The 69,446-nt window shown below is 40.6% G+C and overlaps 1 protein-coding gene across 1 annotated transcript; it reads right to left on the reverse strand.

Annotated features, from left to right (window-relative positions):
- Positions 1-9,839: 9,839 nt before the first annotated feature.
- CDH20 (cadherin 20) lies at positions 9,840-60,432 on the reverse strand. The gene is made up of 11 exons (XM_008057024.1): positions 60,036-60,432; positions 51,462-51,756; positions 50,863-50,982; positions 47,941-48,108; positions 43,557-43,744; positions 34,405-34,658; positions 28,305-28,441; positions 26,186-26,307; positions 20,947-21,064; positions 15,545-15,796; positions 9,840-11,407 (listed from the first exon to the last, which is right to left on the reverse strand). The coding sequence occupies exons 1-11, from the start codon at positions 60,279-60,281 to the stop codon at positions 10,902-10,904; spliced, it is 2,406 nt and encodes an 801-aa protein (XP_008055215.1). The 5' UTR covers positions 60,282-60,432; the 3' UTR covers positions 9,840-10,901.
- Positions 60,433-69,446: the final 9,014 nt, after the last annotated feature.

The raw sequence follows: 69,446 nt of genomic DNA on the forward strand, positions 1-69,446 counted from the left end.
GAAAAGAGGAAAAACGACTACTATCCTTCCCTTCCAAGCAGTCAAAGCACTTTGTTTTATTTTCTTTAGAAAAAGGATGCTCAAGTTAGTAACAGCAACAAGATTTCCTCATGTGTCGTGCTGTTGTTACTATCTGCAACAAAAGAACAACTTTGAATAATGAGCAGTCTACTTTCACAGTGGGAAACTGTTCTACAGGCAGGCCCTCAATGGTGGCGTACTTAATAATTAGAAATATGAGCAGGAATTGACCTTCCAAGTTAGATATATTATTATGCACTTTACCGGCTCGATGTCACAGTGGGTGCTGTCACAGAGACTGTGACTAAAAACCCTGATAAAGACTTCTCTGCCAAGTCCCATAAATAATCTGTTTGCCAAATGTGGCTGAGTGTACATGGCATATGTTTAGATCCACGTAGGAGTCCGGATGGGGTAAGTAGCCTTGAGTTCGCAGGGCATTCGTACCCTGTTGGTAGGTATGGGACATACTGCAAATATGGCAGTGTGACTCTGTCCTCCGGAAAGAGCCTCCTGCTCTTTTGAGAGATTAACCTGGGTTATATAAGCTCCTTGATTACAAAACTCTATCCGATGACGTCTATTTTTAAGAAATCTTTGTGTACTATGGTGAAGTCATGCTTTCAGGAGAGAACCTAAGAGTGGAACTTTGTAAGCACAATCGTTCACTCACTATTTCTTTCCTTTTTTTTTTTTTTTGAGTTGGAGTCTCTCTCACTCTGTCACCCAGACTGGAGTGCAGTGGCACGCCCCCGGCCACCGCAGCCTCAACCTGCTGGGCTCCGGTGATCCTTCTGCCTCAGCCTTCCAAGTAGCCAGAACTACAGGCGTGCGCCACCACGCTCTGCCATTGTAGAGATGATGTCTTGCCTAGTTGCCCGGGTGGGTCTTAAACCCACGGGCTCAGGCAATCCACTCGCCTTGGTCTCCCAAAGTGCTGGGATGATAGGCTGAGCCACCGAGACTGGCTGATCACTCACTGTTTCTCAGAAGATTCACATCAGTTGTTCTTGCCTGGTTTTCGGCCCACTGTTAAGGCTTAAGGTATATAAGGAATATCAACAACCCATGACTCATAAAGCTGTTGGAAATTATATGTGCTATTATCCTTGGAAGAGACAATGGCATCCATATTCAAGGTGAATATTTCACACACAGCCTCCATTTCCTTTTCTGGCTTTAGGCCTGTGCTTTGCTTATCCAAAATGGTAACGTATGTGAAAGTACCTAGCATGGTTCTTCCATATAGTAGGTGCCCAATAGTTGGCAGTTTCCTTCTCCATTCCCTTTCCTAAACTCTGTAGCTCAGCGGCAGTGATATCAGCCTGGAGCATGTCGATGAGGCCCTGTGTGCCTCTTGGGTGGAGTTAAGATCCTCAGGCAATGCCTTTCATGTGAAAATCTCACCTTTGCACTGACTACCAAATAGCTCATCCGTCCAAGTCCTGAGAAATCATTGGCAGATCCAAAAATCTGTGGTGGTGGATGAGGCCATGCCTGGAGGTGAACACCAGGCTGGATGGCAAGTGCCCCTCGGGAGGCTAGGGAAGAAAAGCGGTTAGGAAGAGTGAGCGCATTGCCTGTGGGCCTGGCAGGGGAATGCAGGGGGCTTGCATCGGGTTCCTGGGGCAGCTGGGGAACATCTAGTATGAGAGACAGAAGGAAACCATGCAACCTGCTCTCTGAAGGTTAATTCTGTCGCTTTGCAGGGCAACTTTTCACCTACAGAGTCATGGCAAGGGGGAATTCAGAGGCCCGATCCACATGTTCTGCATTTGGGCAGAGTGTTGGGTGTCTCTCGACGCTGTCTGGTTGCTGTTGTGTCTAGAGACCCACGGGCACTGAGGGCGGTTTCCATCAAACACAAGCCTCTCTCCATGCTCGGCGACCTCTCTGCACGGACCACATCAGTGGAGTCACATGAATGGAAGTGTCTCTTTTCAGCCATCTGGTGATTCATTCTTCCCGGCCCCCTGCCTGGCACCGCGAGAGATCTGCTCACACACTGCCAAGTCAGCTAGAGAGAACTGCTGCCGCTGTGACCTGCCAGACTCCAGTGACATATTCGGAGGCCTTCTCTGTTCACTCACATCATGTATCATGGTTGAGTGGAAATTAAAAAAAAACAAACAAAAAACTCACAAAATGAACACCATGGTTAATGAATTGGTAAATTGGTGTGTGTAAGTATAGGTTCGTGTTGAAGATACAAAGTGACAAGGGCTCATAAAGACCTGGTCCTTAGTTATTTTTATGTTGAAATAGGTTTTATTTATTTTACTTTGTTTTTTGAATTGGGATCTCATTGTTACCCAGGCAGGATCACGATCACGGCTCACCCTAGCCTCAGCCTCCTGTGCACAGGTAATCCTTCTGCCTCAGCCTTCTAAGTGACTGGGACTACAGACGTGCACCACCACACCCAACTATTTTGTTTACATTTTTGTAGAGATGAGGTCTTGTTTTATTGCCCAGGCTGATCTTGAACTTCTGAGCTAAAGGGATTGTCCCACCTCAGCCTCCTAAAGTGCTGAGATTACATGTGTGACCCACCGTGACTGGCCTAAAATAAATTTTAAAATATGTATTATATACACTCATGTATACATTATGTATGTATATATCCTAGGAGGCTGTAACAAACTGCCACAAACTGGCTGGCTTGAAAATTTATTTATACTTCCATAATTCTGGAGACCAGAAGTATAAAATCAAGGTGTCGGCAGGGTTGATTCCTTCTGGAGGCTCTGAGGACAAATCCATATTATGCCAATCTCCCAGCTTCTGATGGTTGCCAGCAATTCTTGGCATTCCTTGGTGTGTAGAGGCATCACTCCAATCTCTGTCTCCATCATTGCATGGTGTTTTCTCTGTGTCTCTGTCTCAGTGTATATAAGGTCTGACAACTAGGTTCACGAACTCATCCTAGAAAAAGTGCTACATACCTCATTGCTGAATATCACTACAGTCACCTTTGAAGCACTCCCCTTGGGAAGCTATGCAGTGATGCCAGTGCCTGGTCCACTTGTCAAAGCAATTTTGGAACTCTTTAACTGGAATGGACATTAACGCTGTCATCGTATTATCCTTGAAGTCCTGAAAGTCATCAAATATCTTTCTTTATCTTTGGGTAAAGAAAAAAGTCATTGGGGGCCAGATCAGGTAAGTAGGGAAAGTATTTCTTATTTTATTTTATTTTTTTTTGAGTTGGAGTCTTACTCTGTCGCCCAGAGTGCAGTGGCCGCTCCTGGCCACCACAGCCTCGACCTGCTGGGCTCCAGTGATCCTTCTGCCTCAGCCTTCCAAGTAGCTGGAACTACAGGCGTGCGCTACCATGCCCGGCTAATTTTTTGATTTATTGTAGAGATGATGTCTCGCTGCCCAGGTGGTTCTTGAACCTGCAGGCTCAGGCAATCCTCTCACCTCAGCCTCCCAAAGGCACGGGATTACAGGCTGAGCCACCGAGCCCAGCTGGGAAAGTATTTCAATAGTTATTTGTTTACTGGCTAAAAACTCCCTCACAGAAAGTGCTGTGTGAGCTGGTGCATTGTCGTGATGCAAGAGCTCCTTTGGGACCATTTTGCACACACCTTTCTCATGTCAAGATTTTCAGTTAAGATTTTCCGAACTGTTTCTCTATCAATATTTATTTGTTATGCTATGCTTCTTACAGTCAGCTGATGATTGTGATCCACAATTTGTCAAGTTTTTGCAATGTTTTTGTCAGTTCTGCTTGTTTTTGCTGTCTTGACCTCTCTTCATCAGTGACACTTTCTCTCTCTGAAAAATGTTTAATCCATTTGTACACTGCTATTTTCTTCGTGACATTATGCCCATAAACTTGGACTAACATGTCCCAGATTTCACTTCCACTTTTGCCAAATTTAACAAGAAATGTAAGATTTGTTTGTTGCTCTAATTCAAGTTCTGACATTCTCGGAAGGACACACAAAAACATGCAACAACAATAATGAACACCATTCCTCAAGAGACCACCACATGTCAACACAAACACAGTGTGAGACACTGATATGCCAAGGTCATAAATCCTTACTAAGTTGTTTGTATAGTGCAATAAGTGTACAGTGCCAAGTTTGTGAACTTAACTGTCAGACCTCATAAACCTCCCTCTTTTTATTAGGATACCGGTCATTAGATTAGTACCCACCCTAATGTGACCTCATCTTAACTTGATTACATCTTTAGACAAAGACCCTATTTCCAAATCATGTCACAATCATAGGTACTGGGGATTAGAACTTGAATATATCTTTTTAGAAGACACAATTCAATCCACAAGAAGGTTCAAAGAAAATGCAGTGAAAAAAAGAAGATAGCCTTTCCCAATAAATGGTATTGAATAATTGGATATTCATATGCAAAAGGAAAGAAAAAAAGAAAAAGAAAGAAAAAAAAGACCTTGGTTGTATCTAACAATCTAGAAAAATAAACTCAAAATACTCTAAATGTAAAACCCCAAAGTACAGAACTTCTAGAAGAGAACATGGGAAAAAAATGTTTACAATTTTGGGTTATGCAAATATTTCTTAGAAGTGATACCAAAGGAACAATCCATAAGATTAAAAAATTGATAAATTAGATTTAATTAAAATAAAAAACTTCTTCCCTATAAAAACATATTGTTAAGAGAATGAAAAGATAAACCATAGACCAGGATTATATCTTTGCAAAACATATGTCTGATAAAGGACCCATACCCAGAAACTATGAAGAAATCTCCAAACTCAACAATCAGAAAACAAACAACCCAACTAAAAATGGACAAACCATCTGGATACATCATCCAAGAAGATATATGGCTGACAAATAAGCACATGAAAAGATGCTCAATGTGATTAGTCATCAGGATATTGTAAACTAAAACCACAGTGAGATACTACAATGCTCCTATTGTAATGGCTGAAATTAAAAAGACGACTGACACTTGGTGTGGATGTGAAAGAAATATAATTTTCATACACTGCTAGTGGGAATATAAAACGGTGAAAACATTTTGACTTTTTTAAATTTAAAAACGCATATACCTACCATATGGTCCAGCTATTTCATACCTAGGTATTTAACAAGAAGAGGTAATATATGTCCGCATGAAGACTCATACATGAATGTTTATAGCACCTTTATTTGCAGTAGCCCAAATCTTTTTTTTTTTTTCTGGAAAGTGAGAAAGCAGGATTTATTGAGAAGACAAAAAAGCACCCACAGCGGGAGGAGACCTGAAGGTGTTGCCCCAGCTCAAATCTTTAAACAACCCAAATATCCATCTATATATGAATGAATAAACAAAATTTGATATAGCATTACAATGAACTCTAACTCAGCAGCAGAAAACAATGAACTACTGATACACACAATGGGCTTGATGAGTCTCAAAATAATTATACTGAGTGAAAGAAACTAGATCAAAGAAAAAAGTTCATATTGTATTATTCCGTTTATATAAAAGTCTAGAAAATGCAAACTAATCTATAGTGATAGAAAGCACATCACTAGTTGCTTGGGGTTTGGAAACAGGGTGGGCTGGGTTGGGAGGGAAATATTGTTATAGGAGAGCATGAGAAAACTTCTAGGGGTGACAGATATACTAACTATCTTAATTGTGGTGGGTAGTTTCATGGGTGTACACATATGTTAAAATTTATCAAATTGTGTGCTTTAGGTATATGCAGTTTGTTGTATATCAGTTATATCTCAATAAAATATATTGTATGCCTATAATGCATCAGATATTTTACTAGGTGGTTTCATGAAATATTCATTTACTTCTGAAAGTACTGTATGGTAGGGATAATGCTGAATTTCAGGCATTTATATATAAAATAAGAACATATTCTCTAGGAGAAACAGTAGAAGTGAGTAGGGCAATGATTCAAACCAAAGGTGATTACAGGACTAGGGGAGAAAGGCAGGCCAGAAAAAAAGAAAGACATAATGTGACATATTGCATTTTCCAACAATGAGCATATCATTATTTCATCTTATGATGTAGGTCTGACATTCTTCCCAATGAGAGATGCGGTCTGCATTCCGTCTTCTTCAATATGGGGAGACTGTGACTGCCATAGAGATAATGCCATGTGGCTTCTGAAGCCATGAGAGGTGATTCAGCTTCTGCCTGGTGTGTGTGTGTGTGTGTGTGTGTGTGTGTGTGTGTGTGTGTGTGTGTGTGTACGTACATGTGTGTGCGCATGTGCACGTGTGCGCTTTTGGAACTCAAGACCCCATTCTGTGAGGAAGCCCAAGCAGTGATGTTAGGAGGTCTGCCTGACGGTGATTCCATCCAAGGTCCTTGTTGATAACCAGCATTAATCACCAGACATGAGGGAGAGCACACCCCTTGCATGAGTCAAGTTCAAGCTCATGAATCACCTCTAGCATTTGAGTCTTCCCAACTGAGACCCCAGACATTGTGGAACAGAGGCAAGTGGTCATGGATGTCCCCTTTCTGAATTCCTGACCCATAGAATCTGTGAGCATAATAAAGTGTTTTAGCATTTTACACCACTGCTTGTTTATTTTTATTTAAAAATTATGTAGCAATGATAACTGAAATAGATAATAGAAAAGAAGGGGAAAATGGAAATAATGATTTTTTTAAAAAAAATTAAGATCCAACCTTCCTGAAAAAAATTAGAAGGGAGTAGGCAGTTTTACTAGTTTTTGAGAGTGGCCTCTCTTAGAGAAGTGGTCTAAGGCTTTCTGGGATAGGAGGCAGAGCCCTTGGCATCATGGGTACCAGGAAGGTGGCCATAGTATCTAAAGCATTAGAGTAGAGGAAACTCCCTCACCCATCTGATCATGCTTACAAAACTAAGAGTGTGGCCAAAATGAGGTAGGATTTGCCAGCTTCCTGTTCCAGGAAGAAAGATTTAATAACAATTGTGTTTGGGGTTGGTGGTTACAGTTAATTATGTATACATTAGAATTCATTTTTTATAACATAAATCATAATGGACATATGCAAGTCTCATTAGTAGATCATTTAAAAAAGAGGACTTCTTGACCCTATTTTATCCAGTCCCCATATCAGAACTTTGATCTTTAAGAATCAAGCAGAAGCTTCCCTAATACAGGCATTTATATATAGCATCTTGAAAGTTCTCTATTATGAAAACAACAAATTGGAGAATAAGTTGAACTGCAATGAGAACCCCTTGTAAAGTATATCCTATATTCCCATAGTCTCAGCACTAGTTGGATACACTGTGAATTCTGACATCAAGATCTAGTTCTTCACTTCTGGAGCAGTGTGACAACCTTTAATCAATGTGTCTGCACTGATTTAGACTTGTCTGGATTCTGTATCCAGAACTTATTGATTCCTTTCTGTGTGAACCACTCCATCTTTGCCTTTGCTACCTGCCATATTTGGATATTCTCCTTTATAGATTCAAAAATTCATTGCTAACTATTATTATTATTTAGAGAGACGGAGGTCTCACTATGTTGTTGCCCAGACTGAAGTGCAGTGTCTGTTAACAGGTGCAATCATATCCCACTGCAGCCTTGAACTCCTGGGCTTAAGTGTTCCTCCTGCTGCTGCCTCCCTTGTAAGCTGGGACTACAGGTGTGTACCATGGTGCCTGGCTCAATGCTGAGTTTTATCTCTGTGTTCTCATTCAGAATACAGTTTCAGACTGAGTCTTATCAATTGATTTCTACAGATGCTCCTGTTTCTCTCCACAAGTAAATTACAGGCTAGCTGCTTCACCTGTTAACAAAAAATGGCCAAATAATCCTATAGCTCTCTAGTCTGACCTGATCGTGCTGTCTGTGTAGTGGTGATGACAGTTTGCTTTTTCCCAGAGGGACCAGCATTTGTATTAAATTGTGGTGGTGGAAAGGGAATTTTAAAACTCGCTGGAAGGGGAATCTCTTTTAGTTTAGAGCGTGAGCTGAAATGGATCTCTTATTTTATGCTTCATTCCTACTTCCTGTATTATGCCATTAAACATCCTCCCAGGGACCAGAAGATTCAGGAGATTCTGTTTAATCACTTCATGCCCAATATCATGGAAACCACATTTGCAGGATGTGGTGCGTGATAACCCCCTGTGGTTAGGATAACAGCTGTTCCCAGTTGTAACACAGCAACACAAAGCGAAATAGTCACAAAATTATCCTTGGGACTTGTGGTAGAAATGAAGAGCCCTCTGGAGGTTGATTTGCCCACATTCATATAATTGGTATCTTGTAAAGCTTAGTTCGAACTCAAGTTTATGCTTTTTGACAATATTTTTAAAGTTTATTCATTTTGTTTTCACATTACACCCTGCCCCTCAAAAAAGATGTATGTGAGAATTGCTTGCCTCTCATGGGAAGGAAGGGTTAGTATGCTGAAGGCTGAAGATGAGAATTTACCTGGCTTTGAGTGTACCAGGCAAATGTAATATGCATAAGAGCACATTCTGCTGGCTTCTAGGGCCTCAGAAACGTATCAGTTTTCCCAGACATTTCTGTCAAACTGTCCTTTTTTTTTTTTTGAGATAGAGTCTCACTCTATCACTCAGGCTGGAGTGCAGTGGCATGACTGATCATAGCTCACTGTGGCCTCAAACTCCTGGCCTCTTCCCTTGGCATCCCCAAAAGTATTGAGATTACAGGTGTGAGCCACTGCACCTGGCCCAAACTGTCCTTTTTGCTGGAAAAAAAAAAAAAGATTCATATCACTCTGCTGAGAAGATGGAATCCAGTGAAAGAGGGCTGATAATTTAATCTTCATAGCTTTGAGTGTGAACAACTATATACCAGAGGTTCTCAAAATGAGCTCCCTGAACCAGCGGTATCAGCATTACCTGGGAATGTCTTAGAAATGTAAATTTATCCCTGATCTACTGAATCAGCAATTCTGGAAATGAGGCTGTTTAACAAATTCTCCAGGTGATTCTGATACACATTAAAATTTGAGGACTGTTGCTATGACCAAGGCTCTTAGAAAACTATTTGGTTCACAATTTGTCCTCAATTTGTAAGGATAATTGTGCAAAATATTCTTTCATCATGAAGCCCCTAAGCACTTATTAAGCACCTACTGTATGGAAAGGACTATATTAGCTACTGTGGGAAAAAGAGAGATGAATAAAATATGGTTTCAATCTTCTGTGAGCTCATCTAGGGTTGAACATATTTGATTTGCCAGTAAAACAGTTTGCCTCCTTGGTGGCTATGTGCACTATTCTCTCACAAAATTAAAGAAAAAAATGAGCTAAAGTTACCATTGTATCACTGATATTACTGAACCAGCCTTTGCTCTTTTCAGAGATCAGGGAATAAAGGGTGTTCATTAAAAGCAAAACAGTTTATTTTTATTTATTTATTTATTTTGAGTTGGAGTCTCACTTCATCACCCAGGCTGGAGTGCAGTGGCATGCTCATGGCCACTCCAGTGTCAACCTGCTGGGCTCCGGCGAGCCTTCCACCTCAGCCTTCCAAGTAGCTGGAAATACAGGTGTGCGCTGCCACGCCTGGTTAATTTTTTACTTATTGTAGAGACAAGGTCTATGCCAAGTTGCCCGGGCTGGTCTCGAACCCGTGGTTTCAGGCAATCCACTCACCTTGGCATCCCAAAGTGCTGGGATGACAGGCTGAGTCACCGAACCCGGCCAGCATGACAGTTTAAATTGCATAATGTTCATCCGGTCAGTGACGGAAAAACAACGCAGCACAGCCTCACACTTTCTCGTCCTTATTTGCCTAATGAATCAGACCCACCCCAGGAACCCGAGACAAGATCAGGATTATAATAAAGTCACCTCCTCCCTGCTCAGCAATTAAACAAATCTGCCATAGACTCTCCCTTCTATTTAATTTTTATTAAAAGAATTGCTAAGGTACTGAGATGCAGTACATCATATTTATTACCAAAATTATTAACAAATATACAAAACTTATACAAGTAATTTTCTTACATCCATTTATTCTCTATAATACTGATTTTTGTTCAAGTAGGTTATCTACAGTATGTAAACATCCCTTGGATTGACCTCACACAGATTAGGAAAGCCCTCTAACCCATGCTTTTTATCAGATACTTCTTTTTATTTGGCTTTCGCTTGTAGCATCTAATCTCCACATTTGGCACATGGAAGAGACATCTACAGTGCAAAAGAGGCAGATTTTCTGGTTTCATTCTGAACGATGTAGCAGGGGCACAGTTACAGAGTAGAGAGGAGAACACTACCTTGATTAGCGGTGATGCCAACAACTCTGGGTTCAGCCACTTGAACTTGAGCACAAAGTCAGTGTCTCTTCCTTCTCCCACCCTCCCACCCGTCCCACATGCAAGCCTGATTCAGTCTGAACCTTGTCTCGAAAGGGTTAAAAGAAATGCCATACGTCCCAGAACAAGCAGGTTAAATTTGACCCAGGAACAATTTCCCCGTGTTCTTAACGTGTGGACTGGTTTCTGTGGTTTGAGGAGCCAGCAAAACTCAAACGGAGAACACAAGAAGATTTAAGACATGGGTATGAGAATACCAGCTTTCTGCTTTCAAGTGCCATCTTTGTATCCGAGACCCGAGCCTTTCCGTGGTGGCAAAGTGACAGAGGTCTGGATGAAGGGCAAAGAAAAGCCAAGCATGCCATAACCCTTTGGACCTCCAAGGTCGGAAGAATTAAAATGAAAAGAAAATTTTAGAAAAGGTGGTTGGAGATTCTGCTCTCCTCTTCCCGGGTTTCCTTTTGCTTATTTAACTTAATCTAACCAAGTAAAGCTGATCCAGAGAGAGCTCCGTTCGCCCCGCTCACCCCCATTCTCACTCTCCAGCACAGTATTGCTCATGTGGTCGGCTGCACCTCGTCCGCGAAGCACCCGCGGGAGAACGTCTGGATTTGGACGCGCGTCCGCCTCCCGGCTTCCGTCACCAGAGGGGCGCGGGCCCCTCCGACGCTCCGTAGAGCTCGGCCAGCTTCCGGAAGCGGGGCCCCCAGTCCGTCAGGAAGTCGAAGCTCTGCTCCGAGTCCGACGTGGCCGACTGCAGGGAGCTCAGGGACCCCGCGACCGAGCCGTCCCCCTCGAACATGTACGTCTGGAGGGAGTCGAAGGGCGGGGCCCACAGGTCCATGTCGGCCTCGTAGAGCTTGGCCAGCACGTAGCTGTGGACGGTGCTGTTCACCGCGCACGACTGAGGCACGTAGCGGGAGAGGCTCTCGATCTCGGGCAGCATGTCCTGCCGCGTCTTGGGGGCGGCGCCCGCCTGCGCCTCGCGGGGGTTCCACATGGCCGCGATGTCGAAGGCCTCGGTGTCCTCCTCGCCGCCGCCCTCGTCGTCGTAGCGGACGATGTTTTCGTGGATGTTCTCCTCGTCGTCGATGATGTACGGCTGCTTCCGGTGCCTCCGCATGGACAGGATGAGCAGCACCAGCACTGCCGGGAACGGAGACGGGCTGTTTAGGGTCGGGACCTGGCCGTTTGGGGTCGGGACCTGGCTCTGCGTGCCCTGCCTGGCAGGATTCTCGAGGAAGCGCGGGAAGGGGAAGCGCTCAGCGAGGGGGGTGAGGTCGGGGACCGCTCTGGGGGATTTTAAAGCTCGGGGGGTTCTGATGGGTCTGCATGTCGGATCGAGAGCTCGTGGACAAATAAGGCTCTGCATTTCTTCAGGCGGCTCGGTGAGAAGAAGTGGCCCGTGACATCTTTTTGCCTCAGCTTGCTGTTTTGAAATTGCGTGTACACGCAGCACTCAATTTAAAATCCCATTCACAAAGCACTGCTATGGCCTGCTACGGAGGGAGATATGCCAAGGACCAGGTCGTGTACTGTGTTTGTATGATAATGATATGCATTTTTAAATTATGATGTGTACATCTTATTATGTAGGTTGTAATTCTGCTTATCTTAGCGTCTTTTTTAAAAAAATGATAGCTATGTGGGGTGCAAGTCAGGAGTAGTTACACAAGCGAGCTTCCTGATGGTGAAGTTTGGACCTCCAGCTGGCCCTCCACGTCCCTGGTTTAGGACCAGGTGATGCTAGGTTCTCCCTCCCCTGGCGGTGTCCTTCGACTGCCGACCCTTCCCTTGTGCTGTTGTGATTAATGATCAGGTCCCACCTGTAGCTGACCACATGCAGAAGAATGAAACAGGACCTCTTAGCTTAGCATCTGAATAGGATTTTATTCTATGTAGTCATGTATTAACTAATATGCATATAGAGCCAAGCTGAGCGTGAGCCAAAGTTGTAGACTTTTTATACCTCTTCCAAAAAATAAGGGAGCATAAGTGATCCCTGGGGTCCAATAACCTCAGACTTTTTTTCAGAAAGGCTTTTCATTAGAGAGGTGGTTGTGGCTTTCTGGACCCAATGGTGTTCATGGAAGGGAGAGAATGAGCAGTGACAATTTATATGATTCATCATGTTATCAAAGAAGCACCACACTGTTAGATGCACCCTTGCAGGTTTGGATGAAATTTTATCCCACAAATGCATTTTTTTCCCCAAGGATGTGTTCACTGGAGTTTAAAGGAGAGAGAGAGATAATCCCATTGAGCTGTTTATCTCTGTGAGTGAAAACATTTTCTAGGGAGTGTGTTGAGGTTTTAGCTGTAGAACTGCTATTGATTTTTTTTTTTTGCTGGTATGCTTTGTTACAGCTGGTGAACAGTGACAGTTTGACAGCACTGCAAAATAAGACCCCAGTTTATCCAAGGTGAAAAAAGTGGAGTACAGTCATATGTACAGTAAGAGATTACAGATTGAAATAAAACTTACAATAAAGATTTAAAAAAAATTTGAACGTAGATGGGCTTTTAAAAAATTTTTATAAATTACAGTTAATGATGTTAATACATAGTATTTTCCCAAATAGCTTGGGTGACAAAATACACACAGAGGAAACAATGATATGCTTGCATATATTTTCTCTATGTGTAAAAATATGAGACATAGACTTAACGGATTGTGGTATTTCGAGAAGGAGACAAATAGAACTCTAAGGAAGTGAGGACTTGAATTGGGCATCAAAAGCTGGAGTGTGATTTGAACTGATGCTGGTTGGAGAAATAGGATTTTAAGCGAATGTGCTGTGCTTGTGAGATTCAGTAAACAGTTACTTAGCCCGAGTATTTTTAAGGCTCTATGGGGAAACAGTATTGAATATGACATGGTTTCTGCTCTTATAAGTTTGCAATATAAGGAGATTACAGGTATTGACAATGAATACAAATCAGACAGTAATAAGGGCTATCATGGGATCACAAGTGTTGCCAGGAGAATATAGAGGTAGAGCCAGTGAATTCTGCTTAGGAGATGGAAAGGAATTCACACAGGTGACCTTGAAGTGGTACGGGTGGTATTTTGGAAAATGCTGGGAAGAAAAATTGAAAACACCTTTGGATACCTGTTGGAAAGATTTATGATGGTCATGGAGAATTAAGCAGTTTATATAGAACTGGTCCACTTCTTGAAAAATAAAGATTGCTACATGTCTTACTTTTTAGGTAATCTGATGTAAATAACAAGTGTTGCAAAATCAGTAAAAAAAAAATGGTAAAAGTGGTCCTCTTTAGTTGAAATTCTCTGACAGAAGAGAATCAGTTCTAGGGCCATTTATTCTTTAGGTACCGTAGACACAGTGCATAGGGCTTATGAGATTTCCTAGGAACTAAATACATATTTGAGACATGAAAAAAACCTCACAAAGTAAAAATTAATGTGTTTATTTAGTTGTCCACACAATGTGGTATTTTGTTGACAACTGCTACTCATCTTTCAGTTTTAAAATTATTTTTAATGTGGGTTGTGCAATTTTAGAAATAAGAGTGCTTACAACTGAGGATTTTGTGATAACTCTGCTCAGTTTAGTTATTGAAAACTATTTATTCTGAACAATTCAAAAGATGAGACTTGATCATGGGCTTGGGAGGGATAAAATAAATTGCCTCTTGCACACTGTTTCTAACTTGAGAGCCTCTCTGAGCCACTGTCTTTAAATCAGTATTTCTGTAATGGTGGCTCTTTGTGGGCCAGGGTGCACATACAGATGTTTTTCAAAGATAGAAGTAAGGACAGCCTGTCTGGAAATTTCTCCTAGGACCAAGTTTCTTCAAAGGCCTCTTGCAGGGTGTCCTGTACTACACACAAGGGTTCCCAATGCCACCTTATGGACACTCAAGGAATTGCAGTGAAGTGCTTGCTGTCACCAACCGGAAACTGTAACAGTTCTCTCTGATCCAGGGGCCCAAGGACTTAGAAAGGTTACTTATTTATAAACCACATGCTGTAGTTTATAATGGGTTTAGAGAAGCATATTCCACAGACCTACCTAGAAGGCCAGCCAGGTGCTAACATTTCACATAGGAACTGCTTTCTTTGATCTACTCAGCCTCTTGGTGTAGAGGTGAACTTGGGATCAAGGGTGTCTGTGGATATTTCTATATCTATTCTAATTTTAATGCCCAGTGCTTCACTTTTTTTGTTATAGAAAGCTGGGGTTTCTTTTATATTGAATAATATTACTATCTACTAAATGTACTTTTCTCTTAGCAAGATATATATGCTATGGATAAATTCAGTAAGGAGAGCAGGGATATGTCTTGGTTTCAAGAGTTGGCTGGGTGTTTTTTAGTCTCTGTTTTTGAGTGTGGAGTTAGAAAGCGATTGCATGGATAGCTTTCTGCACAAGGGAGCTGGGTGGCTGCCTGGTAGTATGACTTGAGAGGAGGAAGGAAGGACCCCTTCCCCAGTAGGATTGTCCCATTAGCCTGCTGTCACATCCTTGTATTTCACCAGCAGAGGCAAACTGTTAGTCACTGCTCCTTGCTAGATGGCCTTACTGTGTGCAAGGGATGCTAATGCCCCAAACAGTGTATTCCTCAGAAATCCATGTGGTTCATTCAGTCACTTCCTTCAGATCTCTGCTTAAAGTTCTCCTTATCAGTGAGAGATTCTCTGATTAATCTACTTGGAATGGTACCTGTCCCTGTCCTCGGTCCACCCAGGACACCCTGTTCCTCTTTCCTTCCCTGTAACACCATCTCCAGAACTAGGGGATGGGCGTTAGGAGAAGGACAGTGCTGCCCAGACACTGGGGTGCTCAGTGTATGGCCTGCCGGCATTTCAGTCCTGGTTCGGCCTCTGACGTTTGGTTTTGAGCCTGTCACTTGCCTCTTTGTGACTTAGCTACTACTTATCTGAAACGAAGGGGTTGGAAGATGTCATTATCATATCCTGTCCAAAATGGCCATTTTGGTTCTGTGATGTCAAAATGACTTGCTTTGTTCTGAAGTTAATGCGTGAAGACAGGGACATGTCTCTTTGATTAATCCAAGTACCCAGCATGATGCCCTGGCCCACAGTAAACGGGTAATAAATTCATTTGCTCTGACCTTGCCAAAGAGGTTTTGGAGGAAGGGACTGTCTTCAGTTTCTTTACTTGTTCCCGGCCATACTTTACCACCTTCCATGGTATGGGAGACCAGTTCTGAAGAGCTGTATTAGGATGGGAATGAACTGGTATCTGAGTAACCATCTGCAGGGCCGCACAGGACAGAAAGGGGCCCCTTACTCACCTAAGAGGACAAAGACGCAGGCGAGGATGGCGATGAGGGCACCCCGGCTCAAACTGACCGGGAGCATGTAGGCCTCGGGGCTGCAGGACATGACGTGGCCGTCGTCGTCACAGCTGCACACCTGGATGGTCAGGGTGCCGGTGCTGCTCAGCACGGGCTGCCCACTGTCTGCTATCAGGATGGGCAGGTAAAAGACGCTCTGTTCCTGCTGCCGGAAGCCAGACCTCCTGGTTAGAACCCGGGCCGTGTTATCTGAAGAAGCCAAGGGTTTCAGGGTGGAAAAAGAGAAGGTGAGTTAATGTCTGGGATTGAGGAAAGCAAGGGGGCACGGTCGGTGCAGGAAGAAGAGAGGGGAGGCAGCGTTCCCCGAAGGGACTCAGCTACAGCCACGGCAGATTTGTCTGGGTCAGCATCTGGATTCAGAAACCAAGATCTGTGCCTTCTTTTAGGCAAAACCCTGAGGCCTGGAAGGGAAAGCCTCTTTTGGGAGTCTGTCTTACCCTTTGTGACGTAAAATGCCCAGGGCGAACCGTCAGACTTCAGATCTGACAAAAACGTTCCTGGGAGAGCTTGACAGAAATGAACAATCACCGGTGACTTGTGGTCCCTGTTTGTTCCTGCTCTGCAGGTTGCCAAGGCCCTGGCGCTGCTCTGTGCCTCTAGGAAGAGAATGCCGAGGACTGTGTGGCTGTGGCAGATGGCTTGTGTTTGCCACTTTGGCTGGAGTTCACGTCTTTTGCTATTTCCGGTTATGCCTGTGAAAGGCAGTCACCACTTTGCCTGTGCTTCCTATAGAACCTGCTCATTTAGCAGAAGCTTATTTGAAGGCCTTTGGTCATATGACACACTGTTATTTCTTCTGGCTTGGTGATCTCAGTTTAAGCATTAATATGAATTTGGCGAAAATTTGTTTCTGATCAGCTATCTGAGTTATTTTTCCTCCATCTTTAAAAGAGGTTAGCCAAATTACTAGATGTGTTTCTACAAAGCTAGAATGTATGTGTGTAGTTACATTTATATTTACCTATTGTCATGTTCTGGAATTTTTTTCCTTTTTTTTTTTTTTTTAATGTGCCCTCAAGTTTCCTGGAGCGAGTTTAAATTCTAAAGTAGATATATTTTTGCAAAGCTCAGGTCATTTCCAGCAGAGGGAGCATTTAAGAAGTGTGGTAGGACATACAGGAAGTGACCCTCAAAGCTAATACAACCAACACAGAAGTTCCTCTGAATGTGTTGCATATTTCTTTTTTTTTTTTTTTGAGTTGGAGTCTCTGTCGCCCAGACTGGAGTGTGCAGTGGCTGCTCCCGGCCACTGCAGCCTCGACCTGCTGGGGCTCCGGCGATCCTTCCGCTTCAGCCTTCCAAGTAGCTGGAACTATAGGCACGCGCTACCATGCCCAGCTAATTTTTTGATTTATTGTAGAGATGAGGTCTCACCAAGTTTCCCAGGCGGGTCTCGAACCCTCAGGCTCAGGCAATCCAATCACCTCAGCCTCCCAAGGCGCAGAATTTATAGGCTGAGCCGAGCCCGGCTTGTGTTGCATATTTCACAGGAAACAGTGTAGAATTTCACAAAAAATTCCAAGAGCCAAACCAAAATAAACATTATTAATGATCATTAATATTTCTGATTTTTCTTCCTTCTTTTGGACATCATAAAGGATTATACTTTTCTGTCTTCTTAAATTTGGACATGTCTGTGTGATTTGCTTTAGTTGATAAAAAATGAGCAATAGTGATTTATGTCACTTCCAAGCAGAAGCCCGTAAGCTGATATATGATCCTCTGTGCTCTTTTGCCTTGCTGTAGTTACTAAGAAAGAATGTGTGACATGCAGATCTGAGCAGTCTGGGACACTGAGCTACAGATAATGGACAGTTGTTCTGGGGCACTGAGACCCACAGTGGGCTTTATGTGAGCAACAAATTAACTGTAGTTGTGCTAAGGCACTGAGATTTTGGTGATGTTCATTCTTGTGGCATAACCTGGCCTGTGTTTATACTAATCTTTTAGTTAACTTTACTTCCTGCTTTTTATGGTAGTAGCTGTTGTTTATTGAAAGATCATGTGCATACTTCAATTTTTACATGTGGTATCATTTATTCTTCACAATTTGGTGAGATAGTAATAATCTTACGTTTTTTACAGTTAGAGAAGTTTAAGGCCTAGAGTGATGTTATAATTTGTTTGGAGTTGTGAACCTATTTAGGAGAATAGCTGAGATTTGAATGCTGGTCTCTCTGTCTCTAAAACGTGCATGTCTTCTTTTGTGCTATAATAACTGCTTGTTTAGTTTAGTAACATTAACTATCAAAAAAGTAATCATGCTCTCTTCCTGCTTTGATGTAGGCTACTTTCTTCTTATTTTTTTCTCAGTGGAGAAAGATTACCAGCCTAAGGATTATATTTGTATTTCCACCTACCAGACAATCCACCCACCTTTCTGTTTTCCATTAATTCCACTTCATAGTTTTTATTTTTTGTTTTTCCAAAACCAAGTTTTTCTCTAAACATAACTATTTTTATTTTTTGGTTTAATCTAGGCTAGGTAAAAAGACTTTTAGGAAGACTGACTAGAGCTGAATTTTATAAAAGCATTATATTATATCTACTATAGTGTATGTTGCTTGATCTAAGAGTAATTTAAGATTAAAGAAAAAAATCAGAGCATCACATTGCTGGGTCCAGTGCTGAAAGGAGACTGGCATATAGTGGCCACTAGAAAAAAATTTTTTGGATTGTGGTAATTAGAGTTCTAGTAACTTATTTGGAAATAATATTTCTAAGATGACCCAAAACACTCTGTGTGTGTGTGGGGGGGAGGGTGCTAAAACAGGACCCAACTTCTAGTCCCAATCTTAATTCTTACTCACTCTCTGATCTTGGGCCATTTGCTTACTTTCCTCATCTATCAAATGGGACATTGAGAGGAATTAAACCTTAAACTTCCTTAAAACCTTACATAATTGAAAGGGCGAAATGTCAAAATGGAATAAACTTAGCTAAAGTGCAGCCATTTGAACACTGCTTAGCTCTGTCATAATTTCTTAGGACTTGCCCCCTAACCATTAACAAATGGCAGAACTGGTTTATCAGAGGTAGTCACTAATAATTGGCTTGTAATCCCTCAAGCATGCTTTATATGATTACCTTTATCCAAAGTATTTGTCTTCCAGTCATAAAGACCAAGCCAACCTAATCTACTGTGATCAGCCCTTCGTGACCAGTGTGACACTGACCCCATCACTTTGGCAATGGTTCATGTGATTACCTGGCTCCTACATAATGATATAAAACAGACCATGACCCAGTCACCTTGATGGCCTGCCCACCAAGAGGAAAGTCTTAAAAAACATTCAACCTCAAGTAGTGGCCACCATGCCTTTGTTAGGCTCTGGCCCAGCCATTCTTTTTTTTTAAGCTCTGGCCCCCTCCCCAGTATGGGGGAGGCAGAGCCCCCTTTTCTTTCTCTCTCTCCAATCCACTTTCTAAATAAACTATTTTCTCAATCTAATTTTTGTGTAGTTCTTTGCTTCTTACCTGCGGCTCAACTTACCAGCCTTCTGACCTAACAGTTTTGCTGAACCCTAACAAGAATTATTATAATTATCAAATGAAGCAAAGTATGGGAAAATGTTTTGAAATTGTAGGGTGCTATATACACATAATATTTTTCATCATGTTTTTGGGGCTAAATGTAAAAAAGATTTTACTTGAGATAATGCCCTGTTGTGTTCATAAGACAATATCATGTTTCAGACATGGGGGCAGAGGCACTTGACAGTAGATCTGCTGTATCAGATGTTGGTCAGTTTTTTAATGAGCCTCAGTTAAGGATACTCATGGGATAAGTTGTTATGAGGAGATTAAGAGTTCATGTTTTCTGTGGACGTTGTGCTGACTTCTGTTTTGGGAAACCTTCCAAGAGATGAATCATGCCTTTTTATAGTCGTCCTGTTCCAGCGGTCAATCTTTTTCAGGTATTGGTACCATGAATTGGTGCCCAAAGTCATCTTTAAGAAATTTAGCTGCATATTGTCTCTGTATTGATTCTGAAATACCAGAATGAAGCAATAGAGTGACACTTAACTGAAAATTTGGAGAAACAATATAATGTGCAGTTCCCCCCAGGGTTGCCTTTGTAAAACCGATCCTGAGGAGGCTGAAGCCACTTCTTGCAGGAAGGGTTTTCCTATGAAGCAGATAAATGAACAGTCCAAAACTTTGCCCCAATACAAATCTCAGGATATTTGATGGTAGTATTTCTGTTTTTATAATTCATATCGCCCTTCTTTGCAGAATTATTACAGTGGTTTTATGATAACACGTAGAAGGTTTAAGGGATAAAGGGATGATGTAGAAGAATGCTTTCAACTGAGAAGAAAACAGGTTAGAGATTCTCAAGTTTTATAGCAGAAGACTACCATGTGGGGCTGAATTAATAATGCTAATCTCAAATAATTGATGTTAAGACTAAGACCAGGCATGCCTAACCTGATCATGACTTTGTTTTTTACTCTGTTTAAATTTTTACGAAATGACAATATTTTAGAATTAGAAGTAAAATGAGGCTACTGCAGCCCTGAGAAGGTCAGATGGCGAGTTGGTAGCAGAGTTAGCAACAGAAGGGGTTCATTTGACAGATTTAACTTGTTTTTTCCATTGCTCTGACCTTTCTTTGAAGCAAATCATCTGGCTGGAGAACAGAAGACTCTCCTTTTCCCATCTGTGCCCAAACTGGAGTGTACTGGGTCTATAAAGCCTTAGCTGATCTGAATGCTTGTTGGAAAAGAGGAGTCTAGAATTCTATTCCAGCAAAAATGTGGTGGGGAACACTTTCTAGACAGGGAATCTTGCCTGAATGTGTCTCTCGAAGTAAAGTAATGCAGTTGTTTCAATGCTGAAACTGCTGTTTGTGTTCTTATATTTGCCTTTGCTGTCTTCATTACTTCACCTCTGTCTGCCTTTTGTTCTGAGAGCTTTTTACTGTTTCCTCCTTTGATCCTTGCTTAGAAATGTTCCCTCAGGTTTTTCTCCTTATCTAGGTCACTTTCTGTCATCTTATCTCAGATTCTTCCTATCATTATAAAACATAGAAACAGGGTTGCTCCCTGTGGGAATGAAGGATTTTGCCTCTACTTTGTAATGTGTCTGGCACAGAACAGGCACTCAGTAAACATCTGGGGACTTACTGACTGAATGAAAGTTTTAGAGTCCGCAGAGGGCTCTCTTCGTTTTTGGTATTCTGAAGCACAACTTTGAAAGAAACCACAAATTAGCATTAACATCCTTCCTGCTATTGAAGAGCAGGTGACCTTTGACACTGTTTGCATAGTATACAGCAAACAAAAGTATCTTAAGCTGTAGAAGAGCCTAGATAGCCCGTCTATCCACCTTATTACCTTGATTGTCCCTTATGGTGAAGTTGGGGTTGTTCGCAGCCTCAGGAGCCAAACTGTAGTAGAAATGCTGACCATTGCGTGGGTCATCTTGGTCTACTGCACTCACTGTCTGGATCAGCTGAGGGAAGGACATGAACTCAGGTGAATTGGGGCCAAAGGTAAAAGCTTCAGGAATTAGTAAAACCCCAAACCTGGAAAGCCAGCAGTGGGTGGTTTTATGTAATGAGAAGAATGCCATGAAAATTACCCGGAAAGTTTCCATGCCATTATACAACTCAAGATTGAATTTTCGTTTATTGTTGGGCCTGAATACGTTAATAGGCATTGAGTAAATGTTACCTAAATACTCCACATACCTTCCTCAATATAATTTCTATTCTCATACCGTGACCAGCTAATTTTAGGCAGTCTGAATCGTAGATTTTGAGTTAAAGAACTCTGGGGTGCCACAAGGTCGTCTTGATCCCCAATTTTTCTCTTACCCCTATCTATTTAACCTCATCACTGGGTAGATATTTTAGGGATAAATTGCCATATTTGGGAAGCTTTGGTTAGGGATGACCACTACCTTGAAGGGAAGTGTGCAAACTCATCAGCTTTGGCTATGTTAGGGTTAACAGTAAACAAATATGAGGGAATGGGTCACAAGTAGTCATGTTTTGTTGGCAGGAAGGGGAACTAGAAAAGGCTTAGAGTACAAGATTCCTAGGATGGGATGTGTGGAATAGTTGAGAGAAGCAAAGCTTTGGAATGGGAGAGCAGGAGGTGAGCAGGATTCCTCTTGAGCTCTTTGGTCAACTTTTGCCTTTCCATAATGTTCTTTAAAGGAGTAAGTTGCACAAAGGCTGGAGACCATGATGCAAAAGCTATTAAAGAAAGTGTGAAATTGATGACTGGAACAGTAGTGGACAAGCAGTGGGAGGTGGCGGGGGAGGGGGAAAGAGCGGGAGGTGGGATATAGAAGAGGTGTTGACGGGTGGTCTCCACTCCTGCTGTTTAAAAGTCAGCCATGTGGCTGGGCTCGGTGGCTCAGCCTGTAATCCTGCGCTTTGGGAGGCCAAGGTGAGTAGATTGCCTGAGCCCGCGGGTTCAAGACCCACCTGGGCAACTTGGCGAGACCTCATCTCTACAATAAAATCAAAAAATTAGCTGGGTGTGGTAGCGCGCACCTTTAGTTCCAGCTACTTGGAAGGCTGAGGCAGAAGGATCGCCGGAGCCCATCAGGTCGAGGCTGCTGTGGCTGGGAGTGACCACTGCACTCTGCTCTGGGTGACAGAGTGAGACTCCAACTCAAAAATAAAATAAAATAAAATAAAAGCCAGCCATGCTTCTGCCAGTGTAGGAACTGGAATGTCAAAGGTCAGCTTGAGGCACCGGTGGGCTTGCATAGGCTGTATTTGGTCATATGTAAGTTGTTGGAGGTGATGCTGTCCTCACAATATGCTGATGATTAAATAACAGGGGGAGAAGCAAGGGGCCTTCTGGACACTATGTTGCTCAGAATCCCCTTTGAGGAAATACTTGTTACCCCAGCCTTGATCTATTGATCTCTTCAGGAATTACTTGTTGCAGAGAGTCACCTTACCCACTGCAATGGTTTGGATATTTGACCCCTTCGAGTCTCATGTTGGAATTTAATCCCAATGTTGGAGGTAGGGCCTGTTAGGAGATATTTGGGTCATGGAGGTGGATCCCTCATGAATGGCTAGATGCAGTCCTTGCCATCATGAGTGAGTTCTTGCTCTATGAGTTCTTGGGAGAGCTGGTTGTTAAAAAGAGCCCTGCTTGCTTCCTCTTTTGCCATGTGATTTCTGCACATACTGACTCCTCTTCCCCTTCAGCCATGGTGGAAGCAAGTTGAGGCTCTCACCATATGCAAATGCTGGCACAATGCTTCTTGGCCTGCAGAACTGTGGGCCAAATAAACCTCTTTTTTAAAAAAAATAAATCACTCAACCTCAAGTATTTCTTTATAGCAATACGAACAGACTAAGGCACCCACAGTCACTGCGCCTTCCAGGGTAACCCACATCTAGTGACTAACTGATGTGATAGTATATGTGCCTGGCCATCCCATCTCAACTTGGGAAAACTCTCATTCTAGAACTCTCTAAGAAGTTGGCCGAGGCAGTCAGTGAGTCCGCATCACAGCTGGACTTCTCCTTTTGCCCAGTTCTGTTTCCTTTCTTTCCCTTACACAGGCATTGGATCCAAGGGCTTTTCTTCATAAATACCTTATACCAGAATCCCTTCTCAGGGTATGCTTCCTGGAGAACTCAACTGTTGGACCTAAAAGCAGGGGTCAGGAGAGTAGTGGAGATGAACTTGCCACCAGCAGTCTAGCCTCATGCCAGTCTTTCTCACACACTGAGGTAATCTTTCTGTCCCATTCCCACTTGGAGACAAAGCCTGCGCTTTTCAGTCTGCTTGCAGTGCTAAACACAGATACGGGTAACATATTTATTAAGAAATGTCATAAATAGAAAGTTTTCTTCAACTTGGCAAACATAATTGGGAAGGTCATTTCAGAACATCTGACCTGTGAATCATGTTTACATTGGTGAGGTTGGGGCCTGAGGTATAGGGCTGGTTGGTTACAGGGCTTCAAGGTAGGAATGAGTGAAGACTCTGATTGCTAGGTCTGGATTGGGAGCACCCTAGCCTGCTCTTCTGCTTGCTATTCTCCTGGCAGGTCAGATTTCTTCCTCAGACTCATTTGTAGTGCAATATTCTGCTTAGCTGGTTGCATTCTGCCCCCAGTCATCACTAGGTGTGTGGTCCGATTGCTTTATAGGGCTTCCCTTATAGCTGTTGGCTAAAAGGAAGGCATGTATTTGGACTTGTCAGACGTGAAGCTGATGACAGTGTCTGAAAAGTAAACACAGGGAGGGACTGATTCTTTATAAACCAGACGTACCTCCTGAGCTATGCGCTTTAGAAAATCTTCAAAACATTTCCCAGAGCCCAGATCAACAGGTAGAATTTTCAGTATCTTGGACTAAAGGTGACAAAGGTGACAGACTAGACTGGAAGTCACAGATTAGCTGCACTACAAAGCACTGTATAATATACTACTAAAAGATGTATTTAGAAGTGGGGGAGATGTTTGAATCTCAAAACAAGAGGGTGTTTGCTGGTCACCTGTCAGAATTCAACTTCTATTCTGAATCCCTCTTAGAAAGGGAGTGCTGTATTTTGGGGGAAGGGTGGTTTAATTTACTTTGTTGCTTATTGCCCTCTTTATATTACAAATTTAAATTAGCTTTTTTTATTATAAGGTATTATATATTATATTACAATATAATATAATTGTATAATATAAACTTATATATGCTACACATATATAAATCATTATAAAGCCAAATTACAATAAATTATTAAAGACCCACTCCCTCACTTTAAACTCCTTAGCACGGTAACTACTGTTTTTGGATTATCCCTCTCAGTCTTTGTTCACATGCAGACATTATTTTACATAATACAAGCATGTGTATGTAGCTTTTATACTTCCTTTCTTTACTTATAATAACATGGACCATTTCTTGTGCTGTAAAATCTGTGTTGTAAATTTTATTAGCTGCATAATATTTCATGTCTTTCTAGACTAGAAACTCAATAGATATGGAAGTAGAATTATCTCAAACTTTTTGAAAAAAAAAAAACTTTTTAGGAGGACTATAGACCATTGCACCGAATTTCAAGGATTGATGGATAACATAAGTTTAGATCAAAATCACCTTTTCCCACCTCAGGATTGGGAATCACATTTTGCTTTGAGTAGAATGGTAAAGATGTGTTGAGTCACTGTTTGGTGAGTTTAGGGAGCTAATATAAGTCATGGTTATGCAGCCATAGTCTTTCTGTGTAGCAGGATGCTGGAGCTGCTGTTCAGGTGAGTGAGTGGTATGAAAGCAAAGCAATTAGTTGGAGGCCCGAACATATGCACTTCTCAAACCCCTAACTTTCTTTTCCTTTCCTTCCTCCTTCCCTCCTTCCTTCTGAGACAGGATCTTGCCCTGTTAAACCAGGCTGGAGTGCAGTAGTGTGATTATAGTTCACCACAGCCTCAAATTACCAGAATCAGGCTATCCTCCCATGTTGGTTCCTGAGTACGTGGGACTACAGGCACATGCTACCACACATGGATAATTTTTAAATGTTTTGTAGAGACAGGGTCTTACTATGTTGTCCAGGCTGGTCTTCAACTCTTGACCTCAAGCCCTTCTTCTGCCCTGGCCTCTCAAAGTGCTTTACAGGTCTGAGCCACTGTGCCCATCTTTAGCTTTCATATTAAAACAATCCTGACTCATTTGACCTACTACCAGAACCCATAGGACCACTGGTTATATACTGGATGGAAATGGTGGTAAATTAGGATTGTTAGGGAATCTGCTGGGTCATAGGTAGAGGAGAAAAATGCCTTCGCAAAAACAGGAACCAAATGGAGAAGATGGAAGGTCGGATCATAGGCATGCAACAGCGAAACACGCACTGAGACATGGCCACTCCAAATGGAGTTCCAGATGTTTCTCAATTACACCACTAGGAATTTGATAAGTCGAATATTCAGTTAGCTTTAAAAGCATATTTGAAAAAATATGCAAATAGGTCTCTGAAGATTATGGAATCACAATTATTTCAAATAAGTGGAACTTTGTCCAGATTACTTTCCTCTTAAAACTTGCCCGACATGAGCAGCTCTAGGAAAATAGGTATTTTAATTGAGGGAGGGAGTAAGGTAGGTAATTTCTAGGTGACAGAGCATTCTGAGATAGGCCAGGCAGTCCCCAAAACAAGGTACTTGTTGCCAGAAGTTAAGAAAAGGCAGTGGGAAGATATTGAAAATAAACTTTCTCTACTGCAAAATAGTTTGAGGAATTAGTGCTCCACTCAGGATAAGAGACACCTCTTCCTCCTTCCTGTCCACATGGCCTCTCACTTCCTGGTCCCAGAACAGCTATATCACAGTTCCGTTTCTAGGTGGGTACGTACCTTATAAAGGCTACGCCATGAGTCAAGCCACCCTCATAGCACTTGTTTACACCATAAAATGTAGGCTCCCAGTGGTTGCCTTAACAAACAAAACCATTAGCACCTGCTGTACAGAAGTGGGGGACACTGTTTTAGCAACTGTTAGCTGCTGGAGTTGAACCATCTTCGATGGTTAATTTGGTTATCTGTGACAGGTGTTTCCTTCTGCTAGGGTTAACCAGGGTGCACCGCCCGCTAGGTGCCTTACCTGCCCTGCTTTGGCATTCTCACAGACAAAGGCTTCATAGAATCTGGGGAACTCTGGAGCATTGTCGTTCACGTCTAAGACTTTGATGGTGACAGGCACACTTCCAACCTGGGAGGGATTATCTAAAAAGAACACAAGGAAAACCAAAGATGAGAGTTTAGTAATGCAGAAAAAGAGGTAATGCTCTTTGTTGGAAGTGGGTATTTACCTGGTCATTCTGGTTTTGAAAGGAATAAAGTCCATGAATGTGGTAACACAAGCATAGGGTGCATATGTTGCCTAAGAGTGTAGCCAGACATAAGAAGCTTGGACAGAACAAGGTGTGTGTAGGAGAGTGTGTTTAACAACAGTAATATGAAGGGAAGGCGAGACGAGGGGAGCAGGAGTCACAGAATGAACCTTAAAATGAGGTATTGAATCACCCACTTGGCTCATACTTTGGGTTCTGAAATTAAAGGCAGGTCTATTCTATGTTCTGGGCTTTAGAACAAGCCGTTTCTAACCTGATGCATACTGTGTGGCACCGCTTGGCTCTAGTCCTGTGGAATAATCAGTTCTTTGAATTGTATTTCTAAAGGTTCCAAGTCATTCACTGAAATACAGGTAACACCGCACATTTATTTCTGCTTTGGGACTAAGAGGATATTACAGGATCAAACACACGCCAAATCCATTAGCTTTGGCTGGGGCAGACGTTACTCCATCACTCATGGGGACATGTGTCTTTTTGGTCTGTGTGTTTTGCTTGGGACTACCACACAAAGATAGTTTCACAGCCCCAGTAGTGCCCCTGCTGTCTTTTGCTATTTTGGTCTTTACCCCAAGAAGACAAAGTAGAAATTACAAGACACAGACATTATTCTTGGTTAATAATTTTACTAAATCCTAGAATGCATTGTTCTTCTGGTTTATTTTTTCCCTTACATTCTCAAAAATATCTGTGCTTTACTGTTTCCCCACTGAATACTTCTATTGTTTGATTACCAGAAAGTGCCATAATTAAAATTTATTTTTTCATTATACCAGGGGTATTTATTTATAGTAGAAATAGTGAAAATTTCATAAAGACATAAGAGGATAAATAGTATCTACAATTCTACTACCAGAAATAGCCATCATGTATGTAACAGTATAGAGTGTATGTCCAAAATGTGAGATACATACACACACACATTACAGTTAAGCAAAATTTTAAAAAGTTGAATTCAGAACTTAAATATTTTAGGGCAAGCGAATCTCATGCCATGCCATTGAATTCTATATACTTTGAAAGTATGGGTGTTAATGTCTACATGATATTTTCATTTGACTGTATGTTGTGCCATAATTTATTTAAGTTGGTCTATTATTAGACATTTAAGTAGTTTCTATTCCCTGCACATTTTAAATTAACACTACAGTGGAAATCTTTGTATGTAAATCTTTATTGATAACTATAATTATTTCCTTAAGATAATTACTAACAGTAGAATTCCTGAGAAAAGTAGTATGAATATTTTGGAGAATTTTAATACATATTGCTAAATGGTCCTACTGCCTGGCAATGCCTAGTTATATAGCCAGTAGATTAAGGATGGCCATTTTTCTGAACCTTTACTTGCACCAGGTATCATGAAGAAAAATGGAATGTAGTAGTATATAATCTAACTTTTGTTAAGTCTATAGTATGTATTAATCTGCTTTTTATTGATTCCCCATTCTATATATAAGTTTGTTATGTCAATAAATCTGCCTTTTATAGTAAGATGTCTCAAATTCTTATAGGTGTGGATATGTGTATGTGTGCATGTAATAAGAGTGATATGTTATAAATTCTTCCTTTCATCCAATAGCAATATTTTATGCTATTTGTAAATTCTCAATCTTATTAAAGATTGAAAGCCTCTTAGATTTCTTAGGAATCTTCCCTTTTCCTCATAGCTACTTGAGTTAAGAATGTTGTCTTTCTTGAGATACCCAAAAAGTGTTTGAACTGAACGCATTAACTTACTTGCATAAACCAGGATTTCCATTTCTTTCCTTAAAGAATGTAATTTTTGCTACAAGTTCTAGAAACTTCCACTTTCTATAATACTTGTGTATTGTCACTACGTGGAGACCAATGTATTGTGCTACTTACTCATTTCCATGGCAAGTACAGTGATATTATGCCAAGAAAATTCTTCCCGGTCTAGGGGTCTTGCAGTCATTAGGGCGCCTGTCGTAATGTCAACATAGAAAAATCTTCCAGGGTCACTGCTTCTGTCAATGGAGTATCTGCAAAAACATGGATTATGTTCATCATTTGCATTTGGATAAATATACGACAACATACCACATTAGAGAACTGAGTGCATATTACGTGAAGCATGACTCTGCCAGTTCTGAGTTATGGATGCTTAGAAGATTTCATTTGTGATGTTATCATGTTCAAAACCAAAAACCAACCCTCCAAAACAAAACCAAAAAAACTTGCTGCTTCAATTTTTTTCATTCAAAAAATGAAATGAACAGGTCACCAAAAGTCTCAGGGCAGTTTAAAGCTGTCGAGAGATAAATTTATGCGTGAAACTTGAAACTTTCTCTTTAGACTTGAAACTGCTCCAAGGATTTTGGGACAGTGTAAATATCAACCCCTCTGTGTTTTTCTTCAAAAGGAATTTTATTCAAATGAGTTCTCAAATACTAAACTGAAAAAGGGGAAAAGATATGATTTAGTTGTACTGGTCCTTGTACATGGTATTATCTTTTGGGGAAAAAAGCTTCGCACCAGGCCTTTTGTGAACGTGCAAAAGACTCACCTCCTGGCAAACGTGGTAATGGTGGTGCATTTACTAGTTGAGAGTTCTTGTCTATGGAATACTTTAGTAGGATGGACCAGATCTGTCTAGGTTGCTAATTGGGACACTAGTAGAAAATATTTGCAAATCGTACATTAAATAAGGAGCTAATATCCAAGATGTATAATAACAAGAAAACAAATATTTTTAAAAGGGTATAATAACTGTCGGTTTTTGAATATAATATATATAATAACTGTCAGTTATTGAATATAAGGCACTTTATGCACTTAATACACAGTTTCTTTTAAAATTTTTACATCTCTGGGAGGAAGTTATTATCCCAGTCAGCAGATAAGAAAACTGAGGTTTAGAGAAATTGTTAAGTCTCCCCACCTTTTCTTTTAAGGGTTAGGGTTTTTCTCTGTCACCCGGGCTGGTGTGCAATGTTGCAATTAAAATTCACTGCAGCCTTAAACTCCTGGACTCAAGTGATTTGCCTGCCTCAACCTCCTAAGCAGCTGGGACTATAGCCTCATGCCATCACACTCTGCTGATAGTTGGTTTTTTAAATGAAAACAACAACCGATAAAAACAAACAAAACAACAACAAAAACATGCCTACAAAGTTCATATAAAATGAACTGCAGTGTTACTTTTTTCCTATGTATAATTTGTGGTTGAGTTTTAAAGTTTACTGACTATTTTAAGAGTTGAATTTTCCCTTAGGAAAAAAAAATACTGGTTGGGTTATGACAGTTTTATCTTTCAGCCCCCGACACAGGAGTAAAACCCAGCCATGTGGTCCATGGAACCGTAATCCTGACGGCAACCCTCCAAGTTGTAGGCATGATGCCAAGGGGAGAGGCAGTCTCTGATAAAGCAGCCTTCTACACTCAACCCTCCACCACCTTAGTGAAAGTCACAGATGGTGTGGGAGATGGAATGATAGAAATGACTAACTGACAGGACCCCCGACAGCCCTACCCGTCTGACACACTGGGAACCTTCCTCAGAGAAGTGGTCCCTCATCAAGGGGAACCCCTCCCCAGTTCCCCAGGCAGCCTGAGTTGAGGGGATAATGGCCTTCATTTCTCTGAATGGTATGCTGGGTCAATATTCACGAGGCAGGAGAACAAATTAAAGGTGTAGGTACAGATGGAAAATGAGGAAATTGGGACACACTAGTGAATTATGTAGGTGTCTTTCCTTTCTGAACTGTAATTTTCTCACCTCCCATGAGCAGAGTCAGCATAGTATACACATACACAGCTGCTCTGAGCCAAGAGTAGCTGGTTCTTGCCGGGCTGCCGGCTCCCTGATTGTCACTTGGCTGAGGACGTCTCTGAATCTGGGAGCACTTTGGAGGTGGGGCGTCAGAGTAGGCTCGCTATATCTGCACACACTTTAGGAAGGCACAGGAGGGCAGGTTGTTTGCACACCAGCAGAAGTCTATTTCAGTTGCCAAATGGCTCAGTATCCTACTTCCCAGAAAGTCCTTTAGCATGTAATAAAAATTCAGGGAATGCAAGCATTGTCTTTTTCATGTACATGTAACTAAATCTGGGTATTTCATTTGTAGGCTTACCAGTAAATGACCACCTTATATCCCTGAGTAAACCATGTACTTTCTAGAAAGGAGATTATGCAAGTCCTAATAATATTTGAAATTTTTAAATGGCCTTTATTTGTAACATTTTAACTTCAGGTGATATGATGATTTTTTTTTGATGATTTAATAGATATTTGCTTTTTAGGAATATAAATCTTATTTATTCTTTGTAACAAAAATGAATTAGACAGTCATGTAGCATATAACATACACAAATTATTTTAAAATAAAATAGATTTTACATTAAAATAAAGATAAAATGAGCAATTGGGGGAAAGATAACAGAAGAAAGCAATTCCTTTTTTTTTTTTTTTTTTTTTGAGTTGGAGTCTCACTCTGCCGCCCAGGCTGGAGTGCAGTGGCACATTCCCGGCCACCGCAGCCTCGACCTGCTGGGCTCCGGTGATCCTTCCGCCTCAGCCTTCCAAGTGGCAGGAACTACAGGCGCGTGCTACCATGCCCAGCTAATTTTTAAAAATTTATTTATTGTAGAGATGAGGTCTCACCAAGTTGTCCAGGCGGGTCTCGAACCTGCAGGCTCAGGCAATCCACTCATCTCAGCCTCCCAAAGTGTGGGATTATAGGCTAAGCCACCGAGCCCAGCTCGGAAAGCAATTCTTAAACAGGTTTACTAAATGATAGGCAGAGTTCTAACTTTTAGGTGTTTTTCCCTCTGACCATCTAGGACCTCAATGCTCTACTTGGTCCAGGGACCATTCTTTGCTGCTGTGGAACAGTAAAAGAGTTAGGGACCTCATATATAGCATTAGGAATTCTCTTTGCAACCAAAATGCCGAGATAGAATTTTCCCCAGGTCTGAGCCTGGGGCTTGGCTTTGCCCCATACCTGAGGCCTTGTTTTTTTACCTCCAGGCTTGTGCTCTAGTTCTTGCCAGTTTCTTTTTTTTTTGAGTTGGAGTCTCTTTCTGTTGCCCAGACTGGAGTGCAGTGGCCGCTCCCGGCCACCACAGCCTTGACCCACTGCCCTCCGGCGATCCTTCCACCTCAGCCTTCCAAGTAGCCGGAATTACAGGCATGCGCTACCATGCCCGGCTGATTTTTTTGATTTATTGTAGAGATGAGGTCTCGCTGCCTTGGCGGGTCTCGAACCCGCGGGCTCAGGCAGTCCACTCACCTCAGCTTTCCAAAGGCGTGGGATTGCAGGCTGAGCCACTGAGCCTGGCTTAGTTTCTTTTTTTGAGTTGAAGTCTCACTCTGTCATCCAGGCTGGAGTACAGTGGCATGCTCACGGCCACCACAGCCTCGACCTGCTGGATTCAGGTGATTTTTCCGCTTCAGCCTATCAAGTAACTGAAACTACAGGCGCACGTGCCACCACTCCAAGCTAAGCTTTTGATTTATTGTAGAGACAAGGTCTTGCCATGTTGCCCAGACTGTTCTCGACCCTTGGGCTCAGGCAGTCCTCTTGCCTCCAGCTCTCAAAGTGCTGGGATTACAGGCGTGAGCCCATGCCTGGTGTTCTTGCCAGTTTCTATCTCAGGATTTAGAGTCCTGTCCCAGAATAGCCCAGTGGACCCTGTTCTGTGTCTCTGACCTGTTGCATTTATCCTGGCTGGGTTCTATTGGAATAGCCAGACATTCCATTATGGGCCTTCCTGAGGCTGATTGACATGCTGGCCTACTGATGGTTCTCAACTGGCCTGTCATCTGAAGCAGCACTTTGTGTTAGCCAGACAGGATTTCTTCATTTTGTCTATCTCATTTTGTTCCATGTCAGTCGTGGCTCTAGACCTGGTAGTTTTTCTCTTTTATTCTTAGACACGTTTTGAAAAGAACTTTAGTCCTGAGTACTGCGTATATCCTCTAGGAATTTGTGGTTTCCTGACTGTGCTCAGTTTCTATTTGTTATTCAGTAGTGTAACTCTTAGCAGAACCCTCTTTCCAGTGCTTACCACATAGGGGTGCAGAATCAGAATCTGGAAAGAAGATGTGGAAGTATCCATTGGGTTTCTGACAATTTTAGAAATGGATCTGATTTCCTCATGTTTGGGCTTATTTTGTTTCAAACAGTCCCCCGATAAAGTTTTCCCCTCAATATCTTCTCTGATATGAATAGACAAATCTATTGGGGATTCACAGATATATAATTAAAGATCAAAATCAGAAGGTATGTATTCTTGACTTCTGAAAATATACATTTGCAGTAAAATCGACTTCATTTTTGTTGTGGTTATTCAGGGAATAATGCGGTTGCACTAATTTCTCCCCATACCATTTTACATTTAAAAAGCTTAAGGTTGAAATATCACTTGGATAAAGTTGTTAGATTAGTTGCCTTTGAAAAAAATCAAACATCAGAATTCAAGCAAAATAATTTAAGTCATTTGAATGCCTAAATGTGTAAAACATTTACTGGTTGGTTAGAGGAAGTAGATTTCCCCTGACTATAGTTATTCTCTGGAGAGAACCATTCTTGTTAAGCTACAAAAGGACATTTTCATTAAACACAAAACAGCGCTAGGTGAGGGAAGTAGCCAGATGACAGAAAAGGCATTTGATAAATCGGGGTGTGTTTAAAATGTGTTGTCTGCACTAAAGCCCTCGATTCATTTTACTGTGTGGCTTTCAACAATTACTGTGACAGATGGCCGCCAACAGCCTTGGAATCCTGACCTTTTGTGTCAGGCTTCAGAAGCTTGGCAGTTGCTCTGGAAGGTTGAGGTGTCAACCTGTCCACCAGCTATTTGCACTCTGCTTCTGGAATTGATGGGAAATGACCATAATCATAAGAGCAGCTCTCCTTTTCCTGAGAGGAAGCATCTTGGTTGAAATCTTAAATTTCAAAACATACTTTGGAGAGACAGATATGTGGGTTTCAGTATAAAGCCCTACCTGGCTGGTCTACATGGCATCAGAGTAATTGACAATAGAGTAGTTTTTTTTTTTTTTTTTTTTGAATTGGAGTCTCATTCTGTTGCCCAGACTGGAGTGCAGTGGCCGCTCCTGGCCACTGCAGCCTCGACCTGCTGGGCTCCGGCGATCCTTCCACCTCAGCCTTCCAAGTAGCCGGAATTACAGGCATGCGCTACCACGCCTGGCTAACTTTTTTTTTTTTTTTTTTTTATTGTAGAGATGAGGTCTCGCTGCCCAGGCGGGTCTCGAACCTCAGGCAATCCACTCACCTCAGCCTCCCAAAGGTGCGGGATTACAGGCTGAGTCACCGAGCCCGGCTAATAGAGTAGTTTCTATGCCTGCTTTTTATATAGTATATGGAAATCTATATATGGTATATGTTATTTTCTCCATTCTTTTTAAAGTAAAAAATGTCAAAGGTTCATCAAGGTTGAAAGAATGTGCAGTGATCACCTTTATACTCACCAGTAAGAGTCAACAGAATTTTAACTTTTTGACATCTGTTCATCTGACTGTGCTTTATTTGAATCGGTGGTTCTCAACTGGCAATGATTTTTTGCTACTTCCCTGGGTCATTTGGCAATATATGGGGATATTTTAGGTTGTTACAACTCAGGGAGTGCTGCTGGCATTTAGTAGGTAAAGGCCAGAGATGCTTCTAAACATTTTTCAGTGCACAAGGCCACCCCTCCCAACAACATAGAATTATCCAGCCCCAGATGTCAATAGGACCACGATTGAGAAGGGATGCGTGTGTGTTTGAATCAATTAAAAGTGCATTATAGACATAATGACACTTCAGTTCTAAATAACATGACAAGGCCATGTTATTTAAATAGAAAAAAAGAAAGAACGAGGAAAATCTCCAGAGATGGGATTGAGAAGGAAGAAGCAAAGGGAAAAGTGCAAGAAAATTACATACACGGGAAGGGAAGATTCCAGGATATAAGGAAAAGGTGAAATCTGTGGGAAAACCTGATTGAGTTGTTGGTCACATCTGGGTCCTTGGCAGAAATGATTTGTATGGTTGTTCCAATCGCTACATCCTCAGGCACCTCCACAAAGTAAAAGCCAGGTTCAAATATAGGGGGCTCATCCACATCTTCCACACTGATGTGTACCATTGTTGTGTCTTGAAATGGGCCCAGGTTCAGAAAACGCATCTCTAGGTGAGGATTGGCTCCTTCTACCTTTAAAGTATAGCTTTTCTTGCTTTCAAAACTCAGAGGCTGAAATGTAATGACAGGAAATGCAATTAGTCCCTAGCATATTTATCAAGTTTCAAAAGGATGTCCAATATAGATGACTGGTGGGAAAATTCCCAGAGTCATTAAACCTATGGGAGAGAGGTTAAGGGGAAAAAAAGAGAGTTTTTCTGTTGCCCTGCAGTTCTTGTTCTTAAAGTCAGTTTCAATTTGGGAAAGGATGATAAGAAAGATGCCAGACATTTCAGAGATAGTTAAAGAAACCAGTTTGATGATTAAGAAATCTATTTACTCTGAGCAAGTCTAGCTTTAGCTTCAGCCTTTAATGAGCATGGTCTTTTGGGAGAGTCCTGGGAGGGCTGGTTACTTTATCTTTAGACATGCTTGCTCATTTGAAAAGGTGTCCTGACAACGAAGAGTGAGCTTGTGTTCTCTTCCAGAATATCTGGGCAATTGAGACCCAGGCTTTTCTGTTTTTTCCTTAAAAAAAAAAAAAATCCTTGCAATAGTGATTCTTTCCAAGAAACTATCATAAGTATCTCACAAGGGTTCTCAGGGTACTGTGTCAGACCAATATTTGTGTTTTTAGTTTATCATAGATAATCTCTTTTAGATCCTTTTTAAAAATCCTAATTTGATACCTTATTTTTGTTGAAGGAGCAGAGCAGACCCAGGAAGCTCAGAAGACTAGACTAAGCAGACAAGGATATGTAGTGTCATAGCCAAAATGCTGGCCTGTGTGTATGAATTTGTCATCCAGGGCTCATCTACAAGACTTTAATTTTGTCTATAAAATTCCATATCATAAAATAATAATTTTTTTGTTTTTTTCCCCTTTTCTGACTTATTCCTACCTTTGGGATGTCTTATTTCAAAATAAATATAGCAATCCAGGGCAGAAAGTAAACTTAAATGCTATTCATGAAGAATAATCCATTTTTTAAGCTGACAAAAAAAGTTTAAGTGTTTGAGCCACAATCATCTCAGAACATCAATAATAAAAAGAATCATGGAAAGCAAGTTCTACAAAATGATTACAGTGGCTCGCAAAGCAGTTACTAAAGCTTAAAAGTCACATGTCAGCATGGCGATGACTTAAAATTTTTCTAGCAAAATATCATGTTTTTCATACAATCTGCTGAATGTCAGCACATTTCATGTTAGAAAGAGGCATGTGCCCATTTAAGCAACTGCTCTGCTTTTGAGAAACAAACATCGAGAGGAGTTGCCTTAACTGGATTTGTCATTTTTTTAAATTCATATTTGGTTGATACATAATAGACATATACATTCTCAGGATACACGTGATAATTTAATACAGTCATATAATTGTTATTTTCACATTTTAACACAAAAAGGCTTTCTGTTTTGTTGCTGTTGTTTGGTTGCCCTTTGCTCAGCATTTACTTCGAGCCATGCATTGTGCTCCTTGTTTCATGGATCACCAGCCATTTTCACTTATACCAAGCAGCACGTTGCCACCAGCCTGCCTACCTTCATAGTTGTCAGACAAAAAACGGTTTTCATAAGAAGGAAAATTTGCCAGACTATGTTTGAAGGACCAGTTTAACCAAATTATTTATACTTGCTCCCTAAATCTGGACACGTCTCTTTCCTGGTAAATTACATTACACTTTCTTTACATCCTTTCTTTATGTATTTGTAACCCAAAGTGGATGTTGTTTACATTAGGTTTGAGTTAGGCAAAAACCTTTTTCCCTTAACTTTAAGGCATTTTTCTAATTTGATGTGAAATATGTATCTATTTTTTTTAAAGCGATGTGTCATTTATATATATTAAAATTTAGTGTAGAGTTTTGCAAGCTTTGACAATTGTATGCAGTCAGGTGTCCACCATGATTATCAAGCATAGGACTATTCCATCACCCCTGTGAACCCCTTCCCCCCCATGCCTGTTTGTGGTCAACCTCTGCCCTCATGCCCAGTCCCTGGCAACTACTGATCCATGTTCTGTCCCTATTGCAAGAATGTCATATAAATGGAATCATATAAAAAGAACATGTAATTTTTTGAGTCCAGTTTCTTTCACTTAGCATGATGCATTTGAGATCCATCCATGTTTTTTGTATGAATGGTAGTTTGTTATTTTTATCACAGAGTGCTGTTCCATTGTATAGATGTACAGTAGTTGATTTATTCATTCTTCACTAGTGGTACATTTCCCCCCCCAATTTCTTACAGTTATGAATACATCTGCTATGAACATTTGCATACGAGTTTTTGTGTGAACATAGGTTTTCATTTTATCTGAGTAATTACCTAGAGGTGAGATTGTAGGATTGTATGGTGAGTATATTTTTAACATCATAAGAAACTTCCAAACCAATTTTTTTTTTTTGAGTTGGAGTCTCACTCTGTCGCCCAGACTGGAGTGCAGTGGCCGCTCCTGGCCACCGCAGCCTCGACCTGCTGAGCTCCAGCGATCCTTCCACCTTGGCCTTCCAAGTAGCCGGAATTACAGGCATGCGCTACCATGCCCGGCTGATTTTTCAAACCAATTTTTTAAATGACAGTAGATTTTGAATTCCCACTAAAAATGTATAAGAGTTCTAATTTCTCCACATCCTTATCAGTACTAGGGTTTGTCAGTTTTCAAAAATTGTATCTATCCTAGTGTGTGTGAAGTAATATCTCATTGTGGTTTTGATTTGCACTTCCCTGATGCCTAATGATGCATCTTTGTGTGCTTCCTGAGTTCTTTATATAGTCTATATTCTTGTTATCAAACCTGTGATTTGCAAATATTTTCTTCTGATCTGTGTTTTTTGTCTTTTTGTTCTCTTAATAGTATCTTTTGAAGAGCAGAAACGCTTTATTTTGATGGTCTTGCCACTTTTTCTTTTATAGATTGGGATATTGATGTCATATAGAAGAAATTTTTGTCTAACTAGGGTCACAAAAATTTTCTCTTGTATTTCCTTTTAGAACTTTTATAGGGTTAGTTTTTTTTACATTTAAGTGTTTGATCCATTGAGTTTATTTTTATGAGGTATAACCAAAGTTCATTTTTTTTGCATATGGTGTCCAATTGTTCCATACCACCTGTTGAAAGCACCAGTGAGTTTTAAGTTATGTTGACATTTCTTTCAAAATAAGTTACTTAATGACTTTTAAACTATTTAAGATTATTGTCTTGCATCTTTAAAATGGAAAGAAACATTGCTCTAAAATACCTTAAGCTTTAATTAATTAATTAATTTTGAGATGGGGATCTCACAGTGTTGCCCAGGCTTGTCTTGAACTCCTGGACTCAAGTGATATTCCTGTCTCAGCTTGTTGAGTAACTGGGACTGCAGGCATGAGCCACCACGTCTGGTTCCTGAGCTCTAAATTGTCCACACTTGATATATGAGTTTGGCTCCTTCCTCTTGAATAGTTTGTGTTCTCATTATTTTAAACAGCAGATAACAATTTATTTGTGTATCCATAATGGTAAAGCAAAGAGTAGTCATATCTGAGAGCCTAAGTTCCAAATTCAAGAAATTTCTTAGAATGAGAGCATACAAACATGAAAAACCATTATATCCTTAAAAATTAAGTCATGCAAATTATGGCACAAAATAGAAATGCAGCTTTAATTATTAACTGAGCAGAATTAAGTATTCCTCCTCTGTTCTCAAGCACATTATCATACTTCCATTATAACTGTTCTTATTTTATATTATACATACTTCTTTCTATGTAGAATCCCTTCTCCAGACTCAGGGCAAAGGCTATGGCTTAGTCAGATTCTTATTCTCCAATGCCTAGCAAAACTTAAAACCCAAAATGTAACCAAAAAGATTTGCGTTAAATTGAATAATGCAAAAATTTCTTAATGTGAGTTTGAACAAGTACTGGTTGAGTAGTGATATATACAGATTTTACATTATCATATTTCAATAATTCTGAAATGCACATTTTTTCATGTATTGGAAATAGGGTCACTTCTCTAGTTGATGGCACCTTATGAAAGCTGTAGGCTCAGCAGGAGATGATGGGATCTCTATAAGCAGTAGTTGCTGCCTGTGCAACGCAGACCTGGCCAAAGCCACTCATGTTGTGTGTGAGCTGAGTGCTGCATGTTGTTGGTACTGAATGTTTTTGTCTTCTGAAATGTCTTCTCAAAGATTGTGTTATAACTTGGTATTGAAACAAAAGCTGTTGTGTAGGCAGAATGGCACGGAAACAACAGCGAGGAGTAAATCTGACAATGGTGAAGCACATTGTCTAACGGTGTCTGCAAGAGCTCTTTAAATCACCATAAACTACGAAACAAGAAGGCATTACATCATTTAAATTGGCAGGAATTTTTCTTAAGTGGTACATAAAACAATGATGAGATTTATAATGCATGTCATCTTAGATTGGATGAAATACACAATTTTTGTTCTTTGTGGCCTGCCTAAGAGGAGAATGGACTCTCAACAATTGCTTCTTGTTGCTGGAAGATGAAAGACATGCTGAAGGGTAGAAAATGGCACAATATCATGCTCATTCAGAATAAAGAACATTCTGAAAATTGTATATTTCAAGTTCCACTCCAAGCATCTACGTTAAGAGACTGAAAATCAATTGATTGATTACTTAAAAGCTAAAAAGACCCAGGGTACTGGGTTGTAATCAGTGTGGCTTTATGAAGACCCAGTTCTATCAGTTCAGCTTAATTTCTCTTTTTGAAAAAGTATGTGCTTTTAGACAAATCATTGGCCTAAGGGAAATAAATCAAAAACAGAACTTTTGTTTCAATTTTATATGACATTATTAATGACAAAGTTGGAAGATGGGTGTGGATGAGACATCGGAGCAAATGTTACTCCAAAGGCATGGATTGAGCAGTCAGTGGCCTCTAAAGTATTTATTATATGTAATTTGTCCATCTACCCTACTTATTGGCCTCTCTCTTAACTCCATTTTCTGGCAGCTCATAAGTTCAGAAGAGAAATCAACATGACCTTGACAAAATTGATCTATCTTTTGATTAAGCGTGGATATAGTTTTAGTAACGACAGTGAAAGACAGTGTTCCACGTTATTATAAATTTTATCTTTTCTCCAGGTAAGGGAGAAAATATATTTTGAGATTTCTTTCAGCTACAGAATTTTACTACCTAATAGATTTTTTTAAAAATGACTTGTAATAGGGTCTAAACTATGTTGTGGTAATTTAATATAAATTAGTATTATAATATTACTTAGGTTTACCTTATTTATCATTTGAGAATCTCAAAAGCTCTTTTATTGGTTGCCTAATTTTTTGAAAGAATTTTTGTATCAAAGAAACAATAACTTCAGAATTTTGAGCATTTACCTTGTTTACAGTCACTAGTCATGATAAGCATTATATTATTGTATACTTGAGGCATGCTGCATAAAAGGAAACCTATTACATACACTAAATTGGTATTGTTATTTTTAGTCACCTTTTATAATTCTGATATGTGTTTTTAATTCTCAAAGAATGAGAATATAATAAAAATTACAGTATTTTAATTATATCCAGATTGATTGGATTATTTGGAAGTTAATCTCAGTATATCACACTGTTTCAAGGTTACTATTTGCTGGCTACAAAAATTTCTGGTTAGTGAAATTCTGTATATGTGTGTTCCTTTGCCATGTATGATTGCACCTTAAATAAATACAGGACAAGTATATGATCTTATTCTTTCTTTTCTTTTTTTTGAGTTGGATTCTCACTCTGTCACTCAGATTGGGGTGCAGTGGCTGCTTCCAGGCTGCAGCCTCGACATGCTGGACTCTGGCGATCCTTCCGCCTCAGCCTTCCAAGTAGCTGGAACTACAGGCGTGCGCTACCACGCCCGGCTAATTTTTGATTTATTGTAGAGATGAGGTCTCGCCAAGTTGCCCAGGCAAGTCTTGAACCCGCAGGCTCAGGCAATCCACTCACTTCGGCCTCCTAAAGTGCTGGGATTACAGGCTGAGCCACTGAGCCCGGCTCTTTCTTTTCTTCTGAAGCAGTGTTAATTCAGCTCTACCAAACAGCATGGAATAAAGTTATTACGAACACATATTAATTTGTGCCACATTTTAAGTTATGATTTTGTTGCTTTTGTCAAGGTCATCAATGACTTCATGTTCCTAAAGTCTATGGTTAATTTTCAATGTTCCTATTTGACCTGCAGCTGCGTTTGTCACAGGTGATCACTCCCTTAGCTTGGAAACACTTTATGCCTTCAGGACACCACACTCCCTTGATTTCTCTCCTGCTTCCCTGGTCTCGCCTCAGTCTCCTTGCTTGTCCTTCCTTGTCTTCTGACTGCTTCATGTTGGGGTGCCTCAGGCCTCATTTCATTGTCCTCTTTCTGTCTATGCTCAGTCCCTTGGACTCTCATTCTGTTTTATTGGCTTTAAGTACCATCTATATGCTTATGACTCCCAAATTTATACTTCCAGCCCCGAACTCTTCCCCCTATTCCTGATTCTTATAACCAAAGCCACTGCATGTCTCTACTTGGTGTCTCATAGACACTGCAAATGTCCAAAACTGAATTCTAGTACATGCCACTCCCTGCTACCTGCCATATTTGCAGACTCCATTTTAGTTAGTGGCAGTTCTGTTCTCCCTGTTACTCAGTTTACTCTTCTCTTTTATATCCTTACCCAAGTTTTTAAAAAGTCCTGCTGATTCTGCTTTTTAAAATATGTACATATTCTGACCACCTCCATGTCCACTACCCTAGGCCAGGCCACCATCATCTCTTACCTGGATTAGTGCATTGGTTTCTCAACTGCTCTCCCTGTTTCCATCCTTGCCTTATGTTTTTTTTCCCTCTCCAACACGGCCTACAAAGTATTTTATAATGAAAGCCCAGTCATGCCACATAGTTGTTAAAATCCTCCGGTTGTTCCCCACTTTACTCAGAGTAAAAGCTGGAGTTCTTAGAGTCATCCTGTACATTTCTATGCAATCTGATCCTTTTGCGATCTGGCCCTTTTGTGACTTTTCTGACCTTTGTCTCCCCTCCATTAAGCCTTATATCTCCCTTGTTGTTCTTGAAACACAAAGACATCTTCCCACCTCAGGGTCTTTGTACCAGTTGTCCTTTGGCCTGGAATACTTTCCTCCATAGTTCCATGCTCATTGACTTCTCTTTAGGACTGCCACATATACTTCTCAATAAAAGTCATCTATAATCACTTCCACCCTGTCAATCTGCCTAATTCAGTGCTGTGACTCTGCTCGCTTTCAGTCTTTGAGTAGTTGTCACTTCTCTGTGAGGTCAATCCCAACCACCTAATTTATATCTGAAACCATCTTGGCTCTCTTGGTCTCACTTATTTTAATTTATTCTGCCCCCCTTGCATATAGATCATCACTTAATAGACTGCTTTAATGACTTGCTGTTTTGATTGCTTACTTTCCTTTTCTAGAAAGTAAGCTCCATGAGGGCAGAAATAAATACAATAAAATGTGTTATTCAAGTGCAAATATTGATCAAGTCATTAACATCATTAGAGAATTAAACTACAATAGTTTTTTTTAAGTGACTAAGTAGAAGAAATGATGTGCGTGTGCATGTGTGAGCATGCACAGACACACACACTATATTACCATATTTTTATTTACTCTCTGCATTAAATGTCAGGATACCTGTCACATAGTTGACCCTCAATAGTTATTTGTTGAATTAATCATTTTAAATGTGTACACATTTTAAGAAAGAAGAAAATTGTATTAAAATTGTAATACTCAATTTATACTGATAACAAAAGATTAATACAAATCATATTTGACTTCTGCGATTACAAGAGGTGCTCACAGTGGTTACCATCAGTGTCCTGACAATTCTGATTATGGCAAACTACTGCAGGACTTTTTGCTGGACGAGGTCTCCTGGATCTTCCCTTGTGCGCATCACACACAGTGCCATGTGTCTCAAACTTATCACAAATGCATGCAGTTGTTAGGCATGTTGGAGATTCTGTTGCATACTCAACGCCTCCATTGTCATTGTACTTCCACAGCGTTCTTGAATTTCAAATGCCACTTCAAAATGGTCTTGCACTCCTTGAATGACAACCCTGCTTCTACCATTTTCTTTGTCCTGCCTATCACATGGTGATGCTAGCATTCATTTGATTAATGCCATCTTTTGAGTGAATGTCATATTACACAGTGTTACTATACTTCAACTTTTAAAAGTAATACATAGATAACATCTCTTAAAGTTTGTATACATTTTTGGGGCACCCTTGGTATTAGGTTTTTAAATGTGTTCAGAATAGAGAAGAAAGCAAGTCAAAAAGTTTTTAAATAGATTTCATTAGATATGTGTGCATAGGGCGTTAAAGCTTTAATTTAAGAAAAAAATTTGTCTTCCAGCTAAGTTATCCCTATATGCTTTATCTCACACAAAGAATTGTTAGCTTACATTCAGAAAACTTGGTACCTTATCATAAAACAAAGGAATCTCAAGTGATAATCATTCAGCAGCTATGTTTGATAAAGCTTTTTCAAGTTTAATTAGCATTTATGGATCTTCAAAAGGTGGTTTAAAAACCCCTGCATGTTATGTATTGATTCATAAATAATATTATAGCTTGCTTTATTGTTATTTATGGTACACTACAATAAAATTTGTGTTATTCATGTGCAAATATTGGTCAAGTCATCAACCTCATTAGAGAATTAAGCTACAACAGTTTTTTAAGTGGCTAAGTAGAAAAAATGACATATTAATAATATATTTTTATCATGAACTGATATCTTTTCTATAAAATGATGGCACAGTAAGTGTTTGCATATATGCAGAAGGAGTAAGAGGCTTTTTAAATAAGTAATAGAGTTTTTATCAGAGGATTTAAAGCAATGCGTATCAATAGTACAATGGTCCTTAGTAGCACTTTATATACATTAAAAACATTCACAAAAATGATTTGGAAAAAGGATTTGGATTACCTTCTTCACAGTTATGATGCCAACTTGGAAATTGGGGTCTGTGCTAATGTCAAAGGCATCTGCACCATCTCCATCTACAATGGTGTATTTCATCTCTGCATTGATTCCTTCATCCAAGTCCTTGGCAAACACTCTTCCCACAGTGGAGCTAATTGGAGCAGATTCCAACACACTCATCTGATAATGTTCTATGAAGAAAAGCAAGAATGTGCGTTTGTGATGATATGTCACTCTAAACAAATGCCTCATCATTATCATATCAGGCATGTTGTGCAAAATGTCTTTTTCTTGGTTCAAAATTAAAACCTGAGTTTTACAGATGAAAACCAAGGTCCAGAGAGGCTGAGCTAACAGTCATACAGGTCATAGCCTGGACTGGATGTTCAGTAAGGAGGAGTCAAAATAGTTTGACTGTAATCCCAAGAGTAGGACAGGATGAAAGCTTTGTTTCTCATTCTAGTGAATCTACTTTCAGAGTGGTAGGAAGTACCCTGCTTTGCGATCTTTCAGTGCTACTTAAACTGACATATTTCCCCAGATGTCAATTTCTTCTAAGACAGAAAAGGTGCTGTGGTCATAAAACATGTGTTTACTGTTTATAGTTAAAATGCCTACCTTTCCCTTCACAGCCTGGCCAGTGTGCTGGGCGTCCATCTCTATGACCACCTGCTCATAGGCTGTGGAGATCAGTGATCTATAAAGGAGGAACAGCCACAGACAGCAGGGTCCATCAACTCCATGTGTTGTCCCCCAATGTGTCCTTGCACCTAAGACTGCCCACTGCCTGTCTCTGATGCTTCATGTTTTCTTGTTCCAGAACAAAATCCCAAAAAAGTTCTCAGATAGGAAGCTCAGAGTTGGCAATGTTCTTCTTTTTTACTTGATATCCTGAATTCACAATTAAATGTAGTTTATTTTCATTTCCATGAAATTGTATCTTTGCCAGGTTACCTTTTCTGGGACTCTACTTTTTAACATTCTTAATTATTTTGTCAACCATATTGTGAATGACTATGTAACAAAGGAAAATCATACAATCACATTTTCAATATGCGCACGGTTCCTTTTATTCTAACATGCTTTGCAAGCTATGGGGAAGCCTCCAGTTTGAGAGTTTGAGTTTCACAAAGATTTGGGGAGGCTGACGGCACCCAGCCAGCTCCCAGCACAGTATCTTGCATTGGAGAGGAAATGGTGCTTACAAATATGAGTTGGGAAATCTTTAATGTCTGCACTAATCTGGCAGGTAATTGGATTTCATAACCTCTTTCCATTCATTCCCGAAGTTGTTGATGGGTTACATTTTATTATTGGTGAACTTTCAGGAAAAACAAACAAGCATCTGCCTACAATTTTTCCCATCCCAGGAAAGATACGATATGTGTTTAAACATATACGTACAATTTCTACACGTGATGCATCATATTAGAAATAAATAGCTTGAGATTTTGATATCTTATTATATTTGGTTCAGTTAAAGGTGACTGAGCTTGTTCAGTGCAAAATAGTAGGTGTGTCATTTTGTCAACATCTCATAATTAGTTATGGCAATATTTTGTGAAGAAGAAGCAAAATGGAATTTCTACAAAGAGGAATCAGAAGATTATTTAGACATAGGAGTATATCCAAGATAGGTTTAAAGAATAGTGAGATCATCTAAATTTAGGTTGAGCAAGTAGATGATGAAATATTTAATAATGAGATAAAACAAAATTTTAAAAAGTCCCCAAATCATGACCATTTTAGAGGAAACAGATAATGTGTGAAAAATGTTTAGAGGCACAGAGAGTTAAATTTTACGTTTCCATTTTGACTTCCATGAAACATAATTCATACTTCCACTCTATCCTAGAATCTCCATTATAAAAATATTTTGAAAAGCAACAACTCAAAATGTTTCATTTAGAATAGCGGTACGATGTTGGTTTTGGGAGCAGCAAACCCCAGTTATCCTTGTATTTTGTTCTACTGTTGTGAAATTGCCATGTCTGGGGTAACACCACTCCCTATAATATGTCCGAATCCATCTACTTATGAGTAATGTAATAACCTGGTTCTTCTGCCCCTTTTTGCCTTCATCAGAAATGCTTGTTTAATGTCAAATTTAAGAAGCCAAAGTTCAAGGATGGTCAAGAATTTGCAGTCTTGAGGGTGCACAATGTGAGCCCTTCATGAAGTAATTAAGATGGAACTCATAGGATCACCAAAGCACCAAAAAGTCCATGCATGTGGCATTTCCTTTTTAAAATTATTTTTATTTATTTTATTTTGAAAAAAAAATTTATTTTAAAGACGTAGAGTGCAATTCAGGGTTAGGTATACAAATGTACATTATGCAAGTACCCTTGTAACTTCCATGATGCCATAGTGTTCTGTACTGTAGGACAAGTCAACTTATTAACCTACTCACACCCTTTGTGAAATGCGTATTTAGTATCCTGCCTTCTTCTATTATGCGTGTTCATGGGGACTTTGTGTATACCAGTTGCATGTCAATATTTGAGCTCTCTTTCTGTATTTACATAGATACAATGGAAGGTTCACTTGGTCTGGCTGATTCAAAATGCAGCTATTCAGCTAATAGTCGGCCTAATCTGGCTTGACTCTTTTTAATTAAAAAAATTACACAACAGCAACTCTTTTTCCTTCTCTCATTTCTCCAGTGACTCCCTTTAGGCATCTGCTTCTCAAACTCATGTCTCCATTCCTGGGCTCCGTTCCACAGTCATAGCTCTATATTTCCACCTTCCTTAAGGACATTCAACCTGATTGTCCTGCTGTCACTTCATATTCAAATCTAAATTTGTCTCCCTCCTTTGCTGCCATAGTTCCATTATGCATTCTGGATTTCTATTAGTAGTACAATCCTTCTCCCTGTCACCCAGACTTAAAATATTGTTGTCATCTTTGACTCCACCCTCTGCCTCTCTTCCCTTAGCCAAGAAATTAAGAGGCAGAAGTGCATGTTTCTTATTTGTGCACTTCACTCCTCCTGCTGTTTTCTTGAGTCTTTATCATTTCAAATCTGGACCACTCTCATTGCCTCTTTTTTTTTTTTTTTTTTTTGAGTTGGAGTCTCATTCTGTCGCCCAGACTGGAGTGCAGTGGCCACTCCCAGCCACCACAGCCTCGACCTGCTGGGCTCCGGTGATCCTTCCGCGTCAGCCTTCCAAGCAGCAGGAATTACAGGTATGCGTTACCACGCCCGGCTGATTTTTTTTAATTTATTTATTGTAGAGATGAAGTCTCGCTGCCCAGGTGGGTCTCGAACCCGGGGCTCAGGCAATCCACTCACCTCAGGCTCCCAAAGGCGCGGGATTACAGGCTGAGCCACCGGGCCTGACTTCTCATTGCCTCTTAATAGACCTCTGCTTGTAGTCTCTGCCCGCTGGAACCCATTTTGTACCTGGCTACCAAATTAGCCTTCCTTTAAAACCCTCTCTTTCTCAGAAACTTTTCTATGACTTCTTTTAGAGACACAACACATTTGAAAGAGCCAGTCTCAATTTTAGAGGACTTTGATCACTAAATAACATAATTTTATTTTCCTTCCGTACACTGTTCTGTGTCTCATACCTAGAATATGCCTGGAACAAATATTTTTTGAATGAATGAACGGCATCCTCCTTCTGGAATGTTTTCCTTTCTAAATCTGTTATATTCTTCAGCCTCCTGTTGAAGTCTCACCATTCTGCAAAGATTCCATTCATCTGAGTTTATTGTGAATGCATCATTTTGCGCTATCCAAATGGCACACCAAGTGCTAACTACTGGTTAACTTTTCCTGTGTATAAAATGTGCCCTTCCCAACTGGATTTTAAGTTTCATAAGGGCAGCAACTAGGTTTTAAGCATCTGGGTCTCTCATGCCCAGTGCCCTTACAAAGCAAATGCTTGGTGCCTACTTATGGATTGATGGTTTAGGATGGTCATATGGTCAACTAAGCTTTGCCTAGTTTCAGTGCATGAGTTCTCAGCAGGTCAATCTTGCCCCCTAGGGAGCAAAATTTGACTTTGGGGGCCATGGTGAAAAAACTTAGCTGCCATAACAGTTGTGGCCCACTGAAGTTCAACTGTATTCAACAAACCTTATTCCTTAGTATTTAGTTTTTTGTGGGGAGTGGACATGGCAATCAGACAAGAAAAGTCCGAAAAGATTTTGTAGGGAGGAGATAATGGAAAAAAGTTTGAGAAACGATGGTTTAGTACTGTGGAAAGCTGGGACTCAGAAAGAAAATGGTTATGTGAGAATTGCATGATGAATATAAGGAAAGGAATCCATGAATAATCGAATTTGATGAGAAAACTCAGGTGCCTTTCTCTGTACTTCTGTGACTGGTAGCTCTCTGGCCTGAGATCTATACTTTCCCGGGTTAGGTACTCACTCTGGGGAAAGCGGGGTGGGTTATCATTGACATCCGAGAGAGTGATGTTGACCGTCGTGGTCCCAGCTAATCCTCCAAGCTGCCCTCCCATGTCCTTGGCTTGGATAATCACTTCGTAGTATTCTTTGGCTTCTCTGTCCATGTTCATGAGTGCTGTCCTAATTACACCTGCAGGAAACAGAAACGACTTTGTTTTTTTAAAAACAAAACCATAGGTCCAGTTTTTAAAAAAGTGCTTCCTAGGTTTCTCCCTGGTGCACGGTTCATGCTTAAAGGCAAGTTGCAAGTCACCTGCGTTTCATTAAACTTAAGGTTAAAAATCCCAGTTTCAAAAGAGTGCAGTGCTGAAACCAGGAGTGAATAAAAACTCTTCCAGCAGGAAGAGCTCCGAGGACTGGTTTCCTTCGGCAACATGACTAAAAGTGAACGGGAGGTGGCAGCAGTGGCTTTCTTCCGGACTTGAGAAATTGCAGTCCAACGCGATTTCAGGCTGCTCTGCCTCACCCAAGAAAACTGGGGCTTTGGGTTAGAAAACAAAGCCTTGTATGTCTACAAATCTGTGCATTTAGATAAGTCACCTTCAGCTTTTCAGCCCCTACAACCCTTGTGGTATGAATGACTTTCCTGTGTGTAACTCACCCCCTTTTTCTTGCCTCGCACTACCTGTGAGCAGGGTTGGAATTCTGATTGGATTTTCCTTTTGTTATATATTCAGTCTGTTTTGTTATGCTCTTCTGTTTACCTCGGTACTTCACTGAATTCCGTGAGCTAGGACATGAAAGATTCTCTGTGAGCTGTTTATTTTTACCGTGCATAAGAGATGAACTTCCCCAGACAGTAAATAACATCACAGTGAGATGATACGGTTTCACTTAAGAAGAAGGGTCGAAACTAAAACCCACTGAAATGTGGTGGTGTGATCCTTCCGAGGATGGGTGGTAATGTTTTATCTCCCTTTTGACCCTTCAACTTAGAAAAGTTGACTGCTATGCACCCTAGGCAAAGACTAGAGGTTTATTTACTGCTGGTTTACAATGTGACCCTTGGCCAAATAGACCTTTTGCATGAAAAGGGAAGGAATTGGGAACAATCATCTGTCCCTGGTTTACTCCCATAATGTATAGACGGCATTATAGTAATGACATCCTAAACGATAGATGCAGCATTTTCTTCTTTTAAATGCCCCTGTGGGCACAGCAATAACTATCTTTTCATGTATTTTTGACCTTAACACTACAGATGCCCCTTGGGAACTGTCAAAATAATATAAGATTCTTCTTAGCATATAAAGGACACATCACTCTCTTCCTGCCCATAATTTTCCTCCCTGTGGGCACCCCTTCATTCTCCTTCCTCCCATTAGTAGAATTGTTAAAGTTACTGTTTTATAGAAGTCCCTAACTGTGTTCATTTCTTTCCTCCTCCTAATTTACACTCCCTCACTTACTACTTTTATGATACAATTTTCTGAATGTCTGGTTCCCCTTAGGACTTCTGAAAAGAAAATCTTTCACGTTGCTAATAATAGAAATGTACTTTTTCTTTTTCAAATGAAGAGGTGACTTTGAGTGTTTACCATTAACTTCTCTGTGGCTGCGAGTTTCTTTACTCAAGTTCCTTGTTAAATACTCTCAGGTCCTCTGTTTTGCCTTGTATAAAATGGGAGTGATAATACTTCCTGTATATTTTGCTAGTTCACAAGATTATTGGGAGGCTCAACTATGGTAATTTCATGAAAGCAGTTTAAAAGGGAGAAAGCCTGGCACAAGTATAAGCTAATAATGACATAATTACTCTGCCAAATTCAAACGTGTTCAAGGGAATCCTTCATAGATTAAAACGAAAATTCTGTAGTCAAAGCTCTCGGGTAAAATGGAAACAAACAAGCAAACAAAAACTCCAGACTTCAGTTAGTTTGTCCTTTTCTGCCACATTGCTCCTTGCAGGTTCAGCTCTTCCTGCTGGCCTCCCTGTTAGAGCTTCCCAGTCAGGACCTGCCTTCTGGGGGCCACATCCTATGTGCCTTTCCTCCCTGTTCAAAATGTGTCTGCCCCAGCAAGCATTCACTCTGGCCTTGTCACCTGCTGAGTGCAGAATGGTTGGCTCAATGGAAAGAGCATCAGACCATATGTCAAGGGACCTGTCTACACTAGATGAGTTTTATTAGCTCTCAGTTTCCCGATTGTTTATCTGCTAAGTGAATGGTGATGGACGGAATGATTCCCTTAAGGCTCTTTCTAGTTTCAAAAAATCAATGATTCTAGTTCTCTAGTGAGACCTCTCAGGTCTTCTTGGATTTATAAAAACCTTAGTAGCCGAGCTCGGTGGCTCAGCCTGTAATCCCGCGCCTTTGGGAGGCTGAGGTGAGTGGATTGCCTGAGCCTGCGGGTTGGAGACCTGCCTGGGCAGCGAGACCTCATTTCTACAATAAATCAAAAAATTAGCCGGGCATGGTAGCACGTGCCTGTAATTCCGGCTACTTGGAAGGCTGAGGTGGAAGGATCGCCAGAGCCCAGCAGGTCGAGGCTGCGGTGGCCGGGAGCGGCCACTACATTCCAGTTTGGGCGACAGAGTGAAACTCCAACTCAAAAAAAAAAAAAAAAAAAAAAAAGGACCTTAGTCCCTGGGAATAAATATAACCATAGGATTTTTTGAAGGCTAATAAGGAGCTATTTTGGGGGAAGACAGACGTTTGCCCTCTCCAATCAGACATTACACACTATCCACATGTAGCACTGCTCTTAACCACCAGAGTAGTGCTGGTGTTTTTACTCTCTTAATCCTAAAGCTTATAACAGTCTCCTCTGGTTCATGCACTCCCTTGCGAGTCCTTGGAAAGGAAAGTTGAGTCTGTCATAATAGGAGTTAAAAATTATTAGAGAATAAAGTAAGCATCTCTGACTTGACTGTTGCATCAGATACCTGTTTTGGAATCCACAGAAAAGTATGGCTGTCCCTGGAGAATGCTGTACACTACCCGGGCGCTGTTGCCGTAGGTTGGGTCATCTGCATCTGTGGCTGTCACCTGGATGACAGAGGTACCTGGGCAAGAGAAGTAGTGGAAATCTGTTGAAGTCCAAACGCTATGTTTGCTTCATTGGGAGAGTCATCCTCACATGCCTATTTAGTAAGGATAAGTTATTTGTATTATAAATTCTGAAAAGCCAGTAAGGACAACACAGCCTTTGGGCTCTTTATTACTCTTTTGATAAGAGCAAACTATTTACCTCTCATAAATCAAACATTATCTACCTATCTCTCTATCTAATCTAATCTTTTGTTTTTAAAGGGTCAGAACAGGCTTATTATCATTGTATACTATGGCTGATTCCAATGTCTAAGTAACTTCCTGCCTGCTGAAGGACTTGGTTGTCATTTTGGGTTCAGTTTTATAGTTTGTGAGCTATTCCACACATTCTCTCTGCCTTCGTGTGCACAAACACACACACACATACATGTATAGGAGAATCTTCTGTATTAACTGCTGTTTGTGAAAATCAGTGAATAAATCACCACCTTACCCACTGGGGACATTTCTGGCACAGTGGCGACATAAGGTCCATCCAGGAACTTGGGCTCATTGTCATTGATGTCTTGGATTTTGATGATGAATTCTGACTCTGGCTCCATAGGCCTGCCCGTCCGCCTGTCTAGGGCTTGGGCCCTTAAGGTATACTGGGCTCTTTCCTCTCGATCTAGCCTCTGAATGGCATGGATGTCTCCAGTGGTGTCATCGATGGTAAACACAATGCCTGCACCTTCTCCCGAGAGGATGTATTTGATGGATCCATCTCCTCTGTCCATATCAGAATGAAGCTGAGGGAGGGTGGGAGATGCACCAAATTCTCATTATGGATATGAACAGGTGTCAGAAATAAACTGATTTTTAATTTGGTACAGACATCTGACCTCCACACAGAGAGATTTTTTTTCCCCACTCAAATGTGTAAAAAAAAAAATCTGTCTACAAAGAACTAGTGCATTGGACATGATTGTATCAAGGAGAAAATGTAGGTTGATGAATAAGTAAGGCTTTTCCCATCATATTCAGCATCCTGGACATACTACTATTAAAAAAAAAATTCCTCTCCCTGAGAAATATAGAACACAGGAACTCTGAAAAGTGTAGATCCTCAGTGTGAGAACAGCAGTGAGTCTAATAAGGAGAAACCCTGCCTTTCTACTCAGGGCAACAAACAAACAAGCCTAAACATCTTAAAATTTTAAAAGTGCTATAAATTAATTTTGGTAGTACAAAATTTTTTTTATGAGAATTCAAGTTGGCTGATGGAGTGGTTGATGAGTAGGCTAAAGCCACTGTAGCAGTGAAAATACAGTGGACTCTTGCAAGTCTCTGACTCTGATCCCAGTTCTGTGTTTCCATGCAGTAGGATCATGCTTCCTTACGTTTCTGATGTCAAATGAAATTTGACTGCTGGTTCTTATCCTTTATATCAGTGTATCTCTCCTTTTGGTGGGATCCGTTTTGGGGTTTGTAATTGAGTCATTTAAGTCTATATGTTGAGTTAGAGACTTGCTTTTATCTGCCCATTCAACTATACTACTTCCCAGATTATAACAACTCTTGAAAGGAGCCCAAGAGCACAGTTTTTAACCTCAGGGCCAGAAACATATTCCTGCATCTACAATAGCTATTTGTATATAATGTGTGTGGGTGGCAGGGACTCTGGAATTTTGTGCTATTTTATAGGAAACAGTCTCTTTCTACAGGGGGGCAACACAAGATTAGTTAAATTTCGTAAGCCACCACTCACTCTGTTGTTGCCTGGATTATTAGCACTTGGCATAATTCAGCAACGAAGCTTGTGAGAATGGTTTATAAAACAGACAACCTGTTATAGGCTTGGGGTAGGGAGGTCAATATATCTTGCCCGGACACTGTCTATGCCAGTTATAAATTGAGGGCCTTTGACAAATTGTTTTATATTTCTAAGCATTAATAAATGTCATAAGTGTGAGAATAACACTACTACTTACTCTGAAGGGTTGTTGGGATCCTTAGAGATTAATGCATGTAAAGCACCTAACACAACGTCTTTCCCATGATAGGAACAGTATAAATGGGGCCGAGGATGATGATGATGACATATATGCATAGAGGAATGTGTGTGAACATACTCTGCTGTTCTCTGCTCCCTTCCAGCCTCCAGGAGTGCAGCAGAGAAGGCAGAAGCAACGTGCTGGCTTTCTTGTTGATGCCCAGTCCAATGGTAATCACTGCAGAAGGCTGCCTGAGGCACGACCGGACAGTGTTACTCTGAGGATTAACCAGCATGAACACCAAGAGGACACCCGAAAATGTATTCGCAACATCCTCAGACAGTGATGGGGTTTGGAGGTTGTGGCTGGCTTTAAGCTGATCTCAGATTGACTCAGGGCCAAATCACGCAGGCAGTGGTTTTGCTGCCTAGAGGAACTCAGCTGTGTCTTATCTAGAGAAGGGAATATGAGAATAAAATCGACTGAAAAAATAGCTGTAGATTTTTTTCGTACTTAAACTATTCTATTTAGAATATAAAATTCTCATATTTTCTCATTCTGTATACAGTATTATCTTTTTTTTTATACCCCAAATCTTCTACTTATGTGGTTAAAAAAGTAGAGGTGCCCAGCTCTCATTGTGTGAGAATACAAAGCCATTTCATTCGGACCTGGGTCCAAAGAAATGACAGTCTATTCCATTTGGAACTGTGTTTCCAGGCCGAGGACTGGATTGGGAGGAAAAGAGGAACAAGTATTTCAGAATGTGTTTTAAATTTTAAAATATTTTAATATATATGTGTATATACGTGTGTTTATATATAATGTATAGGTCTATAATTTCGAGACATGTTACATAGGATTTAGAGTGAAATATATTAGTTTAGGGCATGGCAGGTTAGGGAAAAAAAAAAAAGAAGCTGACAAAAAGAATACCCAGGACTGTTTTGAGGTGCTCTACTTATCATCCAAAATGTTTTGTCCTGTGAACCTTAAAATACTAAGCACACTTGTGATTACTACAGGCCAAGGGTAAGTGCTTTACTCAAGGAGAGTGCTTAATAAATAAGGCCGGGTTCAGGGGCTCAGCCTGTAATGCCAGCACGTTGAGAGGCTGAGGTGAGTGGATTGTCTGAGCCCAGGCAACTTGGCAAGACCTCATCTCTATATCAAAAAAATCAAAAATTAGCCGGGCATGGTAGCACACATCTGTCGTTCTGGCTACTTGGAAGACTGAGGCAGAAGGATCGCCAGAGCCCAGCAGGTCAACACTGGGGTGGCCATAAGTGTGCCATTGCACTCCAGCCTGGGTGACAGAGTGAGACTCCAACTCTAAACAAACAAACAAACAAACAAGCAAATAAATAACAGCAGCCAACCTCTGCTGCTAGAGGCAAAACCCCGGTTCCTGAGGTCCATCAGGCTGGTAGGTGTCATGTGGCGTCTGAACGCAAGCTCGGATGTGTTATCTTTATTTTTCTCTGGGTAGGGAGAAGACTTTGAAGAACTGTCTAAACTGTGAGTTCCTTGAATACAGGGACCATGTGATCTTCATCCTAGTGGGAGTCCTGATCCTAGTACACGTCCAGTGAAATAGTATTAGAAGAAGGGTGTAGAGGGAGGGCTCAACTCTGCTGCTACCTTTGCTTTAAAAGAGCTAGCAATGCCTGCATCGTGACCATTTGTATACCTAACCCTGAATTGTACCCCACATCTTTAAAATAAGAAACAAAGAAAAAAAAAGAGTAAGCAAGCATCTTCCAGTAGCATCTGAGTGTGCAAGGGTGGTGGGGAGAGGGAGCGGGAGGGAGAGGATACCCACAGGGTAGCAGGGAGAGTATCAGCTATAAAGGGGGCCACGGTCTGCTTACACAAAACTGATTTCTGAGGAATATAATTGTATCCGTTTGGGGCCTAGTCAGGAAACAAAGCCTACACATTATTTCAACAGAGAATTTAAGACAGAGAACTGAAAGGCAAAAAGGAAGTGCTGAAGTATTAGAAAGAGAGCAGCTCTGGGAAAAACAACCAGGGCCCCTCTGGCTGGGGCAACAGAGGGCTGAGGTTGGGGACCTTGGCATCTAAATTTTTGGAAGCTCTGGAGGCAGGACCTGAGACCCCCCAAGGAGGGACTGTTGCCCTGGGGACTGGAGCTTTGAGGAGATGTCTCTGTCCCCTGTCCTGCAGAGCCGGGACTCAGATCTCTGAGAAAGGGATGGTGTCCCGTGGTGTTGATATTTCTGAAGGGGTGTGATGAGACTGGAGGTAAAGGCAACGCGTCTTCTTCTCCCTCCTCCTTCCTCCTGGTCTCCTTCTAGTACATTCTGTCAGCAGAATGTCAAGGGAAGCAGGCCAGTTGCACAAGGAGAAATTGTGGCTTGGAGAGTCTCTTGCCCACTACAAAGCGGAGTATGGCAAGGTGAGTATAGAGCTGAGAGACACCAGCTTAATAACCCACACAGCAATGCACATTCAATATTCTGCTTTACCAGCCATAGAATACGCATTTGGTATCGAAAACTGCAAAGAAGAGACATTAACGGCTTTTCTCCAAGTCACTCAGCAAATTGGCAGTGTAATAAAAATGTGTTTTATATTTATATATAACACCGACTGCGCATCAGCTATTTGGATGAAGGTGGGAAGCTTCCGAGTAGAGTTGGCAACATGTCGTTATGTACATCTTGGGAAAATATTTTTTTCCCTAAAAAAAAAAAAAAAAAATCTTCTAGGCAGAATAAGACAGGTAAGTATCTCTTTTAGCCTAATAATTCTTTAGTCTTCAAGATCTTCAGCCAAAGGAGCAGTACTGATGGGAAGTACACATAGATTCTGCAAATCCTAATTGATTTAGGATTTTGAAAACCAGGGTGATTTTTCGCTCCTTTTGTGGTCTTTCAGTGTGCCTCGGGTAGTTCTGGGAAGGCAGTTAGGGCTTACAATTTGTGGTGAGACAGCTTCTGTGTAGTTGTTAACCTCGATATGACTTGGTCGCACAGATTCGTGCACAAGCACAAGCTCTCAGCATCTCCCTCTTTGCATATGTCAATATAATCTAGCTTTAACTCGACACTACCTGGTCCCTGGAAAGCCCAGTGTGGATTTTATAAGGCCATACCAATTACAGCTGATAATTGTTGCCGTACTCCTTTCTGAAATAAGCAAATACTCTGGCAGGCTCTCTAAACAGACATTTTCCAGAGCTGAAGGTGACAAGCAGAATGCCCCTGGGTAAAAAGAATGAAAGATGGATGAATTCCCTTTCAGAAGAAAGTAAAAAGGAAAAGCGCCTGCATAGGTGAATATATATATCCATCTTCATCATGTGGCAATAACACATCTAATTCTGGGTAAAAACTTTCTCTGATTGTTGGCATGTTGATCAGGTCTCATGACAGTTGAGGTGCACCAGCCTCCTGTATCCTTGGTTGGGGTAAATAGGAAAGGGTGAACACTAATTGTGAGTACTGGTGGGTGCTGCACAGCCAAGTACGAGTGACTCCTCAACGTCAGAGATAAAATGTTTAGGAATTAGATTCAGTCAGATTTCTGATCCTGTCTTAATACACTCACTCTTGTGTATCCTCAGGGCTAAACCTAAAGACACTGGTCACATACAGGGCACTGTAGAGGAAAGCCATGGCTTTGATGTCAGAGCAATGGATATTTCCATGTGGGCTTTCCCTGTTACCTTTGGTGTAACTGAACAATAAAACATAGACTTTCTAAGTCTCATTCCCTGGATTAATTATACTTACCTCACAGCATGGTAATAATGATTAAATGATCACCTTTATGGGAATGTGACTGACACACAGTACTGTTAGCTACCCTGTGTGTCTGCATTTTTTTTGTGGTCAGTTTTTGTGGTCAGTTCTTGCTAGGTACTTGGTTTTGGAGAGGTATAGACAAGATCAGGGAACGATGTCTAGTTTCTACCCTTGGCAGAAGGAAAGAGAACCCTGATTTGTGCATGCACACAAAGCAGTTACTGAATACAAACCTATTCTTTTATTGAAGTTACTTTAGCAGTAGCCATGTATGTCTATTTGGAAGACATTTTTTTTTCAACTATGGGGAAGTTAGAAGTCGTTGGAATTCTGAGTAGATTGAAGATTTGTTCCTGGTGGGAGTGGCTTTTTATCTGGGACCTTGAGGAATTCGATTGTGGCTTAAGAGAGGAGGTCCTAGTCAGGGCGGCGGCATGGGCACTTGACTGGGGTCCAGGAATGTGGTTTGTTGGAGGCAGTAAGTAGATCCAGCTTGATTGGGATCAGGACCTGATTTGAGAAATTGTGAGAGAGAGCCTGAATGAGGGAAGAGGAAGTCCTTGAACTATATGCTAGGAGCTCTGATAAGCATTCAAGAACTACAATGCTTTCTTAATCAGAGGAGCGAGATGAGGAAAGGGTGCTTCAAGGAGACAAATATGTCAAGCCCCGGAGGAAGGATAGGAAGAGTCTCTCCACGGGGAGACAGGCAGCACCTGCTGAGTGAATCTAATCATGAAGAACAAAGGATTGTGGTCACGATGGAGCCTGGAGAGAGAGAGGTGAATCTCAGAGACCCTGGTGCAGAAATATTGACAGATATGGTGACTGACTGTACGTGAAGGATAAAGGAGATGAGAAAAGAACTCAAAGAAAACTCACAGGTTTTGAGGCCAAGGGATTTGCAGCTGCATTAGGTATGCATTACTGAGCTGCTAAATTCCCATAATGAACTCCATATACTTCTATTATTATTACTTCTACTGTAACTCTCACTACTATTTCCTGCTACAAGGTAATGATGAACCAGATATTGTGTGACGTGCTTTGTGTGCATTGGCTTATTTCATCCTTACTGCACCATGAGCTATTCATTTATTCATTCATTCATTCACTAAATATCTTTTTGTGCACCATCTATGTGATAGGGGCCATATTAGGCTTTGGGGATAAGACGGGAGCAATGTCCTTACTCTCGTTGATCTGAGTCTAGCCAGGGGCTTCAGACAACAAACATGTTGACAAAAACTAAGTCAAGTCTTACAGGTTGTGCTTGAAAAAAAAATGGCAGTGAGAGACTCTAACAGAAGTCTACCTTAGAGAGTGATCAAGGAAGGCTTAAACTCAAAATGAGCCCTAGGGGATGAAGAGGAGCCAGGGAAAGGGCATTTCATTATGGGGAACAATAAAGGCAACACAGCAGATGGTGGGACTGCCCGAAGTGGTGAGTGAGTGAGTATCATGGGGGATGGCTGGACACCAGGGGCAGGCTGGGTCAGAAAGGAATGGCCTTGTAAGGTGCGGGGAGGTGTTTGGAGGGTGCAACACACAGTAGTGAAAATATATAAGCTGAGGAGTGACATAATTGTTTTAAATTTTTGAAAAGATCATGGTGGAGAATAGATGGGAAGGAAACACAGGTAGACATGAGGAGATTGGTTGGGAGGGTAGGTATTTGGACAGGTGAGAAATAATGATGGAAGAGGAGACAAGCGGAACAAATGACTGGGGGTTATTTTGGCACCAGATTAACACGTTTTGCAGATAGAGAGAATGTGGGAGTGGGGGAAGGGAAAGAATGACCCCCCAGGTCCCTGGTGGTAGGAACCGGGTGATGGCAATGCAAAGAGAGGGAGAATGGGGCAGCTTAGGTTTGGGAGGCAAAACAAGAGTTCTTTACTGGACATGCTACACTTGGAAGGCTGGTGAATCAAAAACATGGTGATGCCACATTTGCAGCAGGATTTATAACCTGAAGTTTAGATGAGTGGTCTAAGCCAGAGATGGATGTTTTGCATTTCTTGGCATAGAAATTGTGTTTAAACCCACGGGGGTGGTGTGGAAGTCCACCTAGAGAATGTGGAGAAGAGGCCAAGACAGAGTTGACAAACCTACCAGGGACTGGGGTCAGGTGAAGGAGAGAACCCCCTCAAAGGAGCCTGAGAAAAAAGGATACAAAACAGGGATTGTGATGGTCATGACACTGAAAGAAGAGAGTGTCAAGAAGGAGGGACAGGTCAGCAGTGACCAAGGTTGTGACTGGGTGGTGTCATAAAATAAAGCCACTGGACTGGGTATAGGGAGGTCCCAGGGAGCTGTAAAACTCCCTCTCACTGCTTAACTTAAAAACACAGCTTTAGTGCAGTGGTGGGGACAGAAGCCAGACTATGGGGTTTAGCAGTGAGTGGGCGTTGACGGAACAGCTTGTGTAGACAACTCTTGAGAAGCAGCAGTTATTTTATTCTTCCCACGCGACATTTGAGGAAACAGAAGTTAATGGGGTTTGGTGACTTGTCCAAAGCCACTTGAAGTAATTGGCAGGGTTGTGCTTTGAACCCACATGTGTTTGGATCCGAAACCCACGTCCTCAGCCTCTGTGATAAACAAGTGTTTAAGTTATCATTTGAATGAATTATTTATTTTCTAATTAGTTCCTTGTCTCCCATTCTCTCTTACATGGCTGCTTTCACAAAATGGTCTCTGATTAATACCCAAATAAAGTAAGCACAGGAGAAAGCCAGGATTAAAAAAATGAAATAATGATAGATTAAATCAAGGGAATTCGAGTATAAAGTTTAGCAGTATATTCATTCATTGTCTCCAGCTATCCTAAAGCACATGCTGGAATCTTCTGAAATGAAAAATGTTTTATCTTTTTTTTTTTTTTTTCATTAAATTTGGGCCTCAGGCAATACCTGTGGAAATGCTTTGAAAAAAAAAGATACAAATAAAAAACCCTCTACTTCCCTCTTTGCATTTCCCAATTTCTCTCTACCCAATTCTGCCATTCCCAGAAGGCTGTTGCCGCCTCTGTTGGGACTTACTGACTTTTGCAGGGTCCAAGGCTTTTCCTCCAAATCCCAATTCCTAGTTTTTCCCATTCGGAACAGAGCTATGGACAAAGAGAGAAAACTTTCCTGACTGGCATCTGACAAAGCAAAAGTTATATTTTAACAAAGTGTCAAGTAACGTGCCACTAGTTCACATTTTTCTCAGGCCTCAGACACGGGCTAGGTAGGCGAGCATTTGTATTCAGTTCATATTCATATTTCACTTCAATGTCCCACACCCCAATACTTTCTCTTTCTACCTGGTGCTTCTTACCTTGCCAACATACAAAGGGTCGGTCCCAGTGTATTCTTCCAGGACAAAAAATTGGTTCCAGACCCAGCTCCTCTTCGTCCGTTGATGTGACTGTGGATTATCTGACAGGAGTGCTTCTAATTCGCCTGGTGGTGTTGGGGTGCCCGAGAGAACGGTGGTTGTAAGGTCCATCAGTCCCCAGAAGTACAAGGACATGCCAAGTCCCAGCCAGCTCTTTGCATTGCTCATTCTACCAAAAGTCCACATGGGATTGCCAGGTTTTCAGGAAGTAAAGACTAGGACGATAAGCCACTGGAAGTTGAGTACTTTCCAAATTAAAAAACCACACCGTTTATTGGACACTTACGCCTCCCAAATGAGATCCTGATTCAAGTCAATCTGCTTGAAGTTGACTTCCTGTCAAGTTAAGGAAAACACAACGTGATGATGTCAAATTCTTTCCTGCAGGCGGGCTGTAAGTTTTCAAGAAATGTCAGTAAGTATTCCGTTTTCTACTCAATGAATTAAAGAGTCATAACAGGTTATTTCTTTAGAAATGTTTGAGTAATAAATAATATTTTGATAAAAAAAAAGACAATATATCTTGCTATAATTAATCCCAAACTTTGAGTATGGATTCAGTGGGAATAAAACTGGTGAATAAATTTCTTTTCAATGGTAACTTAGCTGGAGGGTTATGCTGTATTATTGATTGGCTTGAATTAATAGTGTGCTCTTTGAAATATTTATGATCAGACAGCTTCCTAAACTCTTAAAAAGAGCATTCATTCCCCAAATTTACAGCTAATAACTAATATTTCCATTAGCCCAACTGCTTTTCTTGGCTTATTAAAAAACAGGAAAATCAAACTACCTTTTTTTCTTGCCACCCACAATTATCTTGTGTTTGCCCTTGTTATTGATAATGCTAAGAATCGTGGAGTTCATTTATTAGCTGCCATGGATCACTTCTGATTTTAATCATTCTCTGAATTCATGGTGGAATTCAAGTTTCACACTCTGCTGCTTCAGCTCTGTGGCACTGATAGGGGTTGCTAATGTGACCTTTCTAGGATTGAATGGTCAGTTAACCATTATATCCTCCATAGCAGATTTTAAAGTGCTGATAGTCATATGCCACTGTAAGCAAGCTAAGAGAGTTTAGCCAACAAATTTTCTTTCTTGACCCGAAAGGATCATTTAGGGATGTTAACTTATACCCTTTCATCAAACTTCTTTCACTGCTGTGAAGTCACATTTAGCTGGTGACCTCATTTCTGGGCTATGACCTTACCAACCTTTTCTTCCATTACTTGGTTTGGTTTAATGAGATGTCATAACGTTCAAGTCATTCTGTCAAAACAACCAAAATGTCTTCTATGGGCTTAATATTTTCACTGTTAATTTGATGAACTGCTGTCCTCTTCTCAGAACAAATATGCATATTTGGAGATCACAGATCCATGCAACTAAATAATGCTTCATTTCTACAAGTGGCTTAAAGTGAATGCATTGACGCTAACTCAATCACCACCTTCCACCTGTCATCATCAGAACTGGTTTGCGCTTACTCTCAAACACTCACTATTGAAATATACAAAAGAATTTTTTAAATATCTCATAATTATTTCATACAATATGTCATTTTGAAAAAGAAAAAGCTCGGGGAGACTATAGCATTTTTGTAACAGAGTGGGAGGCTGTGCCTCTTATGAGCTCCAGCTCCAAAGGCAGATTGATGGCTAAGAAAAAGCAAGCCGGGTGCACCTTACTGAGGGTGATGTGTTTGCTAATAAAGAACGATGGCGCTGCTGACAGGTGGATTACCGAGTATTAGCTGTTCCCTCTCTTTGGGCTGGTGGGCAGGTTCCCAGCTCATGTTTCTCTGATTCCTGTCTTGTGGACTTGTTCCAGAAGAAGGAACTGTAACCCAGGAGATGAATTGATGAAAAAGATGGGGGAGAATTAGCTGTGCTGTTTTCGGGATCTAGAAAGCGGACTAAAGGGAATTGCCAAAAAGAGCTACTGCCAGAATACTGTGATTATAAACCACAGAGGAAGTATTCCACATGTTGTAAGACATAAACATACCAGTAATTTCTCAAAGAGTGCTAGACTAAGAGTTAGATGGTTTGGTTTCTGGTTCTATCTTTATTACCCCTGACTTGATCACTTCGATAAACACTAGTTTTCTCATCTGTGATGCGGGATAATGGTTCTTCTCTCACTGCTTCACAGCACTATCATGAATATCTGATGCAATAATTCAGGTGAAAGTGCTCTGAAAATGACTAAGGTGCCAACTGCCATTTGAACCGTCACACAAATTACCCTGGTCATGTGTAAAAACAGTGGCGCTGAGCCCGACACATATATTTATTTCATGGGTCAGAAATATATTTATTTATTTTGGGACCAGAAGGACTTATAATGTATATTTATTATTTCTCAGCTCTCTACCTCTGTGATAAGTAGTGTTTGGTACCTCCGTGATAAGTAGATTCTAGCTCAGCAGAATTCCATAATAACCAAATACTGTTTTTCCATCGGAGAAAATTTAATGAAGGGTTAACTATTATATAGCTCTTCAGTAGTAGAGAAGGTTCGTTGGTGAACTGCACTGATCAAATAGAACTCAATATATACATATATATTTCACTGAATGTATTTTCTCTCATGTCTGTGTTTCATATAGTCCATTTTGCCTATGCACATATATCGATTATTTTGTCTGGCTACTTTTAGCAGCACATTTGGATCTATCTAAATGTGCATGTGTGTGTGGTATGGGTAGAGGTCCCCATTCCTGCTTTCACTGGCTACATCTTATGGACACAATGAGATTTTAAGGAATTTTGAGGGATTTTTAACTAGTGTGCACTTACAAACTAGGCATGCCTTCTTGCCAATTAAAACCCTTATCTTTACCTGTAGGCATGACCTGAAGAGCTTTGAGAACAACAACAAAAAAATTCATTGGAAGCTTTGTGCTTCCTACACATGAGTGCAAAGTCTTCCCTTTCACTGAACACAAACAGAAGTGGCTTTGGGGTCTTTAAACCCTGTGGTGTTCTTGATGATCCTGTGAACACTGGTGTTACCCTCTCAGATTCCCCTTTAAACACCTAAGTGGTAACGACCACAGTGCTCATAAACCTCTTCTATCTCAAATAACTTGACAGGGGCAGTTGATGGAAAGTAATTTATCTCCTCTTCCTCAGGGCAAAATGCATGCAAACACTCCTGGCCTAACTTTTCCGAAGGTAAAAGTTGGATTGTACAATAGTTGCATTATTCTTTTCACAATTAGAACTGTTTTTGTATAAAACCATTTTATCAGAGGTACTAAAAGTGTGCAATTATTATAAATGATATGGTTCTCATATTCATACTTTTTCACCACAGGATATGAATAGTGATAAAGTGTTTGGGGGTAGACTAAATGTTTTTTGTTCTTATAAAAGAAGATGCTGATATATGCATATTTGTATATATAGATCTGCTTTGGAAAACTACATGTGCCACTTGAAGAATACATTAGTGGAAATCGACTTCTTTGTTAAATGAGTCTTTTAAAAATCATTCCCCCATCCTCCTTAAAGAAAGCAAACAGCTTGGTAATGAACACAGTAGGAAGAAATTAAAGCTGTACATATAGTATTCTCTCAGTAAAATGTTCATTTTGTTACTTAAATTTGTTGTGATATTTAAAATATATGGGGGAGGGTAGGTTACTGCTTTCTCCTTGAAATGAACTGGGCTTTTATGGACTTCCTCTGATTTCTTTCCTTGTTATTTCAGTTTTCCTGAGCTTTTCATGGATAATGGAAGTAGTACTCAGTACAGCTTCAAATACCATCTCGATAGAAGCAGTCAGTTGATTCTTTTGTGACTCTCCATATGAGGACTGGGTGTTTTAATGTTCTGATGTGCCTAATGCATTTACAGAGGTAACCGTAGATAGTGGCGGCATGGCTTTCAGCAGCTAAACTTCTTAAGCTATCACTTTTACTTATAGAAAGAGCCTCAAAAATGCACTTAAAAGAAAAAAGAAAAGAGAGATGTTATGGAGATCTTAGATATTCCAATGAAACATGACAGTGTACCATAAGGTGCATCAACATTAAATCAGAGAATAACTCAATGTCATAACGTTATTCCAGGTCCCAATCAAGGATCTCTCTTGAGAAATACAAACAAACCTATTTTACTTAGGAGTCAAAATCCTTCTGTACAGAGTGTAGAACCCCCTAAAGAATGACATAGGTGGCCGTAGGTATAAATTGGAGTGAAACGTTCTTATGATAATTACATATCTGAATATGTATGGTTCCCAAATAACAGGATTTCCATTGTGGAATTTCATAAGGACAATATTTTCAGTGCCTCTGTAAATAAACTTCTGGATCTGTTTGTGTACATCTGTGCTACAGACAAAAGTCTATTACTGGGAATCCGCTTTGGAAAGGGTGTTTAGGGCGGTTTTGTATGCCAAAAGGTGAGACAGTTCTCTGCAGAAGTTATTTTACTATAGAGTTCTCATCTACCACAGTTTCATTAAGTGAGTGGGAGCCCTGTGACTCTTTTTTGGCCATCAACTTACCAGCCTACCCTAGGCCACCCATATCTGGAGGGAGTCAACTCTTAACAGAGCCAGAAGAGCCGGCCTAGTTACTTGATTTTCTGGAATTTGAGCTATACTCTCACTTCCGCTTACCTATATAAGCCTCACCTGCCTCATAAAAGCCCCGCCTCCCAACTTAACATTTCTGAAATAGGACTTGTCTTTAAATCAGTGTGTCCACATTTAATATCTTGTATTTTGCTTCCTTCAAAGCAGCTGTTTATAAACTGATGGGTGTGTGTAGAGTTGAGGAATTACTGTAGTATTACTTTTTTAAAAAATGAACAGAAGAATAAAAACAGAATACTTAATTTCTACTGAGCTGTCATAGGAAAGGTGGCCATCACTCTTGCATTGTCTAATTTTGGTTATTTATTTTTCTATAAATTCCTTCTCCACCAAACTCCTCAAAAACTGCAGAAATTTAGGGTGTTCGCGGAAGTTATTGTCAGTTCTTTGAAATCTTCCCTTTCTCACTGCTCCATCTTGCTGTCCATATCCTTCCCACAAACAAGTCATACACAAGGAATACTGTTTTACAAATGGAACGGTGAAGCTCATAAATGGAACTGGGTGGGGTGGAGGTGGGTGAGGGAAAGGTGTCATGGGGTGGTTTCACTGAAGTTAGGAACAATACCTACTTTTGTGTAAGGGTGTGTGTGTGTGTGTGTGTGTGTGTGTGTGTGTGTGTGTGTGTGTACATGCATGTGTGTACGTTTGGGTGAGAGAAGCAATGCCAAAAAAGTGGTAAAAAGCTCGAATTCTATAATTAAGAGCTGACTTTAAAAACCTGGTTGGTCCCATAATAAAACCTGCTGTGTGTCATCTGTATACATGCTGATCCTCTGGCTATCAAGTCCCTAGCTCAGGTCAATAAAGGCATTTTCACTTTAGAAATCCTTTCTCTAAGCCGGGCTCAGTGGCTCAGTCTGTCATCCCGCGCCTTTGGGAGGCTGAGGTGAGTGGATTGTCTGAGGCCGCGGGTTTGAGACCCGCCTGGGCAGCGAGACCTCATCTCTACAATAAATCAAAAAAATCAGCCGGGTGTGGTAGCGTGCGCCTGCAGTTCCAGCTACTTGGAAGGCTGAGGCAGAAGGAGCTCCGGAGCCCAGCAGGTCGAGGCTGCGGTGGCTGGGAGCGGCCACTGCACTCCAGTCTCGGCGACCGAGTGAGACTCCAACTCAAAATAAATAAATCAATCAATCCTTTCTCTAATGTTCATGCCCAAGACCTCTCTGCTTTTCATTCTCTATATAATCAGTTTTTGCAGTGGAGGCTGCCCTATCTTTCTTTCCAGATTCTCTAAGGCTGGCAAATAGATTCTTACGGATCCTTTCACCCATACTTAGTACCTAGTAAATGTTTTAATCCTCAAGGAGTCAGGAAGTTTATGACCTACTTTACTCTTTCTCCAGTTTTCACTTTTAATCAAGCTAATGAAACTGCAGCCTAGTCCATGGGCAATTTCTCTGAGTAGAGTTAGACAAAAATGATCAATTTTGATTTTTGAGAGTTGTCCCACATGCTCACTAATTTCTTGTCTTATGTGACATTTATAATTGCATTACATTTGTGCTTGCTCATTAAAAAGAAAGCATGTATTTAAAATGTAATTCTTTAGCTAACTTTCTTCTTTGATAAGAAGTTACAAATAATTGCTACTCAGTATTTTCTCTTATGACTTTGCCTTTGTTCGGAATTTTAGGAAGAAAGGACAAACCTGTAGTTTTTCTTGCACTATAAAGATTAATTCACAGGGAGAAGAATTTTGGGAAAAGGCAAGTTTGGTATCTAAAATTAAGACAGAGCTAGAATATCAAAAATGTCTATCAAAGAATGAATTGTGAAGACAGACAGAATTGAGCTTGAGTTTCAGCCCTGCCACTTACTGTCTATGCAGTCTTGAGCAAATGATTTAGACACTTCCAGTCAGTTTGTCATTAACACACTGGGGGTAACTACAGACTCTCTCACAGGGTGATTGTCAACATTAAGTGAGGACATATATATGAAATGTTTGGCATAATGTTTGGTAGATGGTTGAGTTCTTATGCCTGAAAAATAATAGGTGCTCCATAAATGTTATTTTGCTTTTCCTCCTTCAAGGTGTTTGCAGTTTAGGGGGAGATACTACCAGTGGTATTAGTGATAGGTATAGTATTAGTAGGAACAGGTGTAGGCGTAATAAATACCATTACTAGCAGCAGAAGTAATAGCATAGAGTGTTTACTCTATGCCAGGCTGTGTTAAGTAATTTACATTTACTTTGTCATTTAATCTTTACAGGAATTGCACCAAAAAATATTATTTCTCCATTTTACAAAGAAGTAAGCCAACAGTGGTGTGCTGGGTCAGCTCCTAAGATCTCACACCAGAGCCAATTTACACATCTCTTCCCAAGTCCTTGAAATTGATCATGATGTGAGTGTTCACACCACAGATATTGGCAAATGCTACATAGCCGGTAAGAGGATGAACTGGGATTCTTTCTCAGGCGTGACTCCACAGTCATGTGTTAGCACATGACCGCCTGTAGCACAACCTGTTTGTGATGAGGGCCATGAGACACTACAACCAAATGCTAGGCTGGGCCAGAAGAGGAAAAGATGATTTCCATCGGGGGATAAAGGTTTTAAGGAGCACCTGAACCAGACTTCACAAACTAGAGAGAAGGGCATTCCAACTGGAAGAAAATGCAGACACAGATGTGGAAATGCAGAATGCAAAGGGCCATTCTCGGAGAATAATAATCTAATTTTCTTGGAGAATAAGGTCGTTTACGGGAGTAATAGGAGAGAACGCAGGAAATACAAACAAAAACCACTAGCTAGGAGCTTTGGATACTGGATTGAAGTATTTGGAGTCTATTTGGAGGTTCATAGGAAGCAACTGAAGGTTTTTGAGCATGCCAAAGTAACACTGATCAAATCTCTGTTTAGTAGTGTTGCTTGAGAGGAGGTAAGAGAATCTGTTGAGAGTCCAGGGAAAACTGGTAAGAACATCCACTAAGAATCCAGGGGAGGGAAAGATTGGCTGGATGTTGGAAACACCGAGGAGGCAGGAGTCTCCAGCCCTTGTAAACTGACTGGATATGAAGGAAAGTGAGAGTTGGAAAAGATTAAACAATCATAATCTAAATTTCTATGCTAGCATGATGACAGGAAGTTGGGGGGAGGCGCTAGTTAGAGAAGAGGTAATAAATGTGGTTTTAGACTTGGGGATAAAAAATTCATATTTCTACATCTGATTATTTAAAGAGGCAAGAACCTTCTTTCTCTTTTTAGTTCAGAACTTCAAAGTGGCTTTGGGCATAAGGAATGTGAGCTTCACTCTCTTAAAGCAAATCTCACCTATCCCTGAGTCATACTCAATGAAGGCTCCCTGACCCGGTGCTGAACCTGCTGGGAGTGGTTTCTCTATAGCTAACTTGGGAAAAATTTATCTTGAACTTCAACTTAGCTGGGAACTTTTTGGACTTGTCAGTCCTCAAATGTTGTTCCTTTTACACACTCATATGCTAGAATGATGGGTGTTTTATCTTCCATTCTTCTAATGCATAAGAAGATAACTGGGTGATGTGCTCAAGGAAGATAAAAAATTGCCTACTAATGCCCTAACAACACGAACAAAAATCTCATTGATGTTTATCATTTATCTTGTTAAAGAAAATAAAAGCTTGTCTTCTAATACATACTTTCAGTTAAAAACCAACAAAACAAAACAACTCTCTTTCGGAGCATGGCATATAATTTGGAATCAGGACATCTTGGTGTGAGACCAGTTCTGGCTCTGTCGCTCAATGTGTGGCACTGGGTAGTTTGTTGAATCCTTTTGGGCCTCAGATATGGGAATAGCAATCTTCTTTAAAGGGTTACCATAGATGATCATGGCCTAATACCAGAGATGAAAGTTTATTTATTTATTTATTTTACCTCCCATGTGTTTTCTTTCTCATTTGTCTTCTCAAAGCAGTTTGTACGTTTCCTGTCCTGGTACTTTATTATTCTGTATTATAATTGCTTACTTCTCTGTTTCCCCCCATATTGTAAGCTCATTGAAGACATGCTTAATGTTTTTTTTTTTGATGTATACATGTGCAGTATTTGCCACACACTAGATGCTTAGTAAATATTAACTGAGTGCCAGTGTATTTTTAAACTGTAAAAAGGTATCTAACCATTTAATGATATTATTCTTTCTGCTTTCAAGCTTTTAATTCGATTCAATTAAGATATTCTCTGACTGATTTTAATATCTGTTCTTACCAGCAATACATTAGTGGGTGTGGATAATCAAAGACAATATAAAGTGGAAAAAAAAGTCAAGAAAACAGTGAGTTTTTTACAAATGATGATGTTTTTGAACAGAAAATATAATAGACCCTTAAATGTCAGAAGTATTCTAGAACTGTGGCATCACCTGTAAAGTTAAAGAATCATTTGCAGAAATGCTTAGAAATCTTATGAGGCAACTGGAATTTTAAAAGTTACAGTGGCCTAAAATTAGGTGATTTTTGGTTAAAGGAATATGACCATCAAAGTTATCTCTGGTGGCTTAGATTTCTACTTTTTTAATTTGGTGGCAGGGATGTGAGATTTTTTTTCTAATTCCTTTCAAGGTCAACCTCCATCTGTTCTTCAGTAATTCCCTCTTTCTTGAACCTGTAATCGCTTCATAAGTCTAGTTCTCACCATATGACTATTTTCACATCTCCTTTTATTTTTTATTTTTATTTTTTTTGAGTTGGAGTCTCACTCTGTTGCCCAGACTGGAGTGCAGTGGCCGCTCCTGGCCACTGCAGCCTCGAC

Source organism: Carlito syrichta, unplaced genomic scaffold, assembly GCF_000164805.1.
Source record: "Carlito syrichta isolate Samal-C Ts95f unplaced genomic scaffold, Tarsius_syrichta-2.0.1 Scaffold302611, whole genome shotgun sequence".
NCBI classification, from domain to species: domain Eukaryota; kingdom Metazoa; phylum Chordata; class Mammalia; order Primates; family Tarsiidae; genus Carlito; species Carlito syrichta.

What these genes read in the sequence shown, in the direction of transcription:
- CDH20 (XM_008057024.1), bottom strand. Translation starts at nt 60,281, where the DNA reads ATGTGGACTTTTGGTAGAATGAGCAATGCAAAGAGCTGGCTGGGACTT. An exon ending in GCATCATAACTGTGAAGAAG is followed by an intron (nt 34,659 to 43,556) that starts GTAATCCAAATC and finishes ATTACATTTCAG; the next exon opens with CCTCTGAGTTTTGAAAGCAA. An exon ending in GTGACCAACAACTCAATCAG is followed by an intron (nt 28,442 to 34,404) that starts GTTTTCCCACAG and finishes ATGTTTTTGCAG; the next exon opens with ATACTCCATTGACAGAAGCA.